The sequence below is a fragment of the Nelusetta ayraudi genome, unplaced genomic scaffold (genome assembly GCF_046127955.1).
Source record: "Nelusetta ayraudi isolate G7.1 ecotype Tasmania unplaced genomic scaffold, CSIRO-AGI_Nayr_v1 ptg000082l, whole genome shotgun sequence".
NCBI lineage: Eukaryota > Metazoa > Chordata > Actinopteri > Tetraodontiformes > Monacanthidae > Nelusetta > Nelusetta ayraudi.
This window is the reverse complement of record NW_027466132.1, coordinates 1,945,587-2,015,709: the sequence shown is the minus strand read 5'-3', so window position 1 is coordinate 2,015,709 and position 70,123 is coordinate 1,945,587. Positions and strand designations below refer to the sequence as shown.

The 70,123-nt window shown below is 46.7% G+C and overlaps 4 protein-coding genes and 1 long non-coding RNA gene across 9 annotated transcripts in view; 1 reads left to right on the top strand and 4 right to left on the bottom strand.

Moving 5' to 3' along the window:
• Positions 1–3,009: 3,009 nt before the first annotated feature.
• Positions 3,010–8,451, bottom strand: yy1b (YY1 transcription factor b). 2 transcript variants are annotated; one of them, XM_076044541.1, is made up of 5 exons: positions 7,679–8,451; positions 6,391–6,553; positions 5,884–5,944; positions 5,349–5,507; positions 3,010–4,061 (listed from the first exon to the last, which is right to left on the bottom strand). In XM_076044541.1, exons 1-5 carry the CDS (start codon positions 8,262–8,264, stop codon positions 3,879–3,881), a joined length of 1,152 nt encoding a protein of 383 aa, XP_075900656.1. In that variant the 5' UTR covers positions 8,265–8,451; the 3' UTR covers positions 3,010–3,878. The 2 variants fall into 2 exon arrangements, with proteins under 2 accessions (XP_075900656.1, XP_075900655.1); XM_076044540.1 differs by having other exon boundaries at positions 6,391–6,541; positions 7,679–8,398.
• Positions 8,452–10,255: 1,804 nt separating this feature from the next.
• Positions 10,256–43,077, bottom strand: evlb (Enah/Vasp-like b). Of its 2 annotated transcripts, none has more exons than XM_076044539.1 (13): positions 42,619–43,077; positions 19,609–19,777; positions 18,980–19,157; positions 14,538–14,604; positions 13,056–13,138; positions 12,280–12,527; positions 12,091–12,191; positions 11,926–11,962; positions 11,603–11,648; positions 11,304–11,361; positions 11,139–11,199; positions 10,944–11,001; positions 10,256–10,488 (listed from the first exon to the last, which is right to left on the bottom strand). In XM_076044539.1, exons 1-13 carry the CDS (start codon positions 42,621–42,623, stop codon positions 10,451–10,453), a joined length of 1,149 nt encoding a protein of 382 aa, XP_075900654.1. In that variant the 5' UTR covers positions 42,624–43,077; the 3' UTR covers positions 10,256–10,450. The 2 variants fall into 2 exon arrangements, with proteins under 2 accessions (XP_075900654.1, XP_075900653.1); XM_076044538.1 differs by lacking the exon at positions 42,619–43,077 and adding an exon at positions 34,048–34,864.
• A 2,037-nt stretch (positions 43,078–45,114) lies between these two features.
• On the bottom strand, positions 45,115–52,403 carry LOC142900426 (uncharacterized). The gene is made up of 7 exons (XM_076044716.1): positions 52,186–52,403; positions 49,019–49,225; positions 48,114–48,243; positions 47,147–47,251; positions 46,684–46,733; positions 46,203–46,229; positions 45,115–45,970 (listed from the first exon to the last, which is right to left on the bottom strand). The coding sequence occupies exons 1-7, from the start codon at positions 52,340–52,342 to the stop codon at positions 45,669–45,671; spliced, it is 978 nt and encodes a 325-aa protein (XP_075900831.1). The 5' UTR covers positions 52,343–52,403; the 3' UTR covers positions 45,115–45,668.
• On the top strand, positions 49,016–50,411 carry LOC142900427 (uncharacterized). The gene is made up of 2 exons (XR_012928891.1): positions 49,016–49,700; positions 50,080–50,411. It is a non-coding gene; the product is annotated as an uncharacterized LOC142900427 (long non-coding RNA).
• A 6,990-nt stretch (positions 52,404–59,393) lies between the features above and the next one.
• The window catches only part of LOC142900440 (bromo adjacent homology domain-containing 1 protein), a 20,253-nt gene continuing 9,523 nt past the window's right edge, over positions 59,394–70,123 (bottom strand). For all 3 annotated transcript variants that reach the window (XM_076044737.1, XM_076044736.1, XM_076044738.1), the window contains exons 2-8: positions 65,075–66,126; positions 63,481–64,264; positions 62,281–62,645; positions 61,154–61,313; positions 60,926–61,005; positions 60,561–60,652; positions 59,394–60,057 (exon numbers count right to left, since the gene is read on the bottom strand). In XM_076044737.1, coding sequence (XP_075900852.1) covers positions 59,868–60,057; positions 60,561–60,652; positions 60,926–61,005; positions 61,154–61,313; positions 62,281–62,645; positions 63,481–64,264; positions 65,075–66,106 — 2,703 coding nt within the window. In that variant the 5' untranslated portion in view covers positions 66,107–66,126 and the 3' untranslated portion in view covers positions 59,394–59,867. The remainder of the gene's footprint in view (positions 60,058–60,560; positions 60,653–60,925; positions 61,006–61,153; positions 61,314–62,280; positions 62,646–63,480; positions 64,265–65,074; positions 66,127–70,123) is intronic.

Genomic DNA, 70,123 nt, shown 5'->3' with positions numbered 1-70,123 from the left:
ATCAGGATCAACAGCAATCCAGCAGTTTGACTGGAATGCAGACACAGTAAACAAGAAGGGGTTTCATGGCTTGCAGCGTGTTTTCTTACTGTCTCACGCAGCAAACTCTCACTCACTGGGTCCTTTCCAACGGGGAAAATAAGAAAGATCAGATTTCAGGCGTGAATAGTTGGGTCACTTGTTTGTGTTTTTCCTCCACGGAGAGCAGCGGACGCCAGGAGCTCCAATTATTCTTTAAGGCACAACAGCTTGGTGAGACGGATCAGCTCCGTTGCTAATGAGAGGGCACCTGGATAAAGTCATTAGGGTTTAGTGCCAGAAGGGGGCAGTAATGGGAGGGGAGACAAGAGAAGGCCAGGATCAGGCCAAAGAGTTGGAGGATCATAGCAGGGACGCTGACGAGGCCAGCTGTGCCCTAATCCTGCTGGGTGAGCAGGGAAAAAAGAGAGGGCGCTGGTGTGGAGACTCAGATGTACGAAAGAGGATTAGGGCCACAAGAAGAGAAAAAAATATATATATATTTTTTTTTCAAGTTTCCATTTCGAGAATAAAGTCGGAATTTTGTGATCAAAGTCGAAATTCCAAGAATAAAGATGAAATTTCGTGAATAAAGGAAACTGGTGAAAGCGGAACGGAAGCCCACAAGTGTGCAGAGCCTTTCGACTTTATTCTCGATATCTCGACTGTATTCACAAAATTTCAAGTTTTATTCTCGAAATTTCCAATTCAAATAATGAAATTTTATTATTTCAAAATGTCACTGTTACTTTCGGAATTTCGACTTTAATCATGAAATCTCAACTTTAATCTAAAAATTTTGACTATTCTGTAAATTTCCACTTTAATCTTGAAATTTCCACTTTAATCTCACCTTTAGTCTCGAAATGTCGATTTCCAAAATTTCAACTTTATACTCGGAATGTCCACTTTAATCACAAAATTTTGACTTGAATTGCGAAAATTCAACTTTATTCATGAATAATTTCTTTACTCTCTCTCTCTTCTTGTGTCCCTAATCCTCTTCATTACAGATAAGTGGGGATGAGAAAAGAAGAGATTCTACTGAGCTGGCACGACTTTACCCAGAGCTAAACATGAACTGTCACCACAGCCTGTTCTTAATTTCTCCCCAAATGGGCGAAGATTAATCCATCAAATGACAAAATATGTTTATTTATAGTTCTGTATTCTACCTTTGTGCCTCATTCTTGACTTACCATCAAGCAACTGGGTGAATCTCTTTCTAAAGTGCAATATCCCTTGGAGAAAAGCCTCTCCAGTTGGTGTGGACAACCGAGACAAGCCTCTTGAATACATTTCTCTGCGCAAACTGACATGAAATCCACAGGGGGAATATTTACATACCATGGATCAACTATCTATAGCAAACAAACCGAGAAGGTTTTCTGAAAACAGGGCCTACGCGCACGACTCGCCAGCGGCGAGTGCGGCTTCCTGAATCCGGCACCGTCGTCGTGGGGTCGACAGGCTCTTCATTGAGGCAACAAAAAAAGGAAGTTATTATCATTCTATCTCTACGAACAAGGACGCTAAAACCAGACTGAATTTCTGTGAAAATTGTTGTTCAGAGGAATTAACACCTGCGCGGCACCTCGTCGTTCGGCGGAAGTGAAAATAGCACGGACTGAAATATCAGCAAAAGAATGAAACGACTCTGGCAGTGGATGAATGAACACGCTGCTGTGCCTCATGGCAACGACCTGTTCATCCGGACTTTGTTGGCTGCACTTTCGACAGGCTCGGTGCGAATCCTATTTTTAACCGCTCGGTTTACTTTGCATCATAATCTTTAAACGCCAAACATTTTCACGTTTCATTGTTTTTAGTTGGCGTTTAAAATCAGCAAGTAGAACGAGACGGACGCGTGATGGTTCCTGATGACAGAGGAATCATCGGGAGAGGAAATGTGCCCCTTAGTGACATGACAAACGGCTGATTCCCAGTAGCACTGGGCTGACTGTTCCAGAATTTTAATGCAATGCAATTAAACAACCATCCCTTTGACTTTGAGCAAGACAAAGTTGGACAACGTGGGAGACATGGCTTTCACCAATTTCCTCCCGGAAAGGCGTATTAACTTTCTGACTGATAGAAAAAATGTCAGCGTTTGCCAGAAACATTTGATGGTTCTCACATCAGTGCACGCCAAAGCCACCAACCTGCTGCAGATACGACCATTAGACGTGCAACTGAACACTGTCGTATTTCATTCTGCAGCACAGCCTCCCAATGTATTGCGTTCAAATTGCAGCAAAGTCTTTTTTTTTTTTGTCCCCGACGGCATCCAATTTCATCTAAGCGTGAGATCATTCATTAACGATGTTTTCCAGCAATGTTGTGCGTCACCAGGCTGTCGGTGAACAATTTACTTTTCTTTTACTTGCTGTGCTTTTTGCAATGAGTGTGCCAAAACACACATATCAGGAAATCGGCCTCTTTGTCACCACAAGGAATGTCAACAATTAATCGATCCATTAATTGTCGATTAAGAATTTCATCAATTAAATTAAATATCTCCATGGGCCCGTCAATGCTGAAGTCCAAAACCTTTTCTGCGTACGCGCTGGGTGAGCACCTCCATTGAAATGAATGGGCCGCCATCTCGACCTCTGGGGGCCTGGTCTGTCCCAGAGCAGCTGTGGCTACACACGTAGCTCACCACCACCAGTGTGAATGTGGTGTGAATGAATAACGGCTTCGATGTGAAGCGCTACATAAATCCAATCCATCATTGTTATTATTACAAGTCGGCCGAGAAGAAGCGCTAATCCTCGCAGAATGATCCACTCGGTGGAAGCTGCCCTCAGGGTTGGAATGAGACAATTTCTTTTTATTGATGGTGGGCAGTTGAGATACATGGTTGTAAATACCAACATAAAGAAGTTAATGGTTCACATCTGTACAGTACATTCTAACAAAGAAAGGTGATGGTCTTGCGGCCACTTCGACGTCACGCGTTCGGGGTTTTTTTTTTTTTGGGGGGGGGGGGGCCGAGACGCGCCGTGAGCAGGTTAATATGAACTCATTGGTCTGTGAAAAGACAATTCATAGAAAATGTAGAGCAACTCATGACTAAAAGGTTTAAATCGGTTAACACTTTAAATCACACCTCTAGCTAGGTCTACGTAATTTCAGTACAGCCATACAATACAAGTATACACGGTTATTGTGTGGTTAGAGAGAGAGCGAGAGAGAAAGAGAGAGAGAGAGAGAAGAGGAAAAAAAAAAACAACCAAAGCGTGTAGAAATGCAAACTTTTCATACGTGTGGAACCAATCACGCAAAGGCTGAGGCTATTTATTTTCGTGTCGGGAGTCGGGATCTCGAAATGCAAGTGAGGAGGATGAGGAGGAGGGTGGGGGGAGTGGAAAACATAGCCTGAGTCAAGTGTACAATATGCACACTCGGGGGGTGGGAGGGGAAATAAAAAGCTACATGAGAAAATAAAAGCCCTAACAGATCGCTGCTTCTCACCTCACTCTGGTAAAAATAAGTCTCTGGCGTTCGTCCTCCGGGTTCCGTCTTTGCAGCGGCCGAGCCGAGGGAGGGGGGGAGGGGGGAACCGTGTCGACCGAGGGCTTCTGGGAAAATCAGTCACTGTGTCCCTCGTCCGCCGTGGCGCCAGCGGGAGGAAGAAAGGGATGCAGGAAAGCGAGCCGTTTTGTTTTTTCAGTGTTTATGCCTTACTCTGACAACTTCCTGTTTTCGTACACTTCCGAAAGTCTTTTTTTTTTTCTTTCAGAATTCCATCTTCTGAAGAGGTTTTTCGCCGCGACGCCCTCCGAACTTCAGTCGTCTCCGCGGGCGTGGCTCGCCGCTGCCGCGCAGAAGGGCTCCCCCCCACCCGCCCCTCGTCCTCATTGGTTGTTTTTGGCTTTGGCGTGTGTGAGGATGTGAGACTTGAGGTTGGTGGACTGCGCAAACTTCTTGTTGCAGCCGTCGAAGGGGCAGACGTAGGGCCGGTCGCCGGTGTGGATCCGCACATGCGTGCGCAGGTTAAAGTCCAAGGAGAAGCGCTTCCCGCAGCCCTCGAAGGTACACTGGAGGTGGAGGAGGAGGAGGTTGATGAGGAGTCAGCCGGTGGAGGTACAAAATCTGTCCGGCCTACCAGATCTGTCCGGGGTTCCCGATTTCCGCCGATTTCAATGAGGGGGCAAACTGTTATTGGCTAAGTGGTGTTGTAAGACTACGAGATCTGTCCAGAGGGCCCGGCGACTGCTGACAACGTCGCATACGGCAACTCTATTAGGACAAACTACATCGTGGTTGAAAGAACCAACCAACGATAGATATGACAATATGATTATATACAGATAGATATAACTATCACTATACTACACTAGCACTACATACAGGACCTGCTTTATTATGTTTCCATCCATGCAAATATCAGCATCAAACTTTAGCTTGAAAATGATTTCATGAATATGAATAAATATGAGTGATTGTCTCTTTGGATGAGCTTTGCTTCTTCCATCATTAAAAACAGATAAAAGAGAAAGAAAGACAAGCTCAGCTTGTTATCTACCCATGGAGTTAACAGTTAGTGTCCAAAAGCTCAAACAACACTGTGGATTTTAAAGTGAGTGGTGGGTCCAACTGCTGCTGGGCGAAAGATCTGCAGCCGTTATTCTGGTTTATACCCCCCCACTATCTGTCACACGTAGCAAAGAAGAACGATGGCTCGCTAACGATCGCTATCACAAACCTCTGAAGAAATGATGCTGACGAACCAACTAATTAACGATAATTACAGTCGTTGGCAACTAATTCTCGCCGTTAATTTACGCCAGCGAATTGTGTCTCCGCCGGTTGTTTACGCAGCGAGCAAGTTTTTAATGGCCTTCTCTGTTTATTGTAAGAGGTGCAGACCGACAGAATAGAATCCAATCAATCAAATTGCTGTAAAGACTGAGGCTGCAATGACGACACAAGGACCAACTCTTTTTTGAGAGATGAGGAGTTTTCACAAGTGGATGCTTCTAACTAGGGATGCTAACAATTAATCGATTAAGAATTTAATCGACAAAATGAATTAGTTGAAATCAATTTAACATTTTTTTTTACACAGTCAAATGTGATTAGAAGTAAGAGGAAAAATGTTTAGGGTGTTTTTACTGTTCTCTATTGTAACATTATTTAAAGAGTAAAATAAAGCGTTCCTTAAACATTTTTCACTGTGAAATGTAGGTTCTCGGGAAAAAAATGTCGCTTATCAATTAATTGATCAATAAGGTCAATCAACTAACGATTAATGAATTAATCGCTAATTTGCATCCCTACTTCAAACGATTTCATTTCGGATGTGTGGTGAGTGTGAGTCTGACCTGAAAGGGTTTCTCCCCCGTGTGAACGAGCTGGTGACGTTTGAGTTTGGAGCTCTCCACAAACGCCTTGCCGCACTCGGCGCAGACGTGCACGCGCGGGCCGTGGGTGTGGAGGTGCTTCCTCATGGCTGAGTTATCCCTGAACATCTTTGTGCAGCCCTGAGGGTGACAGGGTGCATGAGAAAGTGAGACGGTGAGAGTAACAGCACACGCGAGGAGACGCACGGGGCGACTCCTACAATGTAAATACAAATCTCATCCACTTAATCAGACCCAAGGACATGTCCGGTTTCTCCTAGCCGTTCCCGATGAGGCCACAGACTGCGAGCAGCCTCACCTTTTTCTCACCGACAGGCTGCTCCTTGTGCAAACACAAGTCTCCACGTTAAGCTGCTGCACCAGTATTTCACAGCCACTTATTTTCTTTTTTTGGCTTCAAGATAACCTTCACTTGAAGCCGAAAATATCAAACTCTAAGCTCTCAACTGCAGATGCAAACCCATTTCTCAGAGTGCAAGAATCCCATCACGCTCACCTTATGGGGGCAGGCTATCGTCCGGGGAGCGTCGTCTTCTTTGACTTTCCTGGGCTTCATTCTAGTGACAGGAGAGAAAAACAAAGAGTATTGAAATACTTCATATGCACAAAACAAACTGGCAAGTTGCTCGCTCCTTCTACAGTGTCTAATGGGTCAGTTAATCAGTAACTAGAATCAGCTGAAGTCTGTTACAGTACAAACATCCTCACAATAACATGCAGAAATTCAGTGTACTTGGCCCATTTTTTCAGCAGCTGTATTCGTTTCTTTCATCCCATAACAAATATTTCCACTACCATTTACATTCCAGTTGATAATAATATAACAGAATGAACAAACTCATTAAAATTGATTAAACACACAAGCATTGTACACCTTGCTGGGTGCCTGTGTCGCTAAATCTTTAAGTATGATTCAGTGCTTTTCCCCTGAATAGTTTACTGATTTGTTGTCTTCTTGTTTTCAAACGTGTATTTTTCCCTTGCCACACAGGCAAGCACATACCTGGCAAACTCAGCCAGCTGTTTGGGGTCTGAGAGGTCGATCCCTGGGATGCCACCAGGGGGCAGCTTCTTCCCCGTCATGTACTCTGAGTAATCCGGAGGGGAGTTCTCCCCGACGATCTGTTCCTCCACCACCGATTCATGGTCGATGTCTTTATTGTCATCTAGAAACACATTGCAGAAACTGAACCGATAACATACTGATTTGTCCGAAGCCGAAGCTCTGAAGGAATGCAGACGCAGATGGCTGCACCTTTGGGTCATAAATAGCAAACACTGCAGCACTGCATGATTTATATTACGTTAATTGTAAATATAGTTCATTAAATAGTTGATATTAATCGGATTCATAAAAATGGGATGGAATAAAACAACAAACTAGAAAAAAAACACACAGGAAATATCTAAATCCGACATTAAGTACATTTGTTTTAAAGTCTTTTTTATGTAATCAAAACCAGCAAATAACAACATACGATTTCCCTTGATAAACCTAGTAATCGATGAGTATCATTTGGATTGTTCTTGAAACCAACCAGCAGAGGGCAGTGCACTAAACAATTACTCACCCTGGACAGTTACAGTGTATCTATCTACTACTTTTTATTTTCATATGAAGATAAATATTTTCTGAATAAATAAAAAATAAAAGAAATATTCGTATTCTTTAACCGCAATTTTAAATTAAAATAGCGAAGGCCGTGTAGCTAACAATACAGTGGATTCTAACGAGCTAACCTACCACAGACGCGGAGCTCCTTGGTGAACGCCGCCACCGACGGCAGCACCGCCAAGTGCCGGACAGTGAAACGCAGCTAAAACCACATCCAAGTCAATATTCCTCATCTTTAAAGGCTCGCACGCCTTCCACGAACCTTCGGCGGCATGCGAGCAAAACCCGAACCTCAACATTCGCCACAATTCCGCGGCCTACACCACGAGCCGAGCCTAGACGCTTCTCTCGGAACGTTTCCCCAGCACCGCCGCCATCTCTGCCTCACCGAGACCATCGCCATTTTTTCGGGGCCGCCGCCATACTTACTCGTCTCGGGGAATATGGCGGCGCCCATCAAGCTCTAAAAGATGGCCTCCCTTCAAAACATAAACATTTTGCCGTGCTACGGCGGCGGTTTGCATCGAAAGCTCACGTCAGAGAGTCGCTATTCGCAGCGGCACGACGGACGACTCCGGGAAGTAGCCTGGTGCAGCAGGACAACGCCCAGGCGACGAGGCCTCATGTAACTGCTAACAACAGCTCACACACACACACACACACCGTCGTTACTTACCCGAAGCCCACATTGTAACAGAAAATTCCCCCTCCAGTGTCTTTATTTGCACTTGCTTCTGCTCCCATTTTCTCCCGCCGGCCTCGGCGCCGCTTAAATAGCTCTTTTTCCCCGCTTTCTTGCCACCGGTCCCGCCTCCCCGCTTCACCCGACCCACCGAGCTCTTGCCGGCCACAGTCACCAGAGTCTGTTCGATGTATTCATCCTCCACCCCGGGAGCAGGTACGGGGATGAGGATCTGGTCCTCGAAGCCGCTGCCGCCGTCCGTGTGTAGGTCCGAGTCATCCCCGCCGACCACCTCCTCCCGGGTCTGGACGAGAATCACCTCCTGGTGGTGGTGGATGGAGCTCGGGTCGTCCGTGACCAGCGGCTGCAGCGCGATCATGGGCTGCCCGTCTTCGTCGTCTTCGTCCTCGTCGTCGTCTTCATCGTCGTCGTCGTCGTCTTCATCGTCGTCCCCGCCGACCACCGTGGTCTCGATGGTCTCCACCGGTATCGTTTCCACCTCTATCTCGTGAAGCTCCACGATCTCGGCCGGCATCTCCGAGCCGTCTGTCTCGATGTACAGAGTGTCTCCCGATGCCATGTTAAATCCCTCCAGCTTGCCTCTCTCATTCACGCCGTGTTTTGCTCCTGTTTGGCCCCCCACGAACGGCGCGCGTACACACACAAACACACACAGAAACACACACCCCCAGCTCTGCTCCTCTGTCTGTCTGTCTGCTGCCGCTGCTGCTGCTGCTCGCCCTCTTCCTCGATAACAACTCTCCCAAGTCCGTCCCACGCCACTTCTCGTCGCCACTATGCTCCCTGGCCACGAAACATCGCGAGATCTTAGTCAAACCCCAGCGAATGCTGTCGGAGGCGGTGATTCCATGGGAGTTTCCAAAACCCGTTTGTTTACACGGTGTATGGACACAAATATGTACAAATGCACTAGTATTTCTAGATAAATACATTATACGCACGTTATGTACAAGTCAATATTCCAAAATGCGTTTGAAATCGTTTTTAAGGAGTAGAAATTGATACTCATGCTCCACTAAACCATTTTTGTTTGACGTCAATGGGCATTATTTCAGAATGATTGACTTATGTGGTCATCTCATTTATGTGGAATTTAGATAACTACCTTGTTCAGACTTTCAGGATTTTTTTAATTTTTTTTTTTTTAGGTGAGCACACAGTAGCAGATACAATTGTTTAGCCCAGTGGTTCTTAAACTTTCTCTGTCACGTCCCACCTTGGAGGAAGAAGTTTTTTCATTTGGGGCTTCTGGGGATCCCGATGAGCCTGCAAGTGGTCCCATGTCTCTAGGACAAAGTTGACTTTTGACCCCATAGACTTGCATGGCATTAGGGTTAGCGATAAGGCTGGAATTAGGGTTAGGGTTTCAGGGTTCTTCATGGGCTAGAAGCCCCAAATTTGACGTGGCTATGTCTTGAGGGATCCCGATGAACCTGCAAGTGGCCTCACGTCTCTAGGACAAAGGGTGTTTTTTTTTTGGGACCCCATAGACTTGCATGGCATTTAGCCCCAGATCATCCTTGGATTGTATTTGCAATTATTAAATTGCATTTCTTTTTTTTAAAATCATTTATCTAACAGTTGTAGTAGATTCATCGTGAAAATGTATGACTCCAAATCAGTATTTTTGTTATAAACAAAAGCAGAAAAAACTACACAGCCATAACCCCTCTCAAAAAATATACAAATAAAGATTGAGACAGCCTTATTTATCCAAGACATTGTTCACAGTTTATTTGAATCCATTTTAAACTCAGTGCAGTCTCTTTTGCTGTTGTAGTAACTGATGACAAACCAGGAAGCACTTTGTCATATAAGAGAGAATAAGATGAACTATACTTCACCATATCCTTGCAGCCAATAAACATTTTATTAACAACATGATCACAAATACTCTGGTGTATTAATAATATTATTATTTTGCTGTTCGTTCAGAAGTTTGTTATATCCAAAGAATTCCACCCTTGGCTTCTGTTCAGAGCCTGTTAGCAGGGGTCTGTGAAAAGGAGGGAGGGTTGGAGGATCAAACAGAGAACCCCCAAAACCTATAAAAAGATTTCGGGTTAATTAATGAGAAATTTATTTTTGGGATCTCTTTATCATATTCAACAAACAACGTAGGAAAACAAACCATATAAAGTACAAAAGGCTGACATAAAATAGTGTGCAATAATGTGTATCATTACTATCAAATTATCATCATTTATTAATTTTTGCATTTTTTAACATCGCACTAGCTACACTACTACTTATATTGACATTACATCAATCGTAAAACAATCATAAAAATGATCATAGCAATGATAAAAATGATAGTGATGATAATAAAACAAATGTTTAAAAACAACCTCTTCAAGCCAAACCAATAAAATAAAACTTGTGTTACGTTTTTTTCTTCAGGTGGAAGGACAGAGGGGTAAACTGGGCTAACAGACAGATAGAAAATGTTCAAATCTGAGAAAATTGCAGTGAGCGTCCTCAGCACTCACGTCTATCGCTCCAGACAAACAAACGCTAACAAAGACAGGTGTGACGGCAGACACTGCTGCGTTTCTTGAACACCGCAGCTGAACAGGATGAGTAGATGTCACAGTTTGGGCCTCTGGTCCTGATTTCTCTTCCTCCTTCATCTCATCAGGGCCACAGCAGCTGCTCAAGGGGCAAGTTTTTTTTTTGTTTGTTTAAATATAATATTGTTGTTGTTTTCCCCGAAAAGGTGGTGGATGTCGGGGAGGTTCTGAAAAATTATGTTGTGCTAATTCGACCAAGTTCATTTCTAATGGCTGCAGAACAGAGAAGAGAACAGAGAAACATCAGTTCAAATGAAAGGTCATCTTTAAAACATCACGTGTCTTGCCAAGAACTGATGCGACAGGTTCAGGGTCATGACTTATGCACGGACATAGTAATCATGGGCAGACCACAAATCCTGTTGAAAGTGTTGTTTAAGGTTCCCTTACACATCGTTTCTAATAATTTTGTAACAATGTTTCCTGGATTCATGCTTGTGTAGTGATGAATGTCAACTATTTGTGTTAATATTTGTTGTTATGTCCACTGCAAACCTAAAAGCATTTATCTACGTTTTGGTTCCATTTTTTATTTTTTATTTATTTATTTATCTTTTAATTCTGGGACTGTAGTGCCATCTAGTGGTCAACACTGTACACAACCCATTTGTGCCAACGGTTAGGGGGAGATTTTCTTCTGAAATCAGACTATACAGAGGTGAACATACCATCAATGATTTCATCCCTCACTTTGTGCAATTCACGAAACACCTCTTCCAAGATTTCCTGAAGAAACACAATTAAAGACGATCGTGTTAAAACGCAAAAAGTCAAATGTTCCCTGCTGCAGAAATCCTCAATCGAAAATGGAATATTAAATAGCAAACAAACAGCAACAAACGGTCTGCGGTTTTTAATAATACCTGCTTCATCCTGTCGAGGTCTAACGAGTCTGTGTCAATGCTGCCACCACCAGGTCGCGCCCTACAAAAACAAGACCGTTTTAAAAATATATATATATATATATATCAGACCTGGTTGCCCTGCTTTGCTCTCCAGCATCCAGCAGTGCGGCCTGCAGTTCTCACCTTGAGCCCATAGACCTGTCTGCCGAGTTCGCTCGGTCCCATGGCTTTTTGGCACCATCTAGTGGACAGAAAAAGTAGCACATAATGATAAATGATAGAAGATATATGCAAATGGGTGATACTGCAGGTATGCATTGAGTGATGTAAAATATTAAAAAAAAAAAAAAAAAAAAACTAAATAATGAATACATTTCTGTACAATTTTTTTTTAAGAATATTAAAATAAAATGTAAAGAAACAACATTCCATTATTTATCTAAGTTTTTTTTCCCTTCCTTGTAATATCATCTTAGTCCCACCTGTGGCATTCTGCCCACTGCGGCCGCCGGATGAATTTGGGTCATCCTAGTGAAAACCAAGAATAAAATGATCAAATTTAATAGCAACAATATCCAACATCTCATTAGTTTTACCATCGCTTATTGTTTTGTTTTTATACTTGCAGCTCACTCATATTTGTGCCAAACGCATAAAAATCGTTATAAATTTGACAAAACAGTATCATTATAGTGTCGTTAATTTAGCAGGAACAATAGTATAATAAACTGCTGTTTGAGGAGCAATGTTACAGCTTTAATAATGCAACACTGACAATGACGATGCCCTATTAATCTTTACTCACATTTTGGCTGTCTTCAGGCTTCTCTGCTGCTTTCCTTCTAAAGATGACAAAAAAAAAAAAACAACGACCCACGAGTGATGTGAAAGTGGTGCCCATAGATATTTAAACCTTCTGACACGTCTAATTGTGGCTGTACAGGACACTGTCTAAACTCATTGGTCTGACCTTCGCGCCAACAGGGCGTTCATCTCTTCCATCAGCCCTCCGCTCCCTCCACTTGTTCGGTTGGCCTCATTTTTGCTGCTTGAAGAGCTGCTGTCCTCCGGCTGTGGATGGCAGAGAAAGAGGGAATGACGGCCTCCAGACGCAGATGGCAGAAAAGACTGAGCGACGGTGAACTGGTGTCTGTCTCACTCTCTGGACGCGTCGAAGTTTGGCTCCGGCGATCATGGCGGCCAGGCCCGTCTGGGCGGGGGGCTCGTCCCCGTGGCTCCCCCCGCCGATGGGCAGCGGCGGCGGCAGAGGGGGCTGCGGCGCCACTGCCGTGGGTGGCGGGGGTCCCGGCGGTGGCGGGGGCGGGGGCGGACCACCCATGTTCATTGGGGGAGGGATGACCGGGGGGGCCACTGAGAGCACAGCAGGGTGTCCCTGGAAAGGAGAACCTGCAGAGGGCGACGCAGGCAGCCCAGGACGTTTACCTTGTGATGACGTGACCTTTTGTACACAATTTATATATAGTGTATGGTTTGTTACATATATTTAGAGTACATATTTATAGTGTATGGTTTGTGATACATATGAATTTGTACAGTATGCATTTATAAGATATGGTATTAGGATGGATATGTACATTTATGGTAATGAGTGCCTAGAAAAGCACTATATAAATCCAATCATTATTATTATAATGTGATTTATTTAATTATAGTACAGGTGATAAAGATGTATTTATATATATATTATTTTGTTATTTATTTGATTTGATATTTATAATTATATTGCTTTTACCTTGATGTTGTTTCTGTTTTAATGTATCATTTCTTGTTGTGTACATACATTATGTAAGACCCCAGGAAGAATAGTGGGGGATAATGGGGATTTGAATCAAATAAAGTTTATTTGATTTGTTTATTTAATAAACAAATGAACACAATGGACAGAGCTGGAGGAAAAGCGTAATTGACGAGCACCTGAGTTGGACGACCGTCGCTCCCGCTCCATGTGTGCCTGCATCTGCTGCTGCTGCTGCTGCTGCTGCTGCTCCATCATCTGCCTGAGGACAGAGCAGGAAGAGGACAGCCCTGATCACTCACATGTCATTTTGCTACAGCAACATCACGGCCAAAGAGCTCAAATTAGCAGCCAGAAAGTTGCTGTGGCTCTGTCTCGGATGTGAGGAGCGTATACGTGCTGGGACTCGAGAGGAAGGGGGAGGAGTGAAAGATGGAAAGTGCAGCGGGAAACAGAACTTTCCAGCAGAAGCGCTGAGGCTGCAACCCCTACGACGCGATGACAGCGCGCTCGGCTGTGCTCTCAGCTACTGAGCAATGCAGATGCCCTGCTGTCAAACACGCATCTTAGGGGGAAAAAAACCCTTGAGTGGATCAAAAAGCAAAAAAAAAAAACAAGACACGAGTACAAGAGATCTATCTGCACGCAGCAGTTGAAACAACGCTCAATTAAGACGGCTCGGAGCTGCTCACTGCCGGAGGGCTGAGGCAAAATTAATTTGCATCTCAGTGACTCAGAATCCACTCCAATCTTCCCTTCAATCACAGATGTAATCCTTTGTGCCGGAGTTACAGTACGACAGACGATCAGATCAGATCAGATCAGAGGGAGAGCAGCGTGAGAGTGGTCGTGTTTGGCCTCCTAAATCCGAAGGCATTTGGCTGAAAAAACAACCGGCAACAAAGATTCAGTTATGACTGTGTTTCATCTCCAAGGAGGCCAGAGTAGGTTGGTGGACACGGTCGATGGAATGCAGCCCTCAAGAATTTGCCTGTGGCGTGATTGTGATAGCGAGCATGGCTGGTTTCGCTGGAGGCTGCAAACAAGGCTAAATATGCAACTTTCCAGGGATTAAGAGATTAAAGAGATGTTTTTTTATTTATTTACTAATAATTAATCATTCAAGACTGCTCCACTGGGGTCAAGCATAAAAAATGAAGAACATGGGTATAACATGGACAATTTTAAGTGATGGACATGTGTGGATCAAACGGCTTTGCTCAAGCTTTTATTTTGACAGGTGACACATCCATCAAAATTGTTTAAAGAAAAACTAAAACAACAACATGGATTTCGTGTTACCATTTCTGTCATAATTTATTCTGTTATTGTAAAACCTTCAGTTCTTATTACTATTTAAAGTAGGGGCTGGAATGGAGGAAGTGGCTTCATCAGGAAGTTATTCCAAATGCATAAAAAACAACAACCTGGTTTTTGTGGACCAGGATGAAGGCAGATAAAAGAGGAACAACTTTTCTTCCATTTTTTTTTGTGGTTATTCTTTGTGCCCTTTGATTGAACCTATTACAACTTTTGTGCCTCAGCCAGTTTACTACAGCACTTATACCTGCACACTGCTCGTTGCATAGACCAGGCATGGGCAATCCTTTTTAATAGTCAGTAAGTAATAAAAAGCAACTTTCAGGATGAGGAAAACTCACCTCGCCCTCTGGACTTCGATCTCCTCTGAGGTGGGCCCGTTCTGGACTTGGCGCTGGACAGCTGGACCTGGAGACGCATCAAAGGAGAGAGGAGAGAGACTTTAGGGAGCGGAGACAGGCGGGATTGAGTTCTCACTGACGATCGGCCGTGAGCTGCAGAAGCGGCAATTAAAATTAGTCCCGGCCGAGGCAATTAGCCAGCAGATGACACGGAATTAAGCAGCGGCCGATCATTACCTCCCACTTTTTCCTCGGCAGCCACTAATGCGCAGCGAGAGGCGTGCTAATTCCTCTCGCGAGGTGGACGGGGAGGAAGCGATTGATCAAAAGCAGAACGCATCACAAAGAGAGAGAGAGAAAGAGAGAGAGAGGCACAGGTCCTCTTCCCCCACTGTAATCACTGCCATCTGGCAAACAGCACAGCCGACACACGGCAGGTGCCACTTGTTGGAAGGTTCGGCGAACGCACAGTGTGACCAAGTGAGGTCAGCAGTGTTTGCAAGCAGCTTTTGGAACCATTTGACATGCCAGGACCTGTTGTTTGAGACGGATGAATGTGTCAATCTGGAGTAGAGATTATCAAATTACCCTGCATACAATGATATTTTCAGTTTAATATAACCTCAGAATGTCTTTCTTTTGCAAAGAGTAACAGATAGTGCCACTTATGGTGAAACTGTTAATATCGCAGCAACGGCTACTTTGTTTACAAAGCCAAAAAACTTCCTGTTTGGGCCACAATGGAAACATGACATAAAGTCGAGCCTGAAACCCTGCAGAGTGAAGCTCAGGCTGTGTAGGACGAGTCTGCAAGAGTTCCGATTTGAAATCTCGGGCCATTCAAGTGGACGGTCAAGTGAAAACCAATGATTTTTGGTGGGAGACGAATCATCCTTCACTGTCACACAAAAAAACATGATCAAAAAATCTGAGATGATCATCTCGCCAGTGATGCAATTTGAACCGGGAGGCACTCGTGATGTAATCCGACCGGCGCCGCCTGCCACAATTCGGATCTGCAGATGAGGGGCGGGGCGGACCCGACAGCGAGCGTGATTCATTCGGAGACACGACGAGATAAGGAGAACTCGGGGATTACGATCATCGTTTGTTTGTTTCCTGAGGAATAAAACTAAGACAAGTTTGGTTTTCCTACGCCGCAGCAGCAGCAGCTTCACAGGTTTGCCTCTGCCAGACAATTGTGTTTTCCTGCTCATGTCTCAGATGTTCCAGGAGGCGAGCGATCGAGTAACACAAGAGCCAAAAATAAAAACCCAAGCAACAAAAGGCGCGAGCTGCGGCACACTAGACAAAAACATAAATTGAAGATTTTTCTATGGTACGGCGTTAAAGTTACCAGCTTCAGTCACTTTATCCAACACTGCAGGTGAACTACAGTGCGTTCCAGGTCCAGGCTCCTTGAACACATCTTGTGTTGACAGAGGTCTTCACAATGTTCTTCTTATGTGCTTTAAAGGCACATTGCGTAACATTTAAAAGGACCAAATGACGTGAAAGTTGAAATAAAACAGGCCTGCATGCGCTTCATCACAGAAAGCCATTTCAACATTGCATTATGCGTTCATGCTGAAGGTCCAGTTGTGTCTGCGGTAGCCCTGAGTGCGGGTCTGCACAGCATCAGGCATTTCCCAGATGAGAAAATACGTTTTCTTACGGAGACATCAGACAGCGGTTTATATATTTTTAGGCACTTGGTGGAAGCTGATGTTTTTTATATTGATAGAAAAAAACAAGAAGACAAAAACGATGTTTCTGCCATCAAACTTTGTTGAGTTCTTCTCGTTAAGGATGCAGCAAAGAGCGACTGCCTCGCTTCTGACCTCTACAGGAATAATAAGTCAATTCCGGCAGTAGAAGTGGGAACTCGCTCACCCCAGCAGAGCAAATAATGCCCCCACTGTGACAATATTCCGCCAGTTACACCTGAACACTGCACACAACAGCACACGGAATGTAAATAATAACGCAATCATGCAAATGTTTAGACAGCAACACACAGAAAGGAGCGACCTACAGGACATGGCGAAGAGGAGGAAGCGGCTGTAGCAGACACAGAGACAGCGACAGCCCCACTCCTCCCCGCTGAGCATGGTCTCACCTTCGCCTCCTCTCCCCCCCCCCCCGTCCTCACCTGCCTCCCCCTCCCTCCCTCCCTCCTATCCCCCAGTGTCGGCTGTCACCCTGGTGTAACACACACCTGCGGGCAGCAGCAGCAGTGCAGCGAGCGTCCCCGGTTAGTGTTTCAAAGGTCGGCCTTGTCTGCAGGCTGCGCGGCACGACGACCCCTCGTCCCCCATCACCTCCCAAACTGTCCAGTGAGCTGTCGTGTTAAACGATCGCTCTTAATGATGGGGTGCGCTGTGTGAAGAGTTGGCCTTTAACCCGGCAGCCAGAGGTTAAACACACGCAGAGCGGCTGCTAAATACGCTGCTGAGGACTGCGTCAATTCTCTGGGCACCAGAAAAAAAGATGACTTTTTTTTTAGTACAAGGATGAACAACTGCTTTTGTCAACCTAATGTGCTGGCAAGGTAGATATATAGATGGATAGATAGATAGATAGATAGATAGATAGATAGATAGATAGATGATGCAATATTTGCCACTGAGTCCACGAAAAATGTCCAGAATCAGTAATATAAGTTACATGAGTATGTACACTCACAAAATCTGTTTCTATGAGAATCGAAATAAGAAATTGGTCTCTGAAAATGTCAAAAATACAGTATGATATGTTACTATTCAAAGTTATCACAATATTTTTGCAAATCTTTATTTTCTAAGTCTCCTTTTGCATGATCCTTTACCCCAAAAAATAGCCCTCAGATCTAAAGAAAACATCACTTTTGGGCAAAATAAAAACGTTTTTTTGTTTTGTTTTTTAAAATCTATGACGTGGATCCTTGAAAACCATGAAAAAAAATGTTCTCAATCTCAACTATCATTTATTTGACATTATATATTTGTATTTACCAATTTTCTTTTATTGTCTCATTTACTCCTGTTAAACACTTCTTCTGGTTAAAAATACAAACAAACATCCTGGCTCCTCTAAACTGAGTCTGACTGCGTTCAAATCCTCCGTGTTTATTTTGCCGCCCAATGAACGTTAAGGACAAAAGGTCAGCTGTTGACCTTCTCACCACTAGAGGGGGCACACACCTACTTTGCGAAGCAGGAGAGCGTTAACAATGAGAGCGAGCGTGCCTTACGTAATCGCGTCCCAAAAAAAAGATTCCCTGGAAAAAAAAAATGGGGTTTAGACTAGATTCCACTGACACGTCCTCCCTGAACATTCACTGAACACATCACAAATATTTGCTGTATATTTATGTACTTCTATATCTTCGGAAAATATCACACACCTCCTCATAAGACTCTCACATTTTTAAAGCCTTTTAAAAAAAATATGCTTACAACTAAAGCATCTCTTTTGTCTTTGGATTTTTGCAGTTCTTGCATGTTACATAACTCTCTGTGGAAATATTGGCTTCCACCATGTGACCAACAGTAGATAAATGAAGACGCCTCTTTATGTTATTTCCCCCTTTTCTATCCGCGCAGGCCATTCCATCCCATCAGTCCGTCCGCCCGTCTTTCTGTCATGGCCTTCCCTCATGTTTCCCAATGCCTTTGTCTTTGTTTCTCCACCCCCCTCCTTTCAGCATGTCTTATTAGGCAGATGAAAAGGATGCTGCGCTCTCTAGTGCGGCACCCAGGGGAGATCGTCTCAATGACTCACTCTCATTTAGAGGCTTTTCGGCGGCTGCAGGGGGGAAACACGCTGCCGCTGCTGCCGCTGCCGCCGCCGCCGCCGCCGTCATGTAATGAGCGGCACGCTGTGACACTCGCTCTGCGTCTCAATCCGTCGCTCTCTAATTCGTGTCTGTCACTCCTCCTCCTCCCTGCGTCCACTGAGACTGAGAGTCAGCCTGGCGTGTGTACACCCCTGACATTGAAATCCAGCGGTCGTTAAATTCCCGCAACATGACCTGCAGGTCTTTGTGGGAAAAAAAACAATTGCTCTTCTCCGATCCTACTTGGCTTTGACGAGAACTTAGATTGGGGAAGGCGGCGTGTTTGCGTCCCGGACCAACAGGAAGCCTCGTACTCCTTCAAACTAGCGCCGCATTTAAATGATTGAAATGGTTACACACTGAAGGTTTGTTCAGTCATTTTTCAAGTTTCTTTGTAGCCCGACGCTACATGGTGCAATGACTGATGTTCACTTTATACACTTTCACCTCATGTATACCTTTAGATACTCATATACTTATCCATACATATATATATATATATATATACAGTGCATATATATTTCTAGCACTGGTATTAATCTTTCTTTCTGCGCTGGTCTCATACGAGGCGATCATTCGGAAGTGAGCGTTAAAGGAGGAGGGAGGGTTTTGAGGCAGAACCGACCTCCATCCTGAGCGCTGAGGACGTTGAGGGCGAAGAGCATGGCGTTGGAGAAGGTGGTGGCCTCCTCCTTGCTGGCGAAGTTGAGGCCGTAGACCTGCCGGGCATCGCGCCACTGGTGGAAGGTCGGGGTGGCCTGGTTGTACTTCAGTCCCTTCACTATAGAGTAGTTAATGACCACCTGTGTGAGAGAGGAGGAGGAGATGTTGGAGAGAACGTGAAGCGAAACTTGGAGAAATACAATTAAGACACACCAGCTGATTCATCATTTCATACTACTGTTTTTAACTCAAGGTATGCTAGCTGCTATATTAACAGGATGTTTTGATACTGAACTGGCATTGAAGCTGCTGCAGCATCTTTTTATCAATGCACCTGCGTTCATTTCGTTTTCAACGCTTCCCTCCCTGCCCGCCTTCAAACACTCCGGCTCCCTTATCTTGCGCACCACTTCAAAAGAGATCTCTTCTGCCGCCATCCAAAATTGCCCGGGAGTTTCTGCATGTTGCAATCCTCCCACGGCGACTTGAAATCTCTCCCCCTCCCCGAACCACATCAGCAGTGCCGCAGCCGATTCCTTTATCTGCAAACCCAGAGATTTCTTTCTCACGGCGGTGTGTGGCGATTATTACCTGCTGGTCCTGCAGCTTGACGCCCACCACTCGGAAGGTGTTGTTGGCAGTGTTGTGGTAGATGTTGATGCGGCTGAAGCCCTGCTGCCCGGGCTTGATGGGCACCCACTTCTTACTGGTGTCATCGTAGACCATGACCGAGGCCCTCGCCTGGCAGATGCTCTGCTCGCTGCAAGTGGAAGGGAAGGGAAGTAGGAGAAGTGAGCTTCTTTCATGATGCTGACGTTCTAATCTCAGTGTTGGCAGAGAGGAAGATCGACGAATGATTGCCGTTTGTACATGAGGTGATTGCAGTTTAGTGTCCTGTGTTTTTGACACACACACTCTCTCGCTGACACGCCGTCTCAGAGCACAAAAGTTAACTGATGTCACTCCTGATGTGTGTTTGTCTGGAGGGTGTAAGAGAGATAATTACAGTCAACAAGCAAAGCAACTCAGCCCCCTAATCCCGTGTTACAGCGGCAGTCTAATCCAGATGTAATTAAGCACATGCGCGGCATCTGCTAATGTACTTAATGAGTGGCAGTTCTAATAAGTGCATGTGCGTCTGTACCAACGTGCTCGTGTGTGTGGTTAGTTGACCTTTATGACCAAATTTGTCTTGCAAATGCGGGTCTGTTTTCACTTGCCCCAAATATAACACCGCAACCACACACACACACACACACACACACACACACACACACACACACACACACACACACACACACACACACACACACACACAAACAGCCAGGTTAAATCAGCTGTGTGCTATTCAGTTTGCTATTATAAAACAGTCCCATCTCTGCCTTAAGTACCCAATTCATCTTCAGTTCACCCACAGATTCCTCCAGCTAGGATTTAGAAAATGATTTAGAATCGGCGGTGATGTCATGAATTATCTAACACGCGACACAATGGCTTCTAAAAAGACCGTGACCCGGCGTTTATGCAGTGTCAAGTACAGAGGGGAAAAAAGGACAAAGTGTGAAGGTGGCGGGGGACGTGCGGCGGAGAAGCAGAGACACAGTTTTGACTTGCAAATGAGATTAACAAGAAGGCTCCCATCTGCGTCGTTGCTCCCTCGCCAAGCTAAAATTAGTGGACCGACCCCCGAGGCCGAGTGAAAGAGCTGCGTCAGACGAGAAATAAGAAGGGAAAATAGAAAAAGGCTGAGAGCTGCAGAGCGAGGCGGCAGATTTACAGTATGACAATGAAACAGGTTGGTTTCAACATCAGCTGGGCTCATTTCGATTTTCTGAGATAAAGACGGCCTGAGCCTGGCCGAGATTAGCGAGGGCCCAGCATTGTTTCCTCCCAATTAGCATTCCAGTCTTCCCAAGAGATAAACTGTGCAGAAAACTATCTAAGTCCAAAATAAATATTGTTGTTTTTAAGCCCCGCTAGCCACATGTGCGGTTGACATTTGAGATAAAGTCGTGGAAGGACGGCCGCCAGGTTTTTGCAAACGCTGGAGTCACGCTAGCTTGGCTCAGCTAGGCTAGTAATTGCTGCTAATGATACGGTGCTTAGATATCGCCCGTGCTCTCCATGATAACGCAGCGTCTGCAGAATGTTTCCCCCTGTCTAATACTTGTCAAAATATTTAAATACAGCGCTCACCCACGAGAGCTAACGCTAAACATGTGGTCGGCGCGGCTCCAAAATGACAATTTGTTTGTGCGATTGAGAAACATTCTTTTGCGAGCGCGATCCTTCATGCTCGACTGAGGCTGTGAACACAAACCGTTGCGCCTGCCCGACACCGTGAAATTACGGTTACCGAGGGCACAGTTGGGCGCTGGCATCAGAGTTTAGCTTAAAGCTTCCTGGCGCCGCGATGGTGGTCAATTAGCACGGCCGCAGGCTCGGGGGTTCTGTCCCTGTTTGGCTGGCATGTGGATGACAGATTTTATAGTTTGTTGAAGAATTAGAAACCAGTGGGACTTGGCTTTGAGAAGTATGAGGATGACAACCAAGGTAATGTGTGCACCCAAAGTAATCACATTGCAAATGCTTTAGCGTTCATGCTATTGATCTGCAGGGTAAATAACAGGGTGCATTGTTCTTTGTAAGAAAGAAAATTCCAAGCACACTACAAGGATATATACCCGCTGACAAATAGGACCGGTCTTCAAAAGAAAATTAAAAATAACATCTAGAAAAAAAACAGTTAATGTCCAGCTGCATGTACAATAAGCAGGAAGTTAAAAATAACTGCGCTCAGATATTCACACACTTGAAATCAGCCCGGGCGTCAGCAGGCCGACGATTTGTTTAATTCATTTGCCCCAACTTGTCGGGCGAGTTAATTTTTAAAAAGGGGTACTTGGCAACCGGCTGAAAATGCATCGAAAGGCCCGGCGGCATGAATAAATGAAGTTCTCGCGCTAAAAGAGACTCGAGCAGGAAAGAGGGGAAAGAAAAAAAAAAACACACGCAGAGAGTCAACAAGCAGAAGAAGACGTGGAGAGGAAGAGAGAAACAGGAAAACATGTTTTGCTGACTGACAGTTGTAGGACGCGCACACACACACACACACACACACACACACACACACATGCACACGCGCACACACAATCGCACTCGTGCACAAATATAGAAAAGTGGCGCACCTCCCTCCCTCTCCACACCGCGACCGTTGAAAAATTAACAATTCCTCCGCAGGACATAAATAAATCAGATGTTTCTGAATGTACCCTGACAGCAGAGAGTCAAACACACACACACACACACACACACACACACACACACACACACACACACACACACACACACACACACTTTCGAGTCTGTTCATGACCGGAGTGTCCGAGTTGAAAATTTAAGCTGACAAGGACAGACAGAGAAATCTCTGAGTGCAGCTCCGCAGATCGTTTCTGATTGAGTCACTTTCAAAGACAAAAAAAAAAAAATCTTCTGCATACGAGTACGAAACACTGTCGGTGAACTTTTTTCCGGGCCAAGTTTCTGACTCTTTTTGTCCATTTGTGGCAATAAAAATGTCACAATTCTAACCAGCGAATGCATCAACTGCTCCCCAAAACCTCGACGGCACAGACGGTGACGACCGCAGGGAATTGAACGTGACACCAACTATGGAGAACAGCAACACCAGCGACCACACTCGTTATTTTCTCCTGCTGGGTCAAACTGATTGCACCGTGAAACTGTCTTTAGACATTCACACACACATGAATCTCAAAACCTTAAATTGTTTTTTTTTTATTGCAGAGATTTTACGGTCAGAATTCTTAAAAATGACCTTAAACCCCCCCCCCCATCTGACCACTTTAGCCGTGCACTTTGCATTTTCCAGCAAAAGACGCGCACAAGTAGGACGACAGGCATCTCAGTCTGCACACACACACACACACAGCCCAGAGCGTCTTGCGCAATCCGATTTGTAGCTCAAATTGCTTAAACTAAAAAGAAATAAAAAATAAGAGCACCACGGCGTCGCTGGTGGGATGTTCAGCACGGCCTTCTTGCTTCCGCTGCAAGACTTTCAAGTTAACGGGTCCGAGTGTCTGTCTAAGGTTGGACTAATGAGGGTCTGTAACCGTAAACACATGCATTATTCATCCAGAGTGACGCAGCCTGAGAGCTGAGAACGGAGTCATTATGACTGCAACGTGCTTTTCGCTCCCCCCCCCCCCAACCCCACCCCTTTTTTTTTTTTTCCATGTCCCGCTTTTAGAAGTTGTGCATGCAGACACACAAATGTGCACACACATACTCAAAAGTTCATGTCTGTGTTTCGGGTCAGTGGGAGGTTAGCAAGGAACTAAAAAATAAACAAACAGAAACTTGTCATATAGGGCGAAGGCAGGGCGACACGCTGGACAAGTGGCCAGTTCATCACAGACACACAACTCCTCAAGGGTCAATTTAGAGTTGCCAATTGACCTCACACGCATTTTTTTGGACCGAAGTCGGAGAACCCGGAGAGAAGCCACACAGACACAGGGACAACATACAAACTGCACACAGAAAGGTCCCACGCCGGGAATCGAACCCACGACCTTCTTGCTGTGAGGCGGCGGCACAGAAGCACAGAATTCCTGTCCTACTAGCATCATAACTAACTAGTCCAGTGCAGCACACCATTGCAGTAACTATTCATCATTATTTTGGAGGGTGAAAGCAAAGCCAGAGGCCGTCAGGAAGGAGACGGGTTGTGAGCAATTGACTCTGCAGGCCGAGGATGGAGCACTGAGATTGAAGTGGAGACGTTCCAAAAAAGAAAAAAAAAAAGAATCCCTGAGGCCGACGACGTAATTAGCACTCTGATCCTCTTTTCTGCTGACTAACCGCCGGGAGAGGCAGAGGAATTTTAATTTGACCAGCCGTAACTGCTCTGTAACAGCAGCAGTGACACCTCCTCTTGCCTTTGTTGTGCCTGTGAATTATTTGCACTCAGACACGGCACCAGACCACTCGGAGCTCACGAGCAGATTTCCTTCACTTCCTCCCTTTTCCACGTTAAATGAATCAGCGCGCGGCTGAGCGGGTGAGTCACCGAGCGAGCGGTTTTGATATCCGCAGCTCTTTAGCGACGATCGCATCCCAGTGTTTCTCACTCAGCCCTCCCAGATACCTACACTGTCACCTACACCCATCTGCATAGTGCACGCGCGCACGTGTGTGTGTGTGTGTGTGTGTGTGTGTGTGTGTGTCCGAGCTCCTGCTCTTGCGCTAGTGTGCTGCTCCACTTTCAGGCAGTGTCTGCGCTCAAGGCGGCGGCGCCGACAACAAAGAAGGATCCAAAATAGAAACGCAGACGCACATCGTTGCAGCGTGCAAAATTCTTTGGCTCCCTCCGCCCCCCCCGCCGCCTCGTGATGCTGATTAGAGCTGCACTGAGCAAAGAGAACTGAGGCTCAGGTGGAGGACTGCAGCAGAGATGCTTCATTGATAAAAAAAAAAAAAATGCAGGCGTACTGGAGGTAAAGGTATGGAAGTGTAACCTGAGCCCTGGAGGGAATGTTTCCCTCATCGAGGGGGATTTAGTTTGCGTGTTCCTCTCAGATAGAAAACATTTGGGTCAAACACAAAGTCCTGGAAATCAGCCCTCTGTGATGTCACGAAGGGCACTGACACTCCTCCCTGGTTAGAGGCAGCTGTCTTGGGCCTTTCCAAACACGCTGAAATATCAGTCTCAGCACTAAAAAAAAAGTCTAGTTTTTAGCTGGAGGCTATAAACAACAGGCTAACTATATTCCGTACATAGTGATATGCAGTTTTTGGATAGTTTATCCTGCCAAGCAGCTCCAACAGATTGCAGAAAGGAACGAGAGACATCTGAGGGAGAAGAAAGATCTAAAGTTCACCCAGAAAAACTTTTGCAATGACGTGTGAATGGGTTATTCTCAAAAACAATCCATTGACATGAATAAATTGCCCAGTGTGTATGGCAATAAAGTGGGGCAAGTGAATTTTAAAATGAGATTTCTCTAGTCTGCTCAAGTGGGTTTATGGGGCTGATACCACCCGAATGGAAACCTTCCAGTGGGCAGCCGTGACCGTCATCAGGAGATCAAACTGCCCTAAACTGATCTGGTGGATTATCCAGTGATACCACCGCAGCCAAAAACAGCAGGTCAGGCGAAGCAAAACCTCGGCGCGAAGCAGCACTGGGGAGGAACGGAGCGCCTGCCATGCAGCGCTCAGCCTCCCCATCAGCTAAATGGGCTAAAATTCAGCATCAGTTCCAGCAGGAAGCTAAAAAATTAGCATTTTGGTGCTTGGCTGGAAACACCAGAGGTTTGTGGGTTTTTAGGTTAATTAATGACGCAAAGCTGCTACCTGGTGACAAAGATGGAAAAATAAACCAAAAATATTGATTTATATGGTACATTTAACTGCCTCCAAGAACATAAAAATCGCTTCATCTTCCGCGAGATTTGCACAACCTCGCACGACAGCCCCAATGTTTTTAATATCTTTCTTGTTCATGTTTACTATGAAACAAAAGGAGATGTGATGACAAACAAGCGTCCTTGTGTGGTTCAGCCAGCTGCTCTGAGTTGGGGAGGGGGGGGTCCAAATCTCCCACAGTTAGCTAACTGAACAGTCTCGTCTTTAACGACGGAGGAACCACGGCCACAAAAATAGAGCGCGACGACGGCCCGTGCAAAGGTGAGTGGGTGATTCTAGAGTGCGCTCCCTTCAAACATCAAAGCTGCATTAAGCAAGAAGAAGAAGAAGAAGAAGAAGAAGAAGAAGAAGAGGCTTTTTAAACATTCATGAGTGCGGCGGGTGGACGCTGGAAACGAGACTCAAGCCCGAGATAAACCTCGGCTCTCACGGAAAACGGGATCATTTGCGTAAATTATGGCGCCGGCTGCTGCGATCCAGCGGGCGCGGGCCAGTTGGCGCGATGAGCGGCAGCCACTTTTGGTTAAATGACATTAATTTCTACAGCGGGATGAGCCCAAACAAAAAGGCTGCCAAGCGGCCGCTCCGAGGCGCGAGCACTGCCGGCGACGCCGGGCTTCCGCACAAAAAGTGAAGAGCTCTCTCTCTTCTCGACGGCCTGCGCTCGAGTAACTTTGCCAGATGATCACAAAGTTCCCGACGTGCAGATGTGTTTCACTTCGTGTTTTTAAAAAAATACATGCTCCAACAGGGAACGCAGGCAGGCAGGCAGGCAAGCAGTGACGGGAGGAAGGTTTTCGACAGCAAATGTTTGAACAAAAGTGACCTATTTTCTGTTTACCCCCTCCAATCCCGGCCCATCACTGCAACGACAACATACAGGAGTTTGTGCTACTAAGAACTTCTGAACTGAATCTCTGTTCTCATCATCACGTCTCCTGTCTGGACGAACTGAAGGTTTTTGTAATGAGCCCCCAAACTGGGCAAAAACACTGGGAGAAAGTTGTGAGTTAATGACAAAGGTGGGAAGGAACCGAGTACAAAGACATATTCATAAAGTGTTTGTACTTTACATGAGTATTTCATTTTCTCAAGACTTTTAACTTTCAACTAACCGCCATTTGTACGCAAATATCTGTACTTTTTACTCCTTGCATTGGAAAAACTTGTGTGTCACTTTTGTGTTTGAAAGATACAAATTCTGTTGAGTCATTCACTTATTACTTTTATATTTACATTTTACTTAACAACATTTCAGAGCCTGTACTTTCTTACGCTCACTTGAGTAAAGGAGAGGAATCCGCAGAGTACAGACTATTAATACTTATGCCACCTCTTGTTATACCAAGAGAGAAAAGACAGAGCCGCCAATGACCAAGTGACTCTAGCTCAGTGGTTCTCAAACTTTCTCTGTCACGCCCCACGTGGAGAAAGAAAATTTTTCATTTGGGTCTAGAAGCCCCAAATTTGACGTGGCTGTGTCTTGAGGGATCCCGATGAACCTGCAAGTGGCCCCATGTCTCTAGGACAAAGTTGACTTTTCACCCCATAGGGCAGTGGTTCTCAAACTTTCTCTGTCACGCCGCACCTTGGAGGAAGAAAATTTTTAAACAACAAGGAACACTGTGGCCACCGTTGGACTCCTGAATTCTTCTTTTCGTCCCTGTCAAATATTTCTCCATCCTGTGTACCTGAGCAGCGTTTTTCTTAGCTACAACCTGCTGAACACTTTTTGTTAATTGTTCCGCCGTGGAAAAAGTTCCGACGTGAAAACATTAGTTCCCCCAGGCGCCCCGTCACCCCCCCGCCCGGTGTTTCACGCCCCCCCCCAGACGTGACTCCACGCCTCCCCCGGGGGGGGCACGCCACACACTTTGAGAAACACTGCTCTCGCTGATGATGCTGTCGTGTTTACACGTCCGTCTGTATCCTGACGTGAATCACAGACAGACGGCTGAGTAAAAGGTTAAAACCGCCTGCCTGCCTGCCTGCCTGCCTCGGAAAAGGCCAGTTACATAAGCAGCTTCCCTGTTTGCATATTTGCGGTTCGGCTGGTGAAGGAGGAGGCTGGAACAAAGCCGAATTTATGACATGGTTGTGTTATTCTTTTTTCTTTTTTTAAGGCCTGCACAATCCGCAGCCTGCCAAACATCCTGCCGGCTCTAATACAAATAGTCATAAACTACACTCGCAATGAATAGGTCTAAAAATAGCCGCCCCTGGCTGAAGTGGGTGATGAATGTGTGCTGCACTGGAATCTGCACAAACTCTGCGCAGGCTATTGTTTTGGCTGAGAGTGTTTTTCTAGATTTTATCAAGGTTACTTTTGCTGCTAAACTTTAGTAATTACAAGTTTGAGCCTTCAGCTTTTCTTTTTTTTTTTTTGCTTCTAAATTATAATTTTTGAAAGGTTCTGAAAGGTTTCGCCGGCTAACAAGCTGCACACACGGGCGCACAGACGACGCACACACTCGGCGACCACGCAAGATCATGCTAATCTGTTGGCCGATTACAAGTGGAGTGGAATCTTCACTTGGCCTAGAAAATGTGACCGGAAAAAAAGAAAAGCAAACCCAGAATGAGCAGCGAGTTGCGACGAGAAAAGAAGGAACGGCAACGATAGCAAACGTTCAGTGATGCTTTAGCGAAGGCGCTTCAGAACCAACTTCGAGCTTCAAGGCTGTCACTCACTCAAGACTTGCAGACCGTAAAGAATCGTTCACAGCAATCGGGCTCCTTCACATGTGGCCGCGGCCCTGGGCGGTTCTTGTCTGCCTCAATACAAAAACCCTACAACTGTGATAATCATCCATGCATCCGTCCATCCATCCATCCATGTAAGATACCCTCCTTGAGGTGGAGCCTATTTCAACTGTCATAGGGTGAAGGCAGGGTACACCCTGGACAAGTCAGTGCGATAACCCACCGAGATAATCGAGGGTAAAATTAAAATAGTCATTTAAAAAAGACGAAAAAACTCCTTGATGCAGTGAAACGGGTCAGAATTTCCCGATTTCAATTGGAGTGGAGAGCAAGTGAACAGAGTGCAAGGATGAGGTTTCTTTTTTCTTTTCTTTTTTTTTTTTTACCGCTGCACCGACTGAACGCATAAAGCATTTAAGAGTTTCCTCAACCCTGCCGGCGGTTAATGCTGAGACACTGAAAAAGGCAGCAGAGTGGTGGGAAATCTTTCCCGGGGAGCGTACGACGGTCAGGTCAGACGTATGTGTGTGTGTGTGTGTGTGTGTGTGTGTGTGAGTGCGTTCCGTGCTTGTACCCTGGCACGCCACGAGTGCGTCTTCCTAAATCCTCGGGATGGATTCCAGTGTGTCCATCTGGGAAAGAGCCTAAAGCACTTGGAGACGGGAGGCAAAACAACACCGTGGGCGGCTGGAATAACTTTCAGACACGTTCAAGCGAGCCAGCGAGACTCCACCATTAGCCTGCAAGTCACCCACACGTTGTCATTGTTTCAAAGTGAACGCCAGGATCCACAGAGGGGTGAGGCGAGAACATGTTGCTCTGCAATAAAAGAAAAAAAAAAGCCTTCAGTGCCACACTTGGTTCTTTAATTAACGTGACATACAGCAGCTGTCCAGCCGCTTCAGCCTCCCTGCTAATCTCTGCAGCATCCACAAGGCTTATTTTTCCTGACTACCTCTCCTTCTTTTCGGGAACAGAGAGCTGGAAGCTTGATAGGCAATGCTGAAACTCTCTCTGTTGGTGGTTGGGTTTGTCAAAGTGCGCTATTTCGGTTTTAAAAAGGGAGCTGCTATTTTTCGGTTGTGAGCAAAGGCCAAGCAGAAAAAAAGGCGAAATCATTTTCATTTTTTCACCGAAAAAAAATGCCTCGATCTCGTCATCCAACGCTTGTTTCCGCCCGAGTTCTCTGAACGCCACCGAGAGAAGATGGCAGTCGGAACATCTGAAATTAAACAGAGGGCCGTCCACATCTGACCTGCAGTGGCTTACACAAGAGCGAGAGAGACAGAGAGAGAGAGAAAGAGTGGAAAATAACCCAGAGAGAAGCGGCGCTGGAGGATTTAGTCTTCGGATGGTCCTTTATGTCTCTGCAGCGACGGCCAAATCCTCTGACATAACAGGAGCGTCGGCAGACACAACACATGGCCGATGGATCCTGATGAGTCGAGCGCTGAGCAAACGAGTTAATCTGCCCTGAGAGGGGTGCAGACCCGCGCTCGGCTGCCCGACTTCATCAGGTGCACGGGGAGCAAAAGAAGAGAGCGGCGACGCACCGCTAGACTTTTTGGTCTGAAAACCATTCAAAATGACGACAGGAATGCGAAAAATGTCACTTTTTTACGTTACTGTGTTAATTGCAAAAGCAAGTTAAGTTGAATCTATGAAAAAGACTGTACAACTTGCATCAAAAGATTAAGGTTTTTCTTCGCAAAGTATGTCATTTGGCATTCATCGTCTTGGCTAGGTAGAGCAACACAATTACAGTTCTTTTAAGTTCAAATGTTTGAGGCTAAATGAAACAAGGAGCCATTTACAGCACCATTAATAGCCCAAAATTGAGGGACCAAATGCCAAATTCTTTCCCAGTAAAATCAACTTATGAGTAAATTGTTACCAGGGGTATCCTGCTACAAGCTAGTGCTGTTAGCCAGCTAAAAGGCTTTTTAGCTACATAAAAAGCCCCAATGTGATCCCAATGTTATCTGAGAAAACAATGGTAACGTGAAATTCATTGGTACCTAGAGCAATTTCTGGTAAAACAGTTGAACAAGACGAGCTTCATGGGGACGCTAACGCCAAGCTGCTAAAACCAAACACTGCAGCTTTGTGTTCCCACTCCGAGGACGCCGACGGCCCTCAAATGTAAACACTGGACCTCGCCAGGACTCGTTTTCCCCTCCGTCCCTGTTTTGCATTAAATGCATTTCCTGCTTGACAAGGCCAGACATTCCAGTCTAATTACTGTCCTGCTGTTTGTGGGAATTCCGATCCGGGCTTAATAAGCGCTCACTGGAATGTTTAATACACAGTCTGGTTGCCTCGGGGCCTTCCCCGTGCCGGCCGCCGACCGAAGCCGTTTTACACATTAGAAAGTTATGAAACTTGGACGCATCTTTGCTCAGATGCTCCGAGTGGAACGCCGCGCCATCGAGTTAGCAGGGCAGAGCTAACTGGACTTGGACCCCATGCTGAGCAGAGGCACGAGAGGAAATAAGAGGAAGGGAGAAAACTGGAGATCATCAGAGAGGGAAGAAAATGAAGACATCGAGAGAGAGAGAGATAAATTTAATGAGGCAGGAAGATAGAGAGGAGAGTGAGCTGAGAAAAGAGAGTCTTTGAGGGGCTGGAATTAAAGATTCATGCGTCACAATTTGACAGAGAGCAGTTTTTTGTGCTCCCAGCAGAGAGAGAGACAAGGGCTTTAGGTGCGAGCAGGAAGTCCTTCTGGTCCCTGGAAGCCAAGCCGGGTGGAGAGGAAGAGGAGGACGCAGCCGGCAGACGTGTTTACAAGAGATGCGTTTTTACAGACGAGCCATTAGGTTAAGTGCTCTCCGCCGCGTGGCAGCCGCTACAACACAAAACAGGCACACACACACACACACACACACACACGTCGGTAATCAACTCGTCCTCTGGTGAGACCGGCGCTAGCTGCTGCGCTGAGGCCGGCTCCCATTTGTGCCACAAAAAATATCAGTCAGCGGATTCAATGACCCATAATACTTCAACAAACTTCCGCCAGTAGTGTTTTTATTTATTTATTTTTTTTTAATTTTTTGACGTGCAGGGCAGGGCAGGCGGCGGTTGGATTCCATCTCTAATCTGTCAGGCTGAATCAGTAAGTGCACTGAGGGGACAACGCACACTGGGTGTCCGGGGGAGGAAAAAAATGGACTCAAAAAAAAAAAAAAAAAAACACAGAAAGCTCTCCCATCATCCTTCCAAGACATAATCCTCAAGCAATAATGTACATTACAGCGGCTCTTGGATTTAAGACAAAAGGCTTTTCAAGGTGAATAAGAAGAGCTGAGGGGGAGGATCCCAGGCTGGAGTCCATAAAGTGGGCGAACACGCGGACGCAGTGGAAATTACCAGAAAAGAGATGCTTATAGAGGTTTCAGGGCCCTTTGTGACATCACAAGAGGCTGATTTCCTTCAAATTATTTCAGGATTTATATTCTCTCATGTGTAAGTCTTACATTCAGCAGGTCTAGAATTATAAACTGCGATTCAATTATTTGAATGAAATACTGATACACAGCTTTTGCTTTGCATTGCTTCGTATAGCACAGCACAGCACATCCGATGTCATATCTCGTCTGATGTCTGAGTTATTGTACATGTTGTATTTCTGTGGCCATTTGCTTTGTTGGGATTTCTTGCAAGGATAAGACACAGGTGTCTCGGAGTCAAGACAAATTTCAGGAGGAATTCTGACAATGAAAGTAATCAATCAATTAAAACCAATCAAAACTGGGGAAACACCTTGTGGGTTCGCGTGTCACAGGGAAAATATGATTTCCTCTTAGAGCTCTTGGCAGCAGGGACGCAGGTTGATTTTTTTTTTTTTTCTCTGCGTGCGTTCAGCCACTGCACTCTCATTGATTGGCCAGGACTGGGCACCATGTGACCGTGGCCTGCATCTCCTGTGATTGCATTGCAAACAATCTGAAATCTTTGCCACCCGTGAAGTCAGTCGTTTCATTTCCCAAAATCTCTGCCTCCCTCCTGCGATCTCGCCCCCATCCATCAGACAGCTCGCTGCGAACGCTCACTCCCCGCTCTGCCTTCCTTTTGCTTAGCTTTGCTGTTCTCACCATCCCCCCTCCGCTCCCACTACACTCCGCTTTCCCTCTCATCTCCCTTCCCCTCTTCTCCTCTCCTCCTGCTCTTTATTCCCTCACTGACTCGTTTGGCGCTTCGTTTCCTTCTCCGTGCACAATCTCTCTTCTCCATTTCTCACCGTGCCCTTAAACACGATTTCCTCTCCTCCACATTTCCTGTGTGCAAAGAATAAAAGCAAAAAAAAAAAAAAAAAAACAAACAACAACACGACAGTCGAGGCATTGAGGCAAAAAAACAGCATGTATGCATTCAGATGTGAGCATTTGCTGCATAAAATCTGAATTTGGTAGACAAGAATATGGCTTAAGGGCCTGAATCGGTCCAGTTTACACGCATCACACACGCTCAATGCCACTGCAGCATCTGTGCGTGTGTGCGTGCGTGTGTGCGTGTGCATCTGTGCGTGTGTGCGTGCGTGAGTGCGTGCTGGAGCGGCTCCCTGATGTAACCCCTCCTCCTGCCTCCTGGAGAGAAAGACGAGAGGTGCGAGGCACAGCCGGAAACACACGCCAGGCCGGAGTGCTTTTCCATCAAGGCTGCTAATATTTGCTGACTTGATTCCTGCTCGTGTGCTGACGTTGGCCCATTTTAACAGAAGGGCGCCCAGGTGAGACCGCATCGGATCAATGGGGAATAAATTCTCCATGAGTGTTTAAAGCTTCTCCAGGCACCAAAAACAGCAGAAAAGCAACCTGGTATAATCACATATTGTGGCAAGCTGAAGTCCAAGATGCATTTAATGACCCGCAGGCTGCAAAACTTAACGCAACCGCTTAATTCTCCGCCTCTTTTGGTCGTCGATGACCCCCTTGTAGACTCTGCATGGACCCAAAGGTGAGCCGGGTCGGGATCGTGACACCCGTAGACCCCGTAAAGCCGCTCCTGGAGTCCTGACCAAAAACCCAAAAGCGGCTTAACTGTGCAAAAACTCTGGCTGAGCCCATTACAGCTGCACTAATAAGAGCTGTTAGAAGGCGAATCTGCCAAACAAGAGGAGGCTGCGGCGACGGCAGCAGAACAAAAAGCTCAAGGAGCAGCACGTGCATGCTTTTGCAGCACTTGCACGCGCCAATATTTGCGCCGGCGTCTGACTTGCTCGGCGAGAGCAACAGTTCCATCTGCTCGCAACTCGAGACAAAGAGCCGAGGTGGATCTGTTGCGCCTCTGAGCATGCGTCCTGATTCGCCGCCGCCGCCGACCATGATGATGACGACGGCAGGCGTGACGGCTCGCGGACGCAACAAGCCTCTGCCGGCGTTCGCGTCAATGGCAGAGTGAGAGCAGGCGGCCCGGTGCAGCGTGGGCTTGTCAACATGAGAACAAAAGAGGCACAGAGGCGGCGGCGGTGGTGGTGGCGGCGGAGGACAGGAGGCCCCACAGTGGACTACCACACACACACACACACACACAAGCACAGCAGCACGGCACTATCACCTCCTCTGTGCAGACTTGGCAACCTCCTCCTCCTCCTCCACCACCGCGGGGCATCAATGCCCTCTGCTTGTCCCCGCAGCCAAAACGCTCTTTTTATTTCTGCGCGGCTAACCGCCGAGACACTTAGCATGCCGGCCCATCCCCCTGCGAGGGGCCAGCCGGGCGCTCACAGCCGCGCTTGTTGGACACAGGAGGGCTTCACATGGGCGGCAGGCAGCTGGGCGCCGTGAAAGGACGAGACGAGGCGCTGTGGAGGCGCTCGGGGAGGACGGTGGAAGTCGCAAAAAAGGCGAGACAATAGAACCTCAAACCCACCTGACTTTGAACTCGGCGAGCTGCGGCTGCGGCTGCGGCTGAGCCCCCGGTTCGGCGCAGTAGATCTGGGGGAAGTAGAAGCGGTGCGACTGGAGGTTGATGTCCATGTTTGATTGTCCACGAGGCCCCAAAAAAGTCAGTCCTGGGTTGGTTCTCCGAGCACAGGAGGGAGGAAAAGGGGAAAAATGGACAAACTGCTGCTTCTCTCCCTCCTTGTTTCTGTCTCTTGTGGTCAGTGACGCTGTGGCCGAGGGTCACAGCTGGGTGTCAGCATCCCAATTTCACTTTCTACACCCCCCTCTCCCGCTGGCTTGCAGGGCTTCAGAGTGCTACCGCCAGGAAGACATGGCTCCCTCCTCCTCCTCCTCCTCCTCCTCCTCTTCCTCTTCGACTCCGCCACTCGCTCAGCGCTCAATCACCTCTGCTTGCCGGCAACCAAACAGGCACACTAACCTATTTCCCTACTGGCAGCCGGCAGACGGTCAGCGGCGGCGGCAGCAGCTGTGAAGAGCGCAGGAACAAAGGAGACTCCAGCAGGATTGAAGAGAAGAAAAATGAAACAGTGAAGATCCAAACGGCAGAGATGGGGGAAAAAACGAATAATAATCCTCTTCTCTCTTTTATTTCAATTCATCCTTTGACTCGTGGAGGAGCCAAATTGGGAAGAAAAGGAGCAGACGTGGAAATTAGAGGTGGCTTCTTTTTATAACGAGAGAGCAGCTCCTCAGCTAGATAAAGAAAAAAGGCTGGACTGGAGGATGAGAGTCTCCACGGAGCGGCAGCGAGGCACAGAGATGGAGAGCGAGCGAGATCCCCGGCGCTGTGAGGCGTTGCCCTCGCGCTGCCTCGCCTCTCTCAGTCTCATTGGATTACCTCCTCCCTCCCTCCATCCCTCCCTCCCTCTCTCCCCCTCCCTCCCTCCCTCCCAGCTGTGACAAGAGCGATGAGGCTGCTGGTCCTACCCCCCACCCCCACCCCTGCCTCCAACCCAAACCCATCCCCCCTCTCCCCCGTCTCCACGGCAGCGTGGATTGGCTAAGGCGAGGGGGGAGCGCGAGGAGGAGGAGGAGGAGGAGGAGCAGTGAGGAGGAGGAGGAGGAGCAACAGATTTTAATTCATCTGATGGGCCCCGTCTTGCCGCCGCGCATGATTCGAGGTGGCATGCCAGGCCTGGGTGGAGCGGAGGCAGGCAGGCAGGCAGGCGGGCATTGGCCATCTGAAGGCCCTTTAGCGTTCATTAACAACAACACAAGAAGGAAAACAGACGAGTGAGAAGGAGAAGAAGAAGAAGAAGAAGAAGGGGGAGAGGATATTTAAATTCCAAATTAGGTGCAACTGCAACGCAGAGCTGCAATATCTTCCCGCTCAGTCCTTTTCCAGATGCCTGTAGATTATGAATTATATACAGAGAGTGGTTCTTGTGTGTGTGTGTGTGGCCATAACCTAATCCCCTGGGCCAGTGCTACGTCACAACAGACCCGCAATACAAATCCCATCATATTTACTGTATATCCCCCGACATCCCAGGAATCCTCTCTGTCTCTTTCTAGCACATCAGCCACATCTGTCCTGCTCGGCTTTTTTTCTCTTTTTTTTCAAAATGCCAGCAGGCAATTTGATTGATGACACAGGCCATCAAACGAGCCAGTCCACTGTGCGCTGGACGCCGGTGGCTGTCGCTAACCGTGTCTGGCCAGTGGCCACAAATCTATTTTTCTCCTCTTCCCCCCTCTTTGTATCTCTGTTTGCGGTTTCCCTGATGTTCTTTGCCCGCCGAGGGAAATCGTGTATTTACAAGTGAGGCTGCGAGCTTGCGCTTGCGCTGCGTTTCATCATGACTCATTACAGCTGCGCGGCAAATTAGGCGCAGATTTAAACGACTACTTTAGGGATTTGGTTGTGCTTCGCACTCGAAAGAGGGGGATGAATAAAACAGCCGAAGTGAGAAAGCAAGAGAAGAATTCTAAGGCAAAGGCTCCAAAAGGTTTTCCTTCCTTCTCCGCTTGTTGGCGAGTTATATTTGGACGGAAATTCACTTTAACACCGTTTTCATCACGTTGTTATGAGTCTCTACTTCCTATGAAATTAACAGGAACGAGTGCATAATTTGTGCCCCGTGTGAGGCTACAAAGGGCACGATAATCCTCCCATGTTAGCCACCATTTTTATCCCTTTGCAAACACATGGAAGGTTCAACACTTTTAGCAGGAAGCTATGACCCAGTGTTTCTGCAGGCTACATATGCTATTTTCCTGAAAAGCTGCATGGTCATATCATGTGAACAGCAATTAAATTAAAAAATCTTATTATACAATAAGGGTGCCTCTATAAATTATTGTGCTCTTGGTCTGTAATTTGAAGGTAAAATGGGATCACAACATAACTGAAGCATTTTACATCAAGCTCATGGAGCAATGAGGGGGGAAAAGCAGCACGAGAGGAGAGGAAGAGTGGGTGGGCGATCAGACAGGTGGGAGGAGTTTAGTCTCAGCAGGGAGGAAGAGGAGAGCGGAGAGGCTGAAACAGGAAGGGTGAAAGGACACGTTCGCCCATCCCCCCCTTCCACCGTGCACACACTCTCTCGCTCCCACTGTCAGGTTGGACTGCAGCGCCTACATTTACTATGCATGTGTGCGAGAGAGAGAGAGAGAAACAGAACAGCCTAACGCTACTCTGACAATAGCTGTGTTCCATTGCAGTTTTTCGCAAAATAAAAGCGATATTTTTAAAATTTTGACAAAGTGCAATTGCGATTTGCAGGTGTTTCCGTTGAATGGTGTGAAGCGCATAAGACTTCATTCTCGTAAAATCTCATCCTGTGAGAGTTACAAAAATGACAATCGCTTTTGTTTGTTTATGTTTGTTTTTGCTGTCAAGAATGGTTGTTACATTTTTCTCTTTGATTACTTGTCAAAAATGTTCTGTCTCCTCCTCCGTCCAAACATAACGCGCCATTTTCACATGACGTGAACGGGTCATGTGACCCCGTACGTCATGTCCACTGCATTGTAAATGCGAAAACAGTGTTTCCATGACACTTTTGCGATATACCTCTATATCGATACGTCTGAGAATCCTCCTCATGAGAGCGGAAAAAACATTTAGCAATATTTGAGAGTTTAGGCTTAGATTAAGTTTTTGGTTTTTCCAAGCCGAGTTTAGGCGTTTTTCCATAACCAGTTTTTTATTGCGATTGTGATGGAAACGCAGCTACAGTAGCTATTAGCACCCAGCAGGTCGGGAAGCCTGTTTGACACTCAGCACGGCTGAAGGTTGTGTGTGTGTGTGTGTGTGTGTATGTGTGTGTGTATGTGTGTGTGTGTGCACGTGTGACAAAGCGCTCTGAGGTCAAGACGAGGAAACTGCACAAAGCAAACAGAGTCAGACGGAATTTTCTCTCATCACGTAGCCGACGGGAAAGTAACAAGCTAGCGCGCAACGAGGACATGTCTGTGTGTGTGTGTGTGTGTGTGTGTGTGTGTGTGTGTGTGTGCGCGCGCGCACGCGCTAAGAATGCAGGTCTACACGGTCGATGCTGCATTTGGACTCAAACACAGGATTAGCGGAAGCTGCACCGGGGGGAAAAGCCGTCTGAATGAGTCACCACCACCCTTCCGATAAGCATGAGCAAGAAAATGTACTTTGGTGTGAACAAACACACTTTGCAGCAGCAGCAGCAGTCGTACTCAAGTTTCTGGCTCAGACTCAGAGGATTGTTTTTTTTAGGTCTGTCATTAATATACAATGTGGTGGTGTATTAAGACTCCTATATTTTCATTCCCAGTCCCATCAAGCCTTCACTGCTTCAGGAAGAACCGCTGCGGTTAATTCACCAACGCGAAACCTCTGCAGAAAACAGCACGTTTTGGTTGCACTCTCGATAATCCAACATGACATCATCCCCGCAAAAAGCCCACAGTTCATCACCTGCGTGCAGCCTGTGCATCTGCACATGCGAGTGAGTGAGGCTGGGGGAGGGCAGAGGTGAGGGAGGGGGAGTGAGAGTCGTGACTGAGAGGATATTAAAGGTGCCTGACATTTCCGGTCCCCTCCGTTGAACCAACACACCTCCTCGGTCCTCTCGGGCAAGCGCGCACACACACACACAGACACACAACACGAGCTCGCACTAGCTGAGTCACATGAGCCGCCGATCATTTTAATTACAGCCTGCGAGGATGGGAGCTGGAAGAGGAGGCAGAGGGGGGAGGGAGGCAGCGACTTCACTCTCATTCACAAAGATTTGATTACCGCTCTGCCGAAATACAGACGCACGCACTCACGCACACACACACACGCAACACTCTGCCTCGGTGTGTGTGTAATTAGGGATCATAAATCACACTGCAGATGCACAAAAACACGCCGATTAATTATATGGATCTAGGCCAAGTCAACTCCGACGGGGCACGAGATGCATACAGCGCCGTTATTATTATAATTTTTTTCTTTCACACATTTTGGAAAAGATGGCTTTGAACAGAACTGCCATTCATATTAATTTTACCCTCGTACAACAAAGACGGGGAGTGAAAGGGTTCTTTAAGGGTAAATCTAAAAATAGCCATTTTTCTGAATGGATGTTTTTCCACTTATGCCGTCAACACATGAGAAAATATCCATCTGTGCACAACCACTAGGAGCTAAGAGAGCAGATACTAGAGAAGAACCTTCAGTGTGCTTTCATTCAGAAGCAGCCCAGACAGCTTTTAACTCACTAATTCAATCTTGCCTTCCTTTATGGATAAAGAGGTGCAACATGAAGCCCACTGCTTCAAGAAGAAGCTGTGTGATTCATCAGCGGTGAATTACGAGTCTGGCTGCTTGAGGTTTATTATTGCGAGCCAGAATAGAACCGCAGCCGATCATTAGCCACGTGTGGCTAACGAAAGATAACAAACATCAACCGCGGCGCTGACAATAATCGCCGGCCAAATTTATGACCGGCGTGTAAATCTCTCTAAACAGACCCTTCACAACGTTAACAAACATGGGCTCCAGATGTGTCTCCGTGCCTCCTCCTGACGATGAGCCGCGAGGACGGCAGGCACCGACGGATTTGGAGCATATTCGCGCAGAGACGCAGATGAAAATCAGCGCAGCTGCGACGGCCGCGGCGGCCTGAGAGCTGCCGTCTTCTCCGCTTTGGATCAACTGTGGCTCGACGTGCGTCGCGACTGTCGTGACCCAGTTGTGTTACATAATATTATCCGCCACTTAGACGTGCCAAAAAAAATAAAAAATTAGCCGTTAGCACACAATCAATGGGTGACGATCGATATTTGTGGAAAATTCCGATGCGCCTTGCTAATTAGCTGGCGGATGATGATAATCACATTTTAAACAGATACATTTGCAAGTTGACTAATGCGACTGCCTCCGCCTCGTGCTGCAGTGTGTTAAAATGTAATTAGGCTGTGCAATTCGATAGTGCGGCATAGTAGCAGGGTTTAGCTTAGCTTAGCTTAGCCTGGGACTGAATATATCTATTTTTACACCCAGGTCAATGCTGCTGCTTTTATTTATTTTTACAGTTTGGTACTTTTATGAGCAGCAAAGCAAAAAATAAATTCATAAACAAACACACAACCTTGCACCCATTAAAACCATCAACAGGTCTTACGATTAAAGCAAGACGAAAGCAAATTTACCTTTAAACCGTTTCAAAGTTGTTTCAAAACATCTGCCGAGTCACTTGGCCCACTGCTTGGACAGTGGGTGTTTATTTTAGCAGCGCTAGCTCTTTACCAGATGGCGCTCTGATGTGAAACGCAGCCACATCAACTGCAATGTAAGACGTCCTGTTTGCCGTTGCCGCGGCGACACGAGGGAACGTTCCACCTGTAAGCGCCCGAAGATCCTGAAAGGAGAGTTTCAAGGTTGCAGCCTGGTACAGACGGCAGGTACGACTTCAGGTCTCATAGCTGCGCGCTCGTGACAACCATGAGAAATGTGGCCTCCACTGCTTTCCATAAATCTGCTGGACGACTGGACCATAAAGGCAACGCTGTGAAAGATGAGATCCGTTCAGGTGCCCCGTGACAGAGTATTATTAGAGTAGCACTGTTAGAATGCAACGTTACGCTACTGAGTTTTGTTTAGTTTAGTTTTTCCGCCATCCATAAATTTTATAGTCGCACTTCTGCAAACTTTAATAGCCGTTTGCTCACATGAATGAGTTCAGCCTCAGCCCCGCATTCGCTTAGCGCACGGTTGCGACTAATGTTAGCGTCCATGTGGGTCAGGCGCGGACCACCAACTGCTCCTGTCAATAAGCATCAGGCAGCAGATCAATCAGAGCCCTGAAAAACCCGCGGACTCACAGGGGCTTCGATGAGAGCGCACCGCGGGCAGGGAGGGACGACCTCAGGCACAACCGCACGTTAATCCCGCTGCTCACCAACATTGTGCACCAAACTTTTTCAATTTTATACACAGTCTGCAACTTCATCACACAATACACAGTAGATGTTTTCACATGTATTTCAACATTAACTTTCGAAGTCAGTGAATAAACTCCACAGGAGTGGAAATAAGTTCACACTTTTCTGTTTTGTCTCTGCATAAATGTTCTGTTTTATTTTTTATATATATATTCTACGTGCAATTTTTTTTTTTTTTACATTTCCATCATGTCAATAAATGTCAACCCACGTTATTCTTGAGATGATGGGTTTCCACAAAACACATTTTGGTCTGGGCTGAACTTGCCAGCCAAAAAGCAGCCTGATATGCTGAAAGTGTGTCTGTGGTATGAAAATCACATCTCCAGAAGTTATATATGTCTGGTATTTACTAAACACTGATCTAAACACTGTCTTTTAAATCAATAAGATGAAAGAAAGGCAGCACAAACACATAGTAATCGGCCTCCAGAAGAGGAATCAGACGTTCAGGCTCCACCAGGAGCAATCCATCAAGAAGACAAATCTCGGACCAGGACGTGAACCCTCGGCTTCACTGTCCTGGGATTTCTCCCTTGGGAACCATTGCACCTTCACTCTCTGCACAGCTGCAGATAATTAAACTAATGCAGGACGTCCAATCTTGACAAGTAGCAAGCGGATATTGAGCCTCTGTTGTTTGAAAAAAAAAAAAAACAACCTCCGTCTGCATGACGGCTACAGCGGGACAGCTGAGACACACACAGATTAATGACACACACCAGAGTGCAAATTGCTGGCTGGCCGTGGTGAGCCAGTCTATGTTGCCACCTACAGAGCTCAGCGGCAAAGCACAACAGCCGCAAATGGGAGCTGAGTGTTTGAACTGCTGTCGACGTGCTCGTTCACACAACATAACAAACAGAATCTCTAAAGCAGCTCTAAATCCTTATGCCAGTATACACTTGTAATATAAGAAACGTTTTTCAATATTCTGGTGATTTTTTTTTATCAGTTGTTTTGTTTTTTTGTGAGTGTGTGTCCCAGTGCAGTCAACCACAAAACTGGACTGACATGATTTACGATCTCAGCTTTCACCTCTGACCTTGGCGTAACTCCTCGACACACAAACGCAAAAGCAGCAGTGGTAGAGGCACCTTAGGGGTCCTCCTGTCTGCGTGCCATGCAACCATGGATGTATCATAAGATGTATTATAAGAACAACGTCTATCCATCCAATGAACTGCTGAGAATGGGATTAGGCATTGGTCACAATAACTGTAGTTTCTGTGAACAAGATACTGAAACTACTGCTCATCCTTTTCTTTTTTTCTTTTTTTGACTGTTTGTACAGTTTTCTGGAAAGGTTTTCAAGACAACCAAAATTGTTCTTTCAGTTCCTCTTACCAAGAAAGACGTGGTCTTTGGTCTCATTTTGGAGGACAATATATGTGACCTGGGTTTTAACAACCTAGTTTTTAACTGTTTTTTTTAAAACAATAATTTAAAAGAAAAAAAAAAAAAAACTACATTCAAATGAATGGGTCGCCATATTCTCTGTCTCGGGGTCCCGCCCACATCTAACGTTGGCAAGCAATAACCAGCCACCTGATTGGCTTCCCAGCTTCCGGCCACGCTAGTATCGTCTCACTGTACGGGCTTGTCGCGAGACCCCTCTGAGACTCGGCCGCGGTGAGCGAGCCGGCTCAGCCGATTGGTCCGCACGCTGGAAGGTGTGTGCGCGCGTGCTCGCCCGTGTCAAAAACACACGCGCGCGCCGCGCAGCTGAGCTCACAGGTGTCCCCATCGAGACGCACGTGCTCGCCCGCTACCCTCGCTCGAATATGTTTATATTTATATACAAAAACCGCACGTGCGCGGGGCCGGTTTCCTTGGCGACGCCTCTTTTTTCATTCGTCTAACCTCCGCGTGACACACGGCGGAGCGTCGCACGCGCGACGCGGACGGTCCATTTCCAGTCGACAGGTGACCCGGCGGCCAGCGCTCGAACGTGTCTCCCTCGCGTGTCGTTTGACGCATCATCACGCAGGCCGCGCGATCAGGAGAGCGCACGCATGCTGTTGTTGTTATGGCTGATGTGAAACGATGCGCAGCAGCAGCAGCGGCGGCGGCGGCGGCGGAGTGATGTGCGCAGGGAAGGAATGGAAAGCAGCGGTGCGTTGCTCACCTCATCCTCCTCCCCTCCTGCTCGATGGTTCTGGTGCTGCTTCCTGTCTGGCTTGTCCTTGACTTGAGTTCTGGCTCAATCAAATCCAGCTGCAGCAGCTCGGAACAGTGTGTGCGCGTGTGTGTGTGTGTATGCGTATATGTTTGGGTCTAAAAGGCGACAAGGTGTGTGTGTGTGTGAGAGAGAGAGAGAGAGAGAGAGAAAAGAGGGGGAAATGCTACAAGAAAGGCCCACAGTATTTTTTTTTCCCTCTGCCCCGGTTTGTCTCTTAAGAAAAATAGAAAAATGTTATTTCTCCGGCTCCGTGCTGTCGGGCTCCCGGCGACGTTCCCATCATCTCAGTGGGCTGCTGCTGCTGCTGCTGTTACTGCTGCTGCTGCACGTCGCAGTCCGCCGGCCGGAGTGGCTGAGTGAGGCTGCAGAGGTGCCATCTTTTCTCCCTGCAACCACTGGGAGGCTGGATGACGTTGAGACGGGGAGCTCGGTGCCGGTGGTGGTGGTGGGGAATGGATGGGTTGGGGTAGGATGAGAGGGGATGGGAGGTGAGGGGAGGGGGCGCACGGCTGCTGAAATATTGAAGACTTGGAGGGGTGGGTTTCGCTGCACGTCAGCGCCCTCGGTGTGGTGACGCAGCCACTGTGCAGGCACGGCCACTCTTCATACACACACTCTGCCCTCTCCGAATTAATGTTGTTCAATAAGAAGAAGAACAAAATCAGAAAAATAGTAGGTATTTAAAATTTACTATTATAGCTTGTGATGCTATCAGATTATTCTCACCACTCTTCTTCTTATCATTCCATAAAATAATGTACAATAGTGTGCAAACGTTTTGCACAATTTATAAAATGATTTTAATTCTAATATCATATTTTAGTATTACAAATACAGAAACGGTTATTTATTGTTGTATTCATGTGCATTTGTGAATGATTATGCCTTCTTTTTTTTTAACAGTACAGCAGAAATAATAAATAAATAAATAAACTTTGACTTGACTTGAATTCTGCAGCTTTTACTTCTCTTTATACTCCGAGTGACATTGCTAGTCCGACTCAGTTGCAACTGTCCTTCCTCTGTCCCGCTCAGCGTGGCTTCCTACTGTACGGTCCAACTGAAGTTGAAATGACTCTGTGCTTGTGTGTTCGCTTCTCACTGCGTCCGAGCCGGCCTGGCTGTCGGACAGGATGCACGGATGGACGCACGGACGCACATGCACCACACCTGTCAGCAGCCGCGGTGGACCAGCCGCCATCTGTTTCTGTCTGGGAACAGCCAGCTGTTTCCTCCCACGGGAGGACAAACAGGCTCAGTCAAATCCCCGCCGAGGCAGGAGCAGACTTTGGGCTTATCCTTCTCCTTGTACGTCTGTGGTCTCCTGGTGCTCTAAAAATAGTGCACACAGGGCCATATTTCTGTGTCTGCACGTTGGCAAAGAGCAATCGGCAAAAGACTATGCAGGAGGTGCAGGAGATGTGTTAATTTAGTTAACTTTGTAAACACAAAATCAATGGGAACCCTATGGAGCCCATGTTAAAAAAAAAAAAAAAAAACACCTTGTTTACAATCTGTTATATGCATTAATTTGTTTTTGATTTGAATAAGTTAATTGTGGAAATTTGTTTAAATATATGTACAATTATTAACAAATACACTGAGGATATGTTGGTGGTATGGTGGTAAAATGGAGGGGGAAAAACAGATTGTACATTTGAAATGTCACTCATTTGTTATGTATCATATGCTTTTGAAAAATAAGACAAAAACACCCAGTTAAACTGTTTATTTTTGTTTGTTTTTTAAATGGCATTCAAAAAAAAAAAAAAAAATTCGAATTAAAGACCAAAACCTCTATGGACACAATGGAAACAACTAGGAAAGAAATAATTGAAACAGATTTTGGAAACACACGGTTTGCTGTCACCAAAAAACAAAAACGGGAATCTCACTCGTCCGGCGTGATTTGATTTCTGGTTTCCAGGTGATATCCAGTAGTTTGCGCTGCCGACTGAGCTCTTCTTCGTCCTCCACGATGAGTTTCCGAAAAGCTGTCGTCAGTCGAAGAGAAGCCGACAGGTGCCTCTGTTTACGGATGCGCCATTATGTTTGTATATAGCGGAAATGACGTTCCCTCCTTTTAGTTTTTATTTTTTTTGTGGTTGGTAAAAACATTATGCGCATTATTGCCCTCTAGTGGATTGGAGTGTGACATCTGCTCCTATTTAGGGACTTAAGGGTCTGCAAACACTGAAAACAACAAAATGCTTTGGAAAGAAATTATCAATACGCTATATCAAAAGTAGAAGACCCTTTTTTGAAGGCTTCACAGTGTCTTGTGCACGGTCAATAAAGAATTATATGGGTTTTATGTTGTTCCTGTTGTCAAATACAAACCGGGTGGCCCTGTCTAAAAACATTTAACTTGCGCCTTATCGATCCTTAATACTTTTAGAATCTAAAGTTAAAATTGTGATGGATTATACAAAGAACAAAAAATACTGGTAATAGTAGTTTTATTGTTTGTTCTGCACTTGAAGGAGCTTCTTTTTTTTTTTTAATCATTATTCTTTTACATTCTGCAGTGACAGATATGGTGAATGAGTAATGTCAACAACTAAACAACTAAACACACCACAGCACGCAAGCATTGGACGGACTTGGCAAAGCACACTTGCTGACATCAGACACACACATTCCCCCTAAAATCACTGGTACACCTACAAAAGAAACACACACACACACACACACACACACATCCAACAGAGGACATGACATTTCACAGCAGGGGGGGTTTGGCCCTGCATTCATTTGCGAGAAAAAATATTAAGGGATACAAAAATACTTCCAAATATCCACCAGATAATGAAAATATTGCAAAAGTGATCAAAGTAGAATCTGAATCAATCAGGTGGTTGTTTTCTCTCCTCTCTGTCTTTTTTTTTTTTTTTTGCAGCCTGATAGCTTGTCAAATTGCAATTAATTGCTTTGAGTGTAGTACACTTAAGTCAGGCAGAGGTTTAATTTTTTTCCTGGCTGATCTTTCTGCTGCATTAGTAGCAGATCTGAAAGTACTGGCTGGGCGACTTGACGGGGCTCTTGTAGCTGCATTCCTCCTGCGCCGCCGTGCTCTGGCTCTGGCTGTTTGTGCTTTTCTGCAGGTTGAGTGTGAAGGTCGGTGAGCTCTTCTTCCCCTGGGGCTTGCTGCCGCTGCCACCGCCGCCGCCGCCGCCCGCCTTGGACTGCTGTGCAGCCGGGGGGCCGCCGCCGCCAGCCGGCACCGTGGCAGCGAACTTGGCCGCCTCAGAAGACCCAGTCTTTCTTGTGAGGGGGCTCAGATAGATCTGCATAGTCACTAAGTGAAGTGGTGGAATGAGGTGAGGTGGGTGAGGAGGTTTCAGGTGAGGACAACAGGTTTTTAAAGGGGGGGTTGGGAGGGGAGGGGAGGCACACAAGTCATGGTGAGATGTGACAAAAATGAAGGACGGGCATAAAATAACTGTGCAGACACACGTTGTTTGATATATGCATATATTTTTTTTAGTGATGATTGCACGATGGGTGATGCTGCTTGGGGTCAATCCTACCTTTGCAGTGAGTCACACGCCTCGTTCCTGTCAACACACACAAGGACAGATGACTGTGAACTTGTGTCGCAACGAGTTTAGACGGATCAGAACCGAACGACTATCTCACGTGTCCCTGAAGGCCTCTATTGGTGGCACAATGTGTCCCCTTTGCACTCAGAAGGAAGCCTCAAACTGTTGTTAACTGGTTCAACTAGCAGTAAAAAAAAATATATATATACATATATATATATGTATATATATATATATACTATAAATATCTGACTGGTACGCATATTCTTTTCGAACACATAGGCTGAAAAATACACAGCAGGTTTGAAAAACATTCAGTTTGGTGAGTCAAGCCAGTGTCCAGTCTATCTTCCGAAGAACAATTCAAGCAGCTTGCGCACACACACAAACACACACACACACACACACACACACACACACACACACACACACTGCTGTTAGAGTCCTGATTTAGAGAAGCTGTTCTTACCCACATTGACTGCAGCTTCCTTCGACTTACTGCCGCCGCTGCTGCTATTGCTGTAATAAAAGGGAAGAGAGTTTATATAGACACATAAAGGGAGCTGAACGTCCAGAGAAAACAGAGTAAATACATACTCGGGCCATAGAAACAAACAGAGTGTTCTTATGTGACATGGAGGAATTTGTGCAAAAGGGGAAAAAATAGAGACTGGAAACTCCCAGATTGAGATGTTCCTCAGCGATTTGAGCTGTTTCCACATTTAGCAGAAGGCGGCGGTTGGAAATTACCTTGATTTAATTAAAGAAAAATATTCCCACTTAAGCTGGTATGATCTGACAGTGTTGCAGATATGCTGATGCGGCGCTACCTCGTGTTAGAAATGGTGCAACAACAAAAAAAAAGCAACAGTAGATATAATACGTTGGACCTCTTTACACATCACACGTCCGACTCAGGAGAAGCGTCTCACCCGTCCGGAGGTTTCTTGTAGGTGGAGGCCGCGGACGAGGGTCGGGATTTAGCCGCTTTGCACGGACTGTCCTTCACGCTCCCGGCCGGGCTCCTCACACCGCCGCTGACGGGAGGGAAATAAAGGTTACGAAAGGTCACCCATCGCTCTTCATTAGGTTGGCTGTGTTTTTGTGGCTTTCAAAACTGTTCCAATGGAACAATGCAAACCACAAATAGACGTAAGAGAAACAAACCGTTGGCCAAGTCGGGGTTGGGGGGGGGGCAACAAAATAACAAGACTGCACTGTTTAGGTTGCCAGTTTTATGTCAGTACATTAAAAAGTCAAGCTGGAGGCGGATTTATGTCTTGCCGTAAAAGTGGAGATTCCATTTCGTATCAATTTCTTTAAGTAGAGATCTCCCCACACACTCGGATCGAACGCGGGGCCTTTTAATGGGCCGCCGCTGCTCGTTCCGTCGATCATAATTCTCCCTCCTGCTGTCATTAGCTGGACGGATGTACACGCATGAAGATTTGTGCGTTTCCCATGTTGAGCGGTATCAGCGGGGCCCAGAGAGAGGGAAACAAGCACATCAAGGCTCCGCAGAGGAAGGCCATCACTCTCTCTCTCTCTCTCTCTCTCTCACTAATGCGGCCTAATGGAGGCGTCGTTTGCAAGGTAATTGAGAGGAAGACATCTGCACACTGTTGACGGCTGGCTGCGTTATTGCTTTGAAATAAGGGAGAGTGGCGGAGAGACTGCGGAGCGCAGTGTTTTGGTTTGCGCGCGAGATAAATGAAGCCCGCGAGCTGCTGACACTGGAGCAGAATGGAGGTGCTGCAGCGGCGGCTTTGGTTTATTTTTTCCCCCTCCCCACTTTCCCCAGATGTGATCCACATTGACGGATTAGTGTGATTCATAGAGCAACATCCCCTCCGCTTTTTTTTTTTTTTTTTTTGCACTCGAGTAGCAGAGGTTGTTTACCTGCGTGGCGGCGGCGTCGGGCTGTAGTTCCTGGCTGTGGCGCTGGAGGGCAGCGTAGTGCTCTTCTTCACGGAGGCAGTGGAGGAAACCAGGGGGGTTCTGGAGGGCAGGGCGAGGGACACCGGCCGGCCTGCGTGCACACACACGTACACACACACACACACACACACACACACTGATTTCTAGAAGTTCGTCTCCGCATTTTATTTTGATCAAACAATTGTGTTTGTGCTGACGTCATCAAAAAAACTGTTGCAGCAGTACCTTAAATTTCAACAACAGATGGTTCACACAGGGTTGACGCTAGGAATGCACAGTCTTATGAAAACATGCAACAACGTGTTGAATGTTGTGACTATTATGTAATACTGGCATCAGGAGAACGTTTTTAATCATTTCATTTAACATCTGATTTGTTGCACAGTGTGCGATATGTATTTTGCACTTTTCGCAGTGCATATTGTGCAGCAATAGATTCGCTGGCAGTAAAAGTACTGAAGTTTCTTATGCAGATACCTATTTATTGATTTTTGAATGGGCCGAGACCAACCAAACATTTTGCTCTCCTCATCAGTTAAAACCTACTAATTGTAGTTGTTTGGCTACAAACAACAAAGACTGAATCAGTGTAAACAGCCGGCGTGCAGCATTTACTTCATCGCAACTCTTTTAGCAATTTTTTTACTCAAAAAACACTGCAAGCTTAAAAACTATGCACTTATCATGAATGATCTTATTATTTATTTATTTATTTTTTACTGTTTCTTTGTCCAGTGCCACGCTGGGTTGCAAATCCAGCTGTTGCTCACTTATAGGCCTTGTGGCTGCACTCCAGCACTCAACTCCATCAACAACTCCTTAAATAAATCAACTCTCCCGATAGAAACAACAGATCTCAGACTCACCTTTGGTGCCGAGCGGCTTCCTGCTGCCGGTGGCTGCAGCGGCGGCAGCCGCCGCCTGGTGCTCCTCAGAGATGTTGAGCCTCTTGAGGACGTCGGCCAGCGCCATCTTCAGCAGCTGGATCTCGTCCTCCTGCATTTGCATCCTCTGCTCCAGGTAGGTCAGGCGGTCGGCCACGTCCAGGCCGCTGGCCGCCGAGCTGCGGTCGTCTGGGGGAGGAAGGAGAACAGGAAGAAGGAAGCTCAGTGGGTGGAGGGGGGTGATGCACGGACGGGTGGAGGACTAAGCTCTTGAATGTCGCCCCCCAACAACACCCCACAAACGAGCCAATGGGGTCACGACACAGTTGGAAGCAGCAGATCGGCCTCGCAACAAAGGGCAGCGTTCCACTATCACCCCGACACACTCCAATCCTACTTCCTGCTTGTCATTTGTTTCCATCAGCGGGGACATTTGGGAGCTGGGTACCGTGGGAGGTGCTGGACGAAGACGAGCGCTGCCTCTGCTGTCCGCCGTGGACCTCCTCGGCCTCCACGGTAGCAGCAGCAGCAGCAGACGTCTTCCTCCTCTTCCTCTCCTCCCGCGAGCACACCCTCTCGCTCCTCTTGGCTCCCTTGGCTCCGCTCGGACAGGTCGCGTCTCCTTCCATCTCGACGTTAAATCCGCTGGCCCACGTCCACTAAGGTCTCATCTCCTTTTTGATAGCAGCTCAGGTCACACACACACACACATGAGGGTGCGCGTGTGTGTGTTCAGCTCAGTAGCTGGCTCCTCAGCAGGCATCCAAGATGTTTTGGGGCTGATGGCGCTGGCTGATGGTTTTGATCCAGTCACGGTGGTCGCCTGACACACGCCACACTGGTGGGCGCGACTGTGTGTGACAGCAACTTAAAGCCTCTTTTGCTCAGGGTTTGTGTTTGTACAAAGGTGGGGGGAGGTGGTGGTGGTGAGGAGGTGGGGGGGTGGGGGGTGGGGGGTTGATCGTGCTTAAAAACTCAGCCATCGTCCAATTCAGTCTAAATTGTCTGTGTGTGTGTATGTGTGTTTGTGCGCGCGTGGGCAGAGCACAATGTTAATCCCTCAGACTGATCCCCTTGGGCCACGCCCCCGACACATAAGCCCCTCATCATTATGAGAGATGGAGGCGCAGGGAGGAAACAGCAGGAACGGACCTGGGACGGCGGTAAACAACAACGACGACACGTGAATCCGATGAAAGTTCAGAATTCCAGCGGCGGGAACGAGGAAGAGGCTTCGACAAGATCGATGACTGAACGTCTGAATTAAATGTTGTAATATTATATGAAGTTATAATGTTGTTGTTTTGGGAAATGAATCGGCACCTGAGTTGGATGAAAGTGGTGCATATTTGGTTAGAATAAAGAAATAAATGTATAGCATGTGTGTAGTTTCCTAATTTGGGATCAATAAAGTAGCTAACTATCTAAATAGACAGCTATCTATCTATCTATCTATCTATCTATCTATCTATCTATCTATCTAAATGGCTACAATAGTAACTTTGATGAATAAGTGCCTGAAATGGAGAATCATTTCAGCCACAACTCTGGAACATGTATTGCAGGAGCAATATTTTTGTGTTGAGCCATTACTCTGATAGACATGTGGAAATGTGCAACGGTCCAAAGATTTTGAGTGGAACGCTGGACACGCCTGCCACCTGCACAAAAGCCTGAAGCTGCACCGAGGCCTCAGCTAGCAGGCTACAACATTAGCAGCCAAGAATGTGGCGCCTTAGATATAAAAACTAGAAAAAAATATTCTAGAATACGCTTATCTAGTGTAAAAATAAATAAATAAATAAATAAATAGATAAAACAGATCTCCCCCACCTCAACTGATGTCTATAAAATAACGATGGAGATCAGAGTTTTTCCCCTCTTAGCTGATGAGAAAATCTCGCTGGGGCCAAAGCCCGCCAGTGTAATCATTCAGCAGTAATCTGTCCCCCAGTGGAGAGGATGTGACTCCGGTAGGCCTGTGATCTTCTGTTTTTCCCCCTTGTCCCGGCCGTGACATCATCCTCGTGCCACCTCCGCACACCCCATATGGGATTGGGATTAGAATAGCGCATAATCCCGCTGCTGTAAAAGGGAATTAGCAGCCCCAAGAGCTGAATCTCTGCACTAATTCGACGGTACAAGCGACCAGGCAGCCTTCCTGGATGCAAAAAACCTGAGCGTGCTCGCACACAAGCGCACGCACGGGGTACCCTGCGACACACACACACACGCACACACGCACACACACACACACACTCAGACTCACAAAGACGCACACATGCACACAGCTGTGGCAGCGCTAACAGTTCCCGAGATTCATTTGCCTGCTGGGCATAATCAAAATGACATTAAGGCAAAAGAGAATCAGCGTGTTTTAATCTCTGCTCGCAGATGGTGCTTCCTGAATGAACAGCATCTGTCTGCTCGAACCCGCAGCGCCCCCCACGGCCCACCTCGGACCGCGAAGGCGCGGGAGCAATCCTTCGCATATTAGTCTGCCGATATATAATAACCCGGCGCGGCATGTGTGTGGTGATTCCCTCCATCAAGCCAGCAGAGACGCCGCAGCAGCGGCAACAGGTTTTCACACTATGAGGAAATCTCATTGTTGATACACAGTATTTATTTTTATTTTTTTTTCAAAATATGATCTGGTTTTGTGGGCTGTTTAAAAGTAAAACTAGCACAGAATAAAGAATTTCAAAGAAACCTTTTGGCCTGAAATTGATACGATCAAGCAGGAAATCAGGTTGCCAATGCTCAGTGTTTCAAAGCTGATTTTGTAAATTCATTTATTGCATATTTTTTATATTTCTTCTCAATGCACTTATTTGCCTCATTGTTCTGAAAAGTGCTTCAGAAATGAGCTGTTTATTGTTTGGTATTTTGGAGGAAACTAAATGGCATTGACGCCTCTAAAGGGGGGAAATAAAGCTCGGAATGTTTTCGCAGCACATCACAAAATGCCGTTTCACTTCCAAATCAATTGCCTCAATTATAATTCCTCCGCAATAATAGAGCTGCTGTTTATCCCCATAGCAAAATCTATTTTACCCTTTAATGTCACTGACTTTGAACCGATTTATTTCAACAGCAAATTTATGCCAAACCTTTGGAAGTAAATGGCTGGGGGTGTGATGCTCTACCTGCCATGAAGTCCGTGTCAGGCGCCAGCAGCGAGTCACAGTGGTAGGTCTCCTTCAGCGAGGGCCTCCTCAGCAGGTGGTGGTCCGTCTCCTCCATCCCCAGGCCCTGGTCCAGCAACAGGTCGTCCATGTTAGCGTTTTCCTCCAGCGTCGCCATGGCCCGCGCACACACGGACGGAGTCTCGGTGGTCTCGCTGAGCCTCAGCCGCCGAGCTAATTCACCCTCCGCCACCTCAACTTCTAACTCCTCCCCGAGCCCGGTGAGGAGAGTGTGCAGAGGAGGAGGAGGCTGAGGGGAGACGGTGATGTCACTCGGAGGATAGATTAAGGACCTGATAAGCCATCTAAAGCTCTGTGGAGGACATGAGTATGAGGAGTCTAGTATCTGCGCGTGAGGGTGAAGGGACATTGGGAAGGCATTACAAATTCTCAGATTCTCAGAAAAAAGGTGTAGGTTCATAACGTCCATTGTTTTGTTTTTAGTGTGTACATCAATAGCATGTCATAAAAAATAAAAAAAATAAAAATATTATACTGTGAAAACAAACACAAGAGTCCAAAAACTAAGAAATCTGGCCCCAAAATAAAAGAAATAAGGTTTTGCATTCAGTTTCTGCTTCCCATGAGCTCACTCGCTCTTCTTCTTCTTGCCTTTCAATTTGTGAAGCATAGCTTCATAGGATGCTGTGATAAAAATAAAAAAAAACAGTGACATCACAAAGGGCTGCTTTCAAGAACTCTTATGTTTTAGCCCACATAAAAAGTGGAAAAAGATGGAATTTTCTCATTTCTTAGGGGGCTTGTTTCATTTTGTCGGATGTCATCGGTCCAGTGAACATTAGATATTAATACCTCCCATCACGTCTAATAGCCTCTTCCTGGAAAACACAGCAGGGAGCGGACGCAGTATCTGCTGCAGCATGCAAAGTCGGCGATGAGCGCGTGTTAGCGAGAAAGAGCTTATGTCAGGCCGCCGTCCTGTGTGGCCAGCGGCCCCGAGATGACAGGGCTCGGAGATTAGGGAGCAAAAACTTGATTAATTACAGTCATCAAGAGGACAATAAGCCGGATGTGGTAATTGCGCACGGCGCACAAAAAGACGCGCAGGAGCAGATGAGAAGCCAGTTAGGCGATTGTGTCGCCGTAAGCTGGCTTTCTGTCTGTTTAGCACTGGCTGGATTGATTCCTTTCTGCAGCACAAGCTCCTCTCTGCTGCACATCTGTCAAGGCTTTTCTCTGGGAGCAGACGGAGTCTGTCGTCACCAAGCGAGCTGCTCAGCGTTTCATTTTCACACGTGCTTACGACAACCGTAAAGAAAGAAGGGAAAAAATTGAAAAAATTGATGAAACAGTGAAAATGTATTTAGGTTTGTATAGGTCACAAATCAAATCAATCAAAATCAAAACACGATCAAACTAAAGGTATATTTATCAAGCCAAACAAAACAACATAATTACATATAATAAAAATGATAAATAGCTCCAACACTCACCATAAGTGAAAGGATGCAGCCGTCTCTCTTGAACAGGCAAAGTGATTAAACTCCCAGCTTCCCTGTGGCGAGTTCACAGATTCCATCCTTGTTCTATGACAATGATGGGCTAATTGTCTGCAGCAGTTGCCGTAATCCTTCTATAAACTGAGGCCTGGATGTGTTGCTGCAGTATTATTGTGCGTGCGTGTGTGTGTGTGTGTGTGTGCTTGTGCGCGCAGGACATCCTTAATGCTCCGAGGCCTGATGGATGGATGGAGGCCAAAGACAGATAATGACTCTGCGAACAGAGGACACGTGGCGAGAGGAAAACCCTGTTGGCAGGTTGTCTGCTGCTGCTGCTGCTGCTGCTGCTGCTGCTGCTGCTGCACTGGACGCCGACACGCTGGATAGCAATTAGCGCCATAATAACAGGTCACAGGAGATGCGACCTGCGCGGTGGCGTGCTGCTGTCTCAATGCTGACCTCCTGTGGAGACCGCGCAGCACAGCAGTTGCCATTATTTCTGCTCTGCGCTGCACGTGTGTGTATGTTTTGTTTGTTTGTTTGTTTGTTTGTTTTGTTTTTTTGAAGGAAAAAAAAAGAGAGAGATAGGGAGATGGACACACACTCAGTTCTCACAAAGGACCTTTTCTTTATTATTCAATTTATAAATATTATTTCGATCAAAAGTTAAATCTTTTGGGATGTTATAACATTATTTGGAGCAAAAATAAATAAAATTAAAATAAAAAAAATTCCAAAAGATTTTAATGACAAAGTGACAATAATCTGATACACACAGTTTCTATACTTAAAAAAAAAACCTTTTGACTGTATAAGTATCCCTCCCACGGGTCAGCAGAGCTCTCTCTTTCTCTCTCTCACACACACACACACGCACACACACAACGCACACCAGAAGCTCTCGGAAGCTGCTGCTTTTGCTTTGTTGACTTGCAACAGGAGCACATTTCCTGTGCGGCATCAGCAGCGCTCTGACCCGTGCAACAACAAGATCCCTCCCTCCATCTCTCCCTCCTTCTATCCCTCCCTCACTCTCCTGACCCGCCCTGCCTGGGAATTAAGCCATAAATAATTTACATATGATCTAGTCTACCGCTTTTATTTTCGCCAGGCAGGCAGGCAGGCAGGCAGGCGAGGCCAGCATTGGGCAGGAAGTGTCACGGCGACGTCCTGACTGAGTCCTGTGCATCTCCGTCTGCACCGCCCCTCTCCCCCCCCAACTACTCACTCACCCTCCATCCTGCGTCGATACGGAGAAGAACGCACTTTGGCACGTGGCCAAAGAGGCCCTGCTCTCCGCACGCAGGGAAAAAAAAGGATTCCTGCCCCCTAGAGGACAAACTCCAAAGATGCATATCGGGTGGGAGGAAGAAAGGCAAGCGGTGGGCAGGGTGATTTTGAGGCGGTGGGAGGAAACTCTGCAGGGCTAATCCCCACATTTAATCATCTTATTAATGTAGCAAAACTCCCAACATTAAACTCCCGGTGAAAAAATATAAAGGAGTTAAGATGAGTTCAATCAGGGAGTGGATGAAAATGACTGACGGTGGGAGTGGGGCTAAATCCTAGACTTTACATATAAATTGGAAATATTCTCCGCAGCATTGTTCCAATTTTTCTTTGGACCCGTTTAAATAAAAGCGGGGGGAAATCTTAGAAATAACACACTTCTCCACATCCCACTCTTGATATCTATTATTTGTAATGCCATTGGACTGAACCCACCAGCCCACCCTCAACTCTTCTTGTCATTTTCACCTAATTGCATCATCACCAGAACCTTTACGGGTTGAGCTAAATGTAGAATCCCAGCGGGATCCGATCCCAGCAGAACCAGAGGGCGTCCCACCTGTCCCACCGCTGGCTCCAATCAATAGAACCTCCGGTGAACTCGTTGCCTCCGCGCGTTTGGTATCGACAAATTGGGATGCCGGCGGACGGCTGCAGAAGCGTGAAATAATCACGTGGACGCGGCCAGTTTGAGGGATATTTAGGGAGTCACTTGCTCGGGATCAGGCGGCAGCCTTGATCATTGCGGAGGTCAAATTGGGGTCAAAGTCCGACTCAAACGTCAATAATATTGTCCTGTGTGCGGTCAGATTAAGTGCGACTCTAGCTGCGTTTCAATGACGGTTTTTCGCAAAATAAAAGCGATATTTCTAAAATTTCGACAAAGTACAAATTGCAGTTTGCAGGTGTTTCCGGTGAATGGCATGAAGCGCATAAGCCGTAATTTACGAGAATTACGTTGCTTACGTTTGTTAGCTGTCAAGAATGATTGTTAAAATTTTCTCTTGGATAACTTGTAAAAAAATATTTATTATTCTTATTCTTATTCTTATTAAATCTCCTTTTCACTTGAAGTGAACTGGTCACGTGACCCCGTACGTCACGTCTGCTGACGTGTAAATGCGAAAAAAGTCCTTCCATGACACTTTTGCGGTATACATCTATATCGATAAAGCTGAAAAGTCATGTCATGAGAGCGGAAAAAACTTTTAGGCATATTTGAGAGGTTTTTCTTTTTTTTAAGTTTAGGCGCTTCCGTGACCAGGTTTTTATCGCGATATTTAGACTTCCTGCAATTCTAGGGGAAATGCAAACGCAGCTAGTGACTTAGATGAAGTTGTTGAAGTGCGTTTGCTTTGGTCTGCTCCCTGCCCCTCCCCCCGCCCCGCCCCCTTTTCCACCACCCTCAACCCCCTTCCCTCCCCCGTCTCGTACCGCTAAAAACAACAGAAGCTCAAACAACATGAACGTCTTTAGTCAACAGGCGCCACTCGACCATTTTAATTTCTAAACTTATAATTTACAAAACAGACAGAAAAACCATTCCAATCCTGTATGCGCACACAGAACAGGACACATTTCATCAAATTAGACACAGTATTTTCCTCCAATAAGTTAAACTGAAGTCCTAATACGCTTGTTATTATTTACTCCACTTAAATATTTTCTTCTCACTTTTTAAATATAAGTTATAAACAGATTCTTGCGGAAATACAACACTGTGCATTAGCTGTCTGCCTCTTTAAAGAGTGCCCGGTGCTTCCTGTCTTCAGATATGTGCACTTCACTTGAAAGAAAAGAAGAAAAAAAAAAAATAGAAAGGAAATAACATTTCTCGGAGGGAATTTAGCTCGTAATTGGCTACAAATTTCAGGTGACATCAAGTCCCTCCGTTTGCTCTTGTCTGTTGCTCGGTCAAATCTCAATGAGCGCTGCGTGGGTCCATGCAGCCATTTGATGAGAAATAAAAGTCACAAACAATTTCATTTGACTTAATTTGCCACGTTCATTTTCCAAAAATACTAAGTCTAAAAATATATTGCATATGCCATCTTAAGAAATCCATATAATAAAATAGTCTTAACAAGGAGAAATTGTAAAGTAGAATATATATATATTTATATTTATATATAACCTTTTAAAGTATTTGGGAGTTAGATAGAAATTAAAAGGAAAAAAAAACCCAATGGATCAGGTTTGGAATTTCTTTTTCTGGGATTCTGGAAGTCTTGCTGCTCAAAAAGAGAAAGTGTTAGAAGATGGCTTTCAGGTATCATCATCATCATCATCATCATCATCATCATCATCATCATCATCAACATCATCAACATCATCAACATCATCATCATCATCATCATTGTCGTCATTCAATGTTGAAGGTCGTTTGCTGTGCAGGCAAGCAAACGGGTACTCTTTACGTTTCTCCGACAAAAGGTAAGCACACTTAGACGCGACTCATTTTCTGAGTGACTTGCAGGTTAAAAGGCAATGAATAAGCGTGGCGTAAACAGTCAAACAAGGAACACCGCGTTAAAGGCCCAGCCAGTGAGATTTAGCAGCATCGAGTGGTACACGAAGAAAAAAAAAAAAAAAAAACCCCCCACAACTTTCTGATGTCCTGCGTAAATTCACATTTTCTAACGCAGAATATTCAGAATATTCTTTCTCTGGGCGGAAAGTGACTGTCTCCCTCCTACCAAGTCCTTCTGCCAAACGACTTCAGCTAACTAAAATACATCTTTGATTGAATTACATGCCAATTAGACGCCTTCAAATGTTACTCACTGGGCCTTTAAATGTCCAAACATCCTTCCCTTCATCAAAAAAACTGCATAAAAATAAAACAAACATCTCTCACATGGTGCTATGTTTGTCCAGACATGGCGACGAGTCTCCGAGTGGGTGCCTTCCTCAAGTCTAATCACATTGACATACACAGATACACACACACACACGCACACACACACACACACACACACACAGACGTACGTCTGTGTGTGTGTGTGTGTGTGTGTGTGTGCGTGTCAAAATTGAAACCAAATGGAATGACACTAGAAATATATACTTTATATCATGTATACATATATTTATATGTATGTATATAACCCATGTGATTGTGCGTCGGTTGACGTGTTGACAGCACGCCGGTCAACAACTACACAACTGGATAAAAACGCACAGCTGGCGACGACAAAAGCAGCCATGACATCCACCGTTTCCTTCTTCGTAAAAAAAACACGCACACACAAACGTGCGCGCACACACACACACACACACACACACACACACACACACACACACACACACACACACAATTGACACACAGCGCCACGTTCCCCTCAATTGCGGACCACCACCCACCCCTCCCCCGCCCCCGGTAAGAACACATTTGTTGTAACTAAGGAATGGATTAGTGCAATACAATAAAGGGATGAGGGAATGCTGACGAGCAGAGAGCGAAGCGAGGGACGGAGGGGTGGGGGGTGGAGTTGGGGGGGCGGGGGGGGTGTCTGACTTTGAACCTTTGGTTTTCATCTTCAGCGGGACGCGAGGAGAGACGAGAGGACGAGGATGCAGAGGAGCGGAATCACAGATCTGACGTTGAAGCAACGGAAAGCTACCATGAATTCATTTGACATTTTAAAAAAAAAAAAAGGAAAAGAAAGGAAGCGACAGGAGAGGGTTTCAGTGATTGGTAAACCGTCATGACCACTTCCTGTCTCTCTTTTGTGTCTGAAGGTCTCCTGGTGCTGGACGGTCGGTTGGTAGAACGGAACTAGACGCTGCTCAGTTTGCCCTTCCCCACGTTTGAATAATTAAATCACTAATGAAGCCTGTGCATTTCCTTTTTTTTTTTTTGTTTCACTTTCAAGGCATTGATTGGAATCTTTCATCGCCCCTGTTGGGAAAGCTGCCTCTGGTCGATAGTGGTCTCCCTGCACTTCTTAAGGCAACGCAAAGGGAACAAAACTAAAGCAGGAGGGTTTTTTTTTTTGGCTTCTAACACATACAAAAAAAAAATTGATACGTCCCAAGTTAAACGCCATTTTCGGAAACCCTTGTCGGATGTTAACAGCCCCGTGTTGTGGACGCAAGTTAGGCATGGGGTGACATAACTTCCCCCCCAACCACCAACCACCAACCACCCCCGCCCGCCGCCTACCTTGAGCGCAGCAATCGAAGATGTGAGCGACGCGCCGAGCGAGAAGAAAACAACAGAGTTGTCAAAAACTGACGGGCCGGCCGGAGAGACGGAGGAGCGCTCGCCGCTCCGAAAAGCCGTTTGTTTGATTGCCTAAAAGCCTCCTAGAAAAGACGTCGCACGCACACAACCCACAATAATCCATTTATCCGCCGCAACGCAATGCAACGCAACCAACACTCACGAGCACGCACGCACGCACGCACGCACGCACGCACGCACGCACGCACGCACGCACGCACGCACGGGCAGGAGTGAGAGGATGCGGATTCGGGACGACGCTCTTCGGTGAGGCACCTCGGCGCCGCTCGCTCGCTCGCTCGCACACGCTGAGCCGCACAAATGAAACACGCACGATTGTTGTGCTGAGACACTCTGGAGTTGGGGGAGGGGGGGTGGGCACGGTGACAGCGGCCCAGTTCTGCCCGGTTGTTCAGCATTTCCTGGCATGCAACCAGGGGGAGGGAGGGATCGCAGACCCCTGGATCGGAACCTCCAGCCAGTGAACCCAATCTTCTCCTCCTTCTTCTTCTTCTTCTTCTTCTTCTTCTGTAGAACCAGGAAACTGATGTCCGGCAACACGTCTTTCTCGAGCGCCTCCTCCTCCTCCCCACCAACCTCCCTCCCTCCTTCCCTCCCTCGCAGCAGATGAGACAGAGGAACCTTCCGCGGGTGGGACCCTGCAGCGCCACCTACTGCAGGTTCTTCAGGATGCGTCCGTAGCGGAAGTCGTAGACGTGGCGGCACAGGTACACCAGCTCGGGGTCGACGTCGGTGGGCACGCAGCGGTGGGAGGGGGGGGCGAAGTCGGGGCAGCAGGGCACCGTGCTGGCGCCCCCTGGTGGGGAGCCCTCGGCCCGCCGCTTCATCAAGGCACAATATCTGTACCAGGCAGACAGCAGGAGGTGGAGTTAGACCAATAACTGGCTTCTAACATACGATCAAAAATCCCTTTTAACGTTTTCTAACATTTCATGTTAGTAGCTACTTGCTGCGTTTCCATTACCCCTAGAATTGCGCAAAAACCTATATATCGCACTTTGATCGGATTTATACGTCAATGAGCGTGTGAAAAAGCAAGTGAAAATGACCCGTGATGTTTGGACAGAGGAGGAGATGGAATCATTTTATCCAAGAAAATCAAAGAGAAAAACAGAACGACCATTCTGGACAGCAAACCAACGTGAAATCATTGTAAAATTTCGTAATTTTTTTTTTTACGAGAATTACTGCTCATCCGCTTTCAGTGTTCCATTCAAATGAAACATTTGCATATCGCAATTGTACTTTGTCGACATTTTGGAAATATCGCTTTTATTTTTGCGAAGAACTGTCATGGAAACGCAGCTAATGACTCTCGCTGAAGCGACGGCGCGTTTACTTACCTACAGTACTGAGCGAGGGGGAGAACGTAGCATCTGTCTTCTATGCAGGCCACACTGTTCTCATCCTGATGTCGAGAGGCGAAAATCTCATTCTGAAAGAACAGTTTGTTTGCATTTGTCACGCAGGTACAAACGAGTCTTTTGGCCGATAACACGTGAAAACACTTCTTCGGGCCGCAAACTGAGGTTTCTACATACCTACCTATCATATCTACCTATCATTCAAGTTGTATTTTTTCTGTGTGTTTTAAGAGACACCTGCACATTGGTTACTGAGGTGTACTCTGGAAAAAAAACGGTCACGTAACTACGACTTCATTGTCGTAATTGCTTGAACACACGGTGAGGGGGTGGGGAGTGCTGACCTCGCAGTGTGCGCTGGGATCCCTGCCTCCCTGGGTGTGCTCGGGCCGGTAGTACCAGAAGAGACTCATCATCAGCTCTCCTGAGGAGGCAAAGTGGGACACACACACACACACACACACACACACACACACACAATAAACAATCTTGGCCATATGTATCCTCCCCACCATCCATCCACGCAAACACAGATTTATTCATACCTTCCCCCTCCCCCTCCGCTGTATTACCTGTTTTGGGGTCCTCCCACAGCGCTGAGATCTTGGCAACATACGGGAGAGACTTCTTCCTGGGTCCCGATCGCAGCAGCACTGTGTCTCGAACGCGGATCACCTCGCCGTCCCTCTCCACGCCGTCGTAGCACTGCCGCAGGGCCGTCTCATCCTCTCCCTGAGAGGCGCACGTGCGCGCCGACAAGGGCAAATCATATTCTCATTAGAACCGGGGGTGGGGGGGAGACGAGAGGAAGGCATCCGTCACGTGAAGCTGTTTGGTCCAAACACAATTATCCCCTCCTCCACCTACAAGTGCCCACGTTTTCTTTTTCATTTTTTTCCCCCTCCTTGCCAGGCAGTCGCAAGGATCTCAATGTTTCTTTATTTTAACATTGGTTTACAGACGGCATTAAAATACAGGGCGTCCCAATAAATTTGACATCATTTTGCAGGCCAATAATTTTCGCAATTCTTGTTGAAATAACCTCAAATTTTCACAGAATGTATAGAAATTAGGGCTGTCAAATGATTAATTTTTTTTAATTGTGATTAATCGCAGAATCTTCATAGTTAACTGAGATTAATCGCGGTTTGAATTGCGTATGTGTAAAATTCTGTTATTTTGCATTTCAAAGCAGTTTTAACCCCATAATGTAAAGTATTTCTTACTACACAGGTTAGTAAAAGGGACAAAAAGGCTTAAGCCGGGTTGAAATGTGATTTTAAAAAATGTATGGAATAGATGCGTAATGGATCGTATTTAACTAATCGCGATTAATGCGTAATGATAAAGCTGACAGCCCTAATTATTACCATTTATAATAACACTGCCAACAATAATGCCAATGCTAAAAACAATAATAATATCAACACCAACAATAATAATATCAATAATAATAATAATAATAATAATAATAATAATAATAATAATGATATTCATCAGTTCGTCTGACCATTGAATGCAAAATTCCTAAAAAATAACGTGGAAAACTGCATAGCTAGACTGGTGTTAAAAGATCTTGATGCTTCTACTGGCAGATTATTATCGGGTAGTGCAACACAAGAAAGAGAGAGAGAGAAACTCAAGAGACAAGAGGCTCTCTTATCGCCGGCGGTCAGAGACGCGCTGGTAAATAACCTACCGCGATGAAGACCTCCCTCTCAGTGGGCATCCCGACGGGCCGCCAGCCGTTCGTGGCCCGTCTCCGGCTTATTTTCTTTTGTTTGGGGTTGCCGGGGCTCGGAGGGGGCGGCAGCTGCTTGGGAGGAAGTCTTGTGCGGCCCCTGGACAAGGAGCCGTTGGTGGGTCTGGTGCTCTTGGGGCACTCCTTGGCCAACTTGAGCCGGGCCTGGGGCTGCTCAGCTCCCCCGGACAAAGGGCTGAGTAGGCGGGGTTTGGTCTGGGTGGACGTGGGCACGCTGGATAAAGGGCAGCTGGACACGGGCAGGGAAGGGGGAACCAGGAGGGAGGAGGGGCTGTGGTCACCCTGAGGGGAGGAGTAACCCTCTGGAAAAATGAAGAAATAGCAACAAATAAATAGAGTGAAAGCCGCTCTTATCAATGAACGCATCGATAAGATAACATCTGCACAGCGAGCTTTGTAAACCAGCAACGTAATCCCCTTTTTTTTCTGAAAACTTGATTTTCAATTATGGATTAGATTTTTCTGGTAAAACTACAAAATATAATGTAATAAATTATTTGAAATATTTCATCTTTATTTTTAAAGAAAAATAGCAAACAAATGGCTTTTCTATCATCTTGAATAACGGTCAGTGAAGAAAGTGCAAAACTTTCACATCTTGTAAAATAAGGCGCGCAGCCCGGAATCATCCAAGACCAAAATCGATTTTAAGATTTTCTTGCCTAATAGAATCTGGTTTCGATTGAAAATCGATTTGCATAGCCTTAACGCCTCCGTATCCCTCTGTATCTGCTCAACAAGGTCAGGTGGCGCATGTTAAAAATACCTTTAAATTCAAACTGCACGGTCCGCCAGCAAATAGGCTTTGAAAACAACCTGCTTCTTTCATCTCATTTATCAGTTAACTACAAATAACCCAATTGTTATGGAAAATATTACATGCCAGCCCAGAGCTACTTATCGAAAAAATCTAACCAGAGAGCCTTGAGCCATGAAAATGTTTGAAGCTTCTACCAACAACGGCAAAAAAAACACAACAACAACAAAAAAAAAGCGATCACATTCGTCGGGGTACACGACTCGCTGCAGGGGAGTCTTCCTCGACAAAGAATCTGTGAGATAGCTCGCTTTACGCAAAAGATGAGAATAAATAAAGGTTTCTTTAATGAAAGAGACGACGCGTCGAAGGAGGCCTACCTGTCTTGATGCCGCGGGTGCATCCGGTGCACCCCGCGCTGAAGGAGCACCCCCTGCTGGCGACCGGTGGCATGGCTCTGTAGGCGTAGCCGCCGATCCCGCAGGCGTCTCCGTAGCAGGGCGACGTCACCGAGTTGCAGAAGGCCGGGTGTGGCGCCAGCGAGGAGGCGTGCGACACCTGTGGCCCCAGCAGCTTGGAGCCCGTCACCCGACTGGGGCACAACCCCGACGGGGGGGCGAAGTTCAACGTGCGGGGCGGCGGCGGCGGAGGCAGGTTGGCCGCAGTCGCCGGCGCTGCCGGCGCGGTTGTCGTCCCGCCGGCGTGCGTCGGGTGGGCGATGTGCACGTAGTAGCTGGAGAAGCAGTGGTCGGCCGTGCACAGGCACGGGTGGGGGCCGAGCGCCAAGGCGGCGTGCGGGTGGGGGTGGGCCAGCGGCGGCGGCTGCGCCACCAGGCACTCGCGCTTCACCGGCGCCACCGACGGGCTGAGGGGCTTGTCGTCGGCGTCGCCGTACGCCTGCTGGCCCAGGAAGAAGGCGAAGCGGTGGCAGTACTCGACGGAGCCCCCCGGTGGACAGCAGTAGCAGGGGCTCAGCTCCGTCTCCAGCTGCTCCTCCTTCACCTGCTTCAGCGGGTAGGCCAGCATGCGCGGCTGGTAGCCCGGCTTGCTCAGGCGGTGGCCACAGTTGGCCGACGACTCCCACTCCACCTTGGGCTCGAAGTCGGCCTTCTTCTTCTTGCAGGCGGTGCAGCCGCCGTGCTGGTCCGAGGCTTTTTTTATCCCCTTCGGAACAAAGACATCAAAAGATATTAGTCCAGTTCTGAAGACTTCACACCGGCTACCAGTCAGCTATAGAATAGACTTCTGCTACGGGTCTATAAGGCTGCGTTCAGACTGCAGGTGAATCCGATTCAAATCAGATTCCTTCTCAAAGCCGTTTACCATCCACACAGTAAAAATCAATCGGTGTGTTTGGAGCTGTTCAGACTGAGATGCATCTGTCCAAATGCGATTTGAAACTACCTCCCGAAGGTGGTTTCAATCCGTTTTGCAAAAATCAGATTTCCTGTGATTTTATGCCCATTCAGACTACAAAAGAGCCATCAGGTTTCAATCTGGATGGGCTAAAAGCAGTCTGAACAAGGCCTCAGTCCCTGAATGGTTTAGGTCCAGAATACATAAATGAAACGCTGATGGAGATGTGTAGACTCAGGTCAGATAGTGGAGCCCAGAGTTCAAACTAAACAATAAATAGTGAAGCAGCATTTGGCTGTTATGCAAATGGATAAGCTGCCAACAGAAGTGAATTCAGCCCCAATTGTGAATGCTTTTAAATCCAGGTTAAAGACTCTTTACTACTCTACTACTCTACTCTACTTTTCTCTTATGTTCATCTTATTATATTTTATTATCATCTTTTTATTTCTATTCTTTATTACTGCTCGATTTTGTCTCTCTTTTTCTCTGCATTTTGTCTTTGAAGACTGTGTTCCTTTGTTTTGTTTTGTTTTTTAATGTTTGAACTATTAATCTTTTAAAGCACATTGAGTTGCCTTGTGTATGAAATGTGCCGTATCAATAAAGCTGCCTTACCTTGCCCTTCTGCTTTTGCGTCTGGCTCTTCTGCTTGACTCTGGAGCTCTGCTGCGAAGCGGCATCCGGCGCTCCGGTAGCGGCGGCGGGCGCGGCCCTCGCCCTCTGCTTACTGCTGGCAGACGAGCTGGTCAGTTTCAGCAGGGCCGCCGCGTTGAGTCCCGCCAACCTCCGGGGGGCGGGAGCGTCCAGACTCTCCTGACTGAGAGCCACCGCCCCGCCCTCCCGGGCAGCTTTGCTCTTCCTGGCCTGTCTGGAGCTGCCGCTGCCGCTGCTTTGGTGGCCTTCCAGCTTGCAAGACGTGGAGGTTCTGCGGACGTTTCCTCGGGAGACTTTGGGAGCGACGCCCTGACCCGGGTCTCCATCCAAGGAGACCCCGACCCCCCCTGTGGGGTCGTCCAGTCTGCGGGGCTGCTTGGCGGGCGGCTGAGGGTCGGTGGCTCTCTCCAGCAGCAGGCTGTTGACGGCCTCGGCGTTGAGCGACGCCAGCCTGCGCTTGCGAGGTTGCGCCGGGTGGACGCCCCCGGCCTGGCCGAAGCCCTTCAACTTCGACTGCGTTTTTGGTGGTAGTGACTTTTCCTTCTTTTCGCCGCTCTTCCCCTTTTTGTGTTTGCTTTTGTGCGTCTGCTGCACATCTTTTCGCTCCCCGTCCGCTGAACGCTGCTGCTTCTCCTGGACGCCCTCCTCCAGGCGGGTGAGGAGGACGTGGCAGCTCAGACCCTCACCCTCCGACGTCCCGCCCCGCCCCCGCAACGGGTACAGCTTCCTGTCCCGCTTCTTCTCGTGCCTCGGCTCGACTTTGCTCACCTCCTTCAACTTCTCCGTGTTCCCCCTCTTGTCGTTCATCCTCTTGGCGGGGTCCTTCCTCTGCTTGAAGACCTCGCTTATCTTCTTTGTCCTGCCGAAACGTAGCGTGCGCTCGAGCCAGGCGCCGCCCATGTTGCCACCATGTGGCCAAGCGGGGCTGCTGCTCCGCCACTCAGCGCCGCTACTGCTGGGCCTGGGGGAACCTTTCTGCCTTGCGTGAGTCATCACATGCTTCTACAGAGGACCTAGTGAGGAGCAGAAAGGGGGGGGGGGGGGGAGTACAGTTACAACAAACTGACCTGAAGAAGAAAGAATTTTCTACAAGGGATTTAATGTATCATATGAATTTGATGCTCTGAGACAAAAGACATCTCAAAACACATTTCAAAGTCGCCTTTAAAGTTATTAAAATATATATGATGTTAAGGTAAAATGGGATTTCGGTGATTAAATCAATTCAAAGATCAACATTCGTAACAGTAAAGGTCCCCTTCAGCAAATGGATCAATGTGCGATTTACATGTCTTTTTTCAGGCGGAAAGTGTTTAATTACAGCCTTAAAGAAATCATTTTACATAGCTGCGCCTCTGCATCTTCACTGTGTGAGTGGAGAAAAAAAAAAAAAAAAGCAGGAAGGTTTGTGTACAGGAAGCCTCGATAAATATTGTTTTCATGTACTGTGGGAACGAGTAAGTCACAACCAATGAGTCATACAGAGACAAAACGCATTGCTCTCCATACACTTTCGACTGCAATACAGCGAGATGCTAAATGACTGTCACAGCCCACTCGGCGGTAACGAGATTAAACTAAAAACGTGTTGCGCTTGTTGGACAGTCTGCCAATCTAACAGCTTCTTTTTTCTTTTTTTTTCTTTTTTTTTTCAACGAACGGCACGTTATTACAAGGGAAATGTCAAAGGGCCGAAGACAACATCAAAACACTGCCATCGGAAGCTCAAGCGAGTGCAGCTTTCACCAACCAGGCCATTTGACTTGCTGAATTTGCCGCCTAACAACAAATCTCATGCATATATGACACAGCTAATGCGCTCCCTCGGCTCACTGCAGCGGAGCTATTTTACAATTACGCTGAATTTGTGGCAGTTGGGAATATTTGTAAACACGCTCCACAAGTGCGCTGCAACACTGAGACGTGAACGACCAAACAGTGACTCATGCATATGTTAAGCAGCTGATATTTAGTAACACAAACATGAAAAAAACAAAACGGTGTCATTCAGCGTTTAGGGAAAATGCGGAGCAGCTAATATTTTTACTGGGTCTTATGACCCCCATAAAGATTTATACTGCATATCCACTGATACAGGTCAGCTTGTAAATATCGGCATGCAAACCCTCTGGCAGACGGCACAATGCGCTAATAAAAAGCAAACTGTTTAAGGCAAATACATTTCCCCTTGTGCAACCTAAACACTGTAAACGGGGAGATTCCCGACGAGGCTCTTGGCTACGGCCCATTACTCCACATAATCCCAGTCATTGGATAATTAATTTTAACCACTTTGAAAGTGTGAAAAACACAGAAACGCACGCGCGCACGCACACGCACACGCACACACAGAGCTCTTTGTAAATCCTTGAAAACAGTATCCAACACCGAAGCAACGGCGGGTCTCTGTTGAGAAGTGTAGGTGGGGAAACGCCCTCGGGAATAACTAACCGTTTAGCCTGGTGAACCACAGGAAGTAATCTCACATTTACAGGAAGATGAACAAAACCCAGAGCGTTGTCTCCGCTCAGTCTGTAGACGCAGCTGAGCAAAGGGATATTTATCAATAGGAGACTCTTACAGGAGCTCGCGTACACAGAAAAAGGGGAATAAAACGGCAAAGCAGTCGTCTTGATCAACTAGCATAGCGAAGGCTTGCGTGGAATGACCTTCACTAAAATGCTTCATCTTCTCTCTATTATTAGTATTATTATTTTTGTTAAAAGAAGGGCACGCATGAGTATCTAACTAGATTCCACTCGCATTCAAATTGTGTTGGAGGATTGCGCAAGAGCATTGCACAATTGTGTTGATTCTTCACTGGCAGCCGTTTGGATAAGATGGAAAGAGGCTACCGCACGCGAGAAAAACAGAGGGTTTGTTTTTCTTCCTGACATGTGCGTGTATGATTGTGCTATGCACAGTTTATGGATGTAGATGCGGACGATATAGTTAACCGCTACCCAGGACATGTACTGTATATCCTACAATGCAGACGCAGCTGCGGTGACGCAGAACGATTCTATTTTGGGTTTTCTTGATTATTGTTATTTTAACACTTCTAGAAACAAATGAAGAGAAAAGAACTGCATAGGTGGGCTAAAGCTAAAATAACTACTTCCTTGTACTTTAACTTCCCCTCAGGGAGCAGTATTGGCTGTGAGCGCCTCCTTATTCCTCCTTCTCCTTCACCATAATGAACTTGGAATGGACACGGAGCCGGACGCTCAAAGTGCAGCTCATCATCTTCTCACAGATCTCATTTTAGGTCACTTTAATAGTACTCAGCAGCTTGAGGATGATTTAAAGGTGCCATATTATACTCATTTTCTTTTTCTTTTTTTTTTTCCATCTCAGACTGCAGCGGGATTCCGTGGATTTTTCTAGAAAACAGCATATTTATCCCCCTGTTTTCAGCCTCCCGCAAAAACACTCACTTTTAGCTTTCTGCTAAAACCGACGCTTTGTCGTTCTTGCCACGTGTCTGGAAGGGGACAAAAACAAGGCGGAAGCCACTTGTGGTTGGTGGCGCTGGTGTCTCTGACCTGGCAGAGGTGTCAGTGTTGATTTCTAGAACTGATTTCTAGAAAGTAAAGTGGAACTTTTCTCCTTTCTGGGGAGTTCAGCGGCGGGGAAGCGACGCAGATCACTGATATAAAACGTATGTGAAGTGAATTTCTGCCTGATCGGGGACGTTCACGCCTGTTTTGACACTGAGCAGGTGGGTGTAATGGCAGGAACTGGATGCCACCTGTGGCTTTATTACTAATGCGCCGGCTTTGATTGACGCGGCCGCTGCGAGGTGTCGCAGGCTTCCAACTTGTCTTACGGACTATGTGGGGAAGATGCAGAGACGCGCCGTCTGTACTTGAAGAAACCGTTAAAGCAGAAACCAGTGACCGCGCCTGACGTGTCATTTTTCACAACAATAATTAAACGTGATTAAAGGGCTGGAAGGTGAAACGTTACCACGCGGCCCAGACTCCCTCCCGGCCGCCCGCACAAGTGCCACCTTTCAATCAAACCACACAGAGTGCAACTCACCCACCTCTGACCAGATCCTTTCTAAATTTCTCATTAAATCCCACATGCACAGAAATGCAACATGCGACTGCTCGCAAAAACTCACCAGAGAGTTTTCAAAATGAGACGACTGAATCCATTATTTGTGCAAATGTTCCATAAAACACCCCATGAACAGGACAATAACCCACGTGCAGGGCGGAAAAAAATAAAATAACTCATAAATCTGGCTTACTTAGTCACGCTGGCTATGTGTGCTATTACTAACAGCTCGTCTGCCAATATTACACCTCTCATCATCGCCACATCCACTGATTTTTTACAATGATTTCTCTATGCAGGAAGCCCGCTACAACACACAAGCACAAACTAAAATAAAATTAAAAAAAAAACCTTGCAGGTAGATTTCACTGATTGTAGATTTTAACAGTTTACATCATATCTCTGCTGGTGGACTATGAAACGAAAAGAGGTGGATTTTTAAAATAAAATAAAATAAAATAAAATAAAATAAAATCACTGAAAACCCAGTGAGCGGAGCTGAAACATCACGTCACTGTTCTGGTGTAGTTGGACTTGCACTGCAGCCTGGAGCTGAGCTTCAACACCAACCACACGATGAGTAGGTACGAGCAAGCCTTTATACACACGCGCGCGCACACACACGGGAAACATGCGCCGAATACGTGCGAGCATGCGGTGGACACACCGTATTGATGGGGCACCGCGGAGCTCGACGCTGCCTGGATATCCAAAGTACAAGCACAACCGGCCGTCGGGCTCTAAATATGGGCTGAGAGGGTCTGGAGACGGGGCTGCCCGACTCAACACGCAAGCGCACGCATGCACAGACACACAAACAGCAAGCGGAATATAACAGGCAGCTTCCTCTCGTGATCATTTTCTCTCTCTCTCTCTCTCTCTCTCTCTCTCTCTCTCTCTCTCTCTCTCTCCGGATTCCTCGTTACCGACGGCGGCGGCTGTTGC

Bases quoted from the DNA above. Each gene is read 5' to 3' on its own strand.
- yy1b (XM_076044541.1), bottom strand. From the start codon at position 8,264: ATGGCATCGGGAGACACTCTGTACATCGAGACAGACGGCTCGGAGATG. The intron at 5,945-6,390 runs GTATGTGCTTGC...TCCTGTCACTAG, and splicing joins CAGCTGGCTGAGTTTGCCAG to AATGAAGCCCAGGAAAGTCA. The intron at 5,508-5,883 runs GTGAGCGTGATG...TGTCACCCTCAG, and splicing joins CGATAGCCTGCCCCCATAAG to GGCTGCACAAAGATGTTCAG.
- evlb (XM_076044538.1), bottom strand. From the start codon at position 34,154: ATGGACATCAACCTCCAGTCGCACCGCTTCTACTTCCCCCAGATCTAC. The intron at 19,158-19,608 runs GTAATAATCGCC...TCTCTCACACAG, and splicing joins TCAAGCTGCAGGACCAGCAG to GTGGTCATTAACTACTCTAT. The intron at 14,605-18,979 runs GTCGGTTCTGCC...ATGCGTCTCCAG, and splicing joins CCTCAGCGCTCAGGATGGAG to GTCCAGCTGTCCAGCGCCAA.
- LOC142900426 (XM_076044716.1), bottom strand. From the start codon at position 52,342: ATGGCGACGCTGGAGGAAAACGCTAACATGGACGACCTGTTGCTGGAC. The intron at 48,244-49,018 runs GTGAGTCTGAGA...GTGTGCACGCAG, and splicing joins GAAGCCGCTCGGCACCAAAG to GCCGGCCGGTGTCCCTCGCC. The intron at 46,230-46,683 runs GTAAGAACAGCT...GTGTGTTGACAG, and splicing joins GGAAGCTGCAGTCAATGTGG to GAACGAGGCGTGTGACTCAC.